This window comes from Lates calcarifer, linkage group LG8 (genome assembly GCF_001640805.2).
Source record: "Lates calcarifer isolate ASB-BC8 linkage group LG8, TLL_Latcal_v3, whole genome shotgun sequence".
Lineage (NCBI taxonomy): Eukaryota > Metazoa > Chordata > Actinopteri > Centropomidae > Lates > Lates calcarifer.
In genome coordinates this window covers 20,065,677-20,137,406 of record NC_066840.1, presented here as the reverse complement: position 1 = coordinate 20,137,406, position 71,730 = coordinate 20,065,677, and the positions used below count along the sequence as shown (strand labels likewise).

The following is a 71,730-nucleotide window of genomic DNA, read 5'->3' as shown; positions in this document are numbered from 1 at the left end:
CAGAGGCCCTGTGTGGAGTACAGTCAAAGAACACCCGGCCCTCTGCCCCTTATCTCTGCACTCTTCAGTGTGGGTGAGTGTTTGGTGGAGGGAGATGGGAGGGAGATGAGTGGAGCTGCACAGGGGTCTACGTTGTGTACGTTGTGTATGGGCACTGGAGCCTCTCGTGACTGGACATTGTCAGGTGGGGTCAGCCGCAGGGGCCGGCCTGTGGGCTCACCAGGAATGCAGCCGTCTTATCAGTTGTAAAGGAGATCTAGACCCTCTGAAAGAAAAGCAAATGTCTCTGTAGGAAGACACAGATGGGTCGTACGGGATATTTTTCTTGCCCTGCTTCGCTCTGGTTGGCAGATTTAAAGCTGTGGTGCAGATACCAAATGACTCCGACTGTCACGGAGGATGTGATTTAAGACATGTTTCCCTTCTTTATCCCTTCACCTCCCTTTCTACTAATATTTTGATAGATTTTTATAACATACTGATAATGGTGATTGTTCATCTACCAAGACAGTAGCTACAAGAGCTTAAAGTCTTTTTCTTCTATTCAGAAACTAAGACGTAATCTAAAAATCAAATACTTTTTGCTGCTTAACCGATCATAATTGACAATAATGTACTTTGTTTACACACAGTACATTACTGATGTAAACAAGCCTGTAAGAAGACATTACATACACAGCTTAGGCGGTGTTGGTTTTGTGTAATGTGCCCTGTATTAAAAGAACTGTTAGTCAGTTTCGAGTGAATCTAAGAATTTTTATTCACCCCACTGTGCATCTTAGGCAGCCTGTAGCACCTTTGCAAAGAGGATTCAAAGTAATAAATGGAGCTTGAAGTTGAATGTATTCTTTTCTGCCTCAAAACTGTGAGCACTTCCTCTTTATTTTGTGTGATAGTAAAGGGCATACTTCACTACATTCTAATATTTTTTAGACCTAAGAATTAATCAGTTAATAAAGAAAATAATCAGCAGATTTATCACTAATGAAAATAATCACAAGTCGTGTCTCCATAGTTTTGCTTTATGCATATTACAGAGAAACTCAAAATAAAACTGCATTTGAAAAAAATCTTATAATATGTGAAAATATCTTGTGATAATTTCAACCATCTTTCCATAATTATATGATGCAGTGCAGACAACAGATATGAATGGAGCATTTAGACATCAAGAGAACACAAGGCAAAACTTGAAAAAAAGTTGACATTGAGCTTGGGGCCACAAAGAAGTTTTCTATTTTCATGAAAAATTCAGCAGGATTTTCTGTCAGCTGTGAAGTTGCTGAACTCAGTCTGCCTCTTTCTCTTGGGCCATTCCTCATCCCATAATCCCTTGCTCTGTCTCCTCCTCTCCTCCTTGGCAAGCCTGGCCAATCAAAGACCTTTAAGGGGTGAGTGATAGGGGGTAGGATGAACCAATTACCTGTGGTGACGACTGAAACCCTCCCTACAAACAGCCAAGTCACTAAGTCGCAGACTTGTTGCTCAGTGGGAAGCAAGTGCTGGTGGATTAGCACAGCGGCAAACAGGCACAAGGGCCAACACGGCTGGGGGCTCTGACCCCTCAAGAATGGAGAGCAACACCTCCATGTGAACCTCATAAAAAACAGGCCATCAGGAGGTAAAGGAAGCCCCCTCATACTGAGCTGGCCAGCAGATTTGCATTGTAAGGACTGGCACGGTGACGCTGTTGGGTGGTCATGACCCTGTCTCCATGGAGCTGAGAGGTTGACAAACCAAAAGTAAATCCCTCAGCTCACAGAGAGCAGACTTATATATAGACTCAATCTGGGCCCTTATTTAAAGTCATCAGTGGAATAAAATACGGCATGTGTGATTGTATGCAGAAGTCTATGACAAACAAATTTGTTTTTTGTTTTTTTTTGTTGGTTTGTTTGTTTTTTTCATGGCACCAGTACCTGCTGCACCCACACTGGACTGACCTGGTGTGGAATAGTTGGAAAACAGTAGGAAAAGAGCACTGCGGCTTTGACTGTGTAGCAACAGAAAGTGGTCATCCCTTCCGGATGCCTACTTGGCATGTTTAAATTGGGCTGCCACTGAGCTAAGCAGAAAATAACACTGGAAAAAAGTCTTACTGTGCTTGAGCGGGAATAGTATTTATGCTATTTTTTACCTACAAAGGCAGGCATTTGTGTCACAGAATTGGTTTTATGTATCAGGTCCAATGTAACAAATGTTTAGTCTGATCTAAAAAGAAAATAATAAAAATCGAATGATTATCAGACAAATAAAAAGCAAAATGACTAGTATCTGTGTCAGCATCATAATCATACTTTAACATATCCATGTTTAGAATATGATCTCTTTGACAGACTAATAATAACTAAAAACTGCTGTTGCATACTATGTCTATGAATTACTTTCTTGTTTTATTTGGATAGAAGCTTGAAGAGGTAAAATGATCCAGTAAGGAAAAAATGCACATATTAGAGAAAGATCTTAAAAACATGATTTTGTGTGGGAGAATTTTTTTTCCCCCACCATCTCACAGTGCCTTGTGGTAGTCCCTAACCCCCAGGTTGGGAACCACAGTCATAAATAATAAAGAAAGCAGTACTATAGCAGTACAACAACTCTATGAAAATATATTAACAAATATAAAAATATCAAAGCCAAACCTCAATAAAAGTATGAAGAGCTTGCTTTCTCTTCACCATCATCTGAAAATTATTAAGTCAGATTAATACTTTCACATATCATTGAATACGTGTCATCACAGTCAGTCGGATCCATCACTCCAACATTTGGTTGAGAGATTAAAAAAAACCTGTTTTGATGGGGAGACTCGATGAAAAGTTTCTCTTCAGCTCTTTTGCCAGGAAACAATGGCACCTGTGACATTCATACCACTGTCAGTGTATATTAATGATTATGACTTTCATCTGTTGTTTTGCCACTGTCAGGTACAAATGCACAAGCCAGTTTCTCCCGTGCCTCTGGTTTCTTGAGGAAGAAGAAATTGGTGTTTTTGTTTAAGTGTTACATATGAGTTCTCTGACCCCTGGGCTTCTTTCCAATTTACTTCAAACTAAAACAGATACTAAATCACAATCATAAGGTTTAAATTATACAGCATATATATATATACACATATCATTTCTATGTGACTGCACTGGACTATGTATACACTACACATTACTGTCTATGTCGTTTTCAACACACAGACAACAAATTACACCAGACAACATACCTATCAGCATCACTCTAAACAAATTGCCACCTAGCTGACCTCAGGAGACAGAACATCTAAACACTGAGAGAGCTGTGTATATTACACACACAGACGCACACATTCTCCTTCAGTCTAATGACCATTACAGAGATAAATTAGAGTGAAGAATGCTAATATGCAAGCTTTATATGTTCAGATTAACATGCAAAAAATTGGTCAGTCTGAGTCTCTGTGGTTGCATAAAGCAAAACACGTGCCATGCTTAAGTGAGAGATTTCTTGGAACTTTTTAGAGATCTATTTTACCTCTTGCAAAAACTTTTTAAATGCCTATTCTTGTGTCATAATCAACGGGATCATACTAGCTCGTAATGTGACACTATACATAGAAGGATGTACCAGCAGCAAACCTTTCCTGGTGTTCTTTACTGAATTTATTGTACTTTTGTCTCATTGAAAGCTATCACAGTATGTTCTAGCATCATGATAATGCATGGAATCATGCATATATCAGTGGTCAGCAGGCTAAGGGCTTCCATACTGTCCTCTGCACAGTAATGATGTGTTTAAGTTTTAAACTTAAAGACTTAAAGTCTTGAGGAGCAGCCAATTGGTTGTTTAAAATTCTTACATATTTAGGAATGTTACTCGTTGTTGCATATTCACACTACTGGTCCATAAGTTAACTTATGTTTTAATATACTGGAAAAAGTGTAATAAGTTCACGCTGTTGGAAAATGATTAATAGCACAAAAGTTGAAGATGTTGGCTGACACTTTAACTGGATCTTCTTATACTCTATAAAGATGGAATCCTGAAGTGCTGGTTTTGCAAAGAGCTGTTACTCCTCTGAACTCCTCACAAAGCCTTAATGAAAGTGTTATGCAGGGCAATGATGACAGACATAAATAACTGATTTAAACATTTATCATTTAGTCCAAAACGTGGTCCATAATTCTGAGGTGTATTGGCACTGTGGGGCCAAAGCGTCCTGCTGAGCCAGAAGTCTGAGCGATGAGCTGCAGAAGCGCCAAGGCTCATCTCTGCAGAGGCAAGCAGGGCCTCATGTGTGACTGAGTGGGTGCTAGACGCCAAGCAGAGAAGTGCCGGGTCACAGTAAAGGTTAACAAAATCAAGGCAGGGAATTTACGAGCGTCCGTGCTCCACAAGCAATGTCGCCAAGCAGCTGAGGGAAGGGGGGGGAGTGTAAAAGACAAGGGTGGATGAGAGGATTATAGAGTATGTGGGAGCATGTGTGTGGATGTATGTGTGTTTGTGTGCATTTAGTAGTGTGATCCTCACCTACTTTGCAAGCAATACATTGCGACAGAATGATGAGGGTCCTTTACTGTGAGTGTGTGTTCACTTCACACACTGTCGGGCCAGTTGCACTCTGCAAACTGACTAAAAGCAGCTGAGACATTGTGCACATTATTAGGGTCTGCATACGCCATCATCTGTCAATCTGTCATTTCATTTTTGTCATCCACATGCACATAAACTAAATCCCCTCCCCATAATAAACATGTCAAGTCTGGAATGATTACAATTACAGCCATGATATCAATAAGGTCAGAACCCACTGCACTGTCTTAGGGAGCTCCTTCATACTCAACAACACCAACATAGACCACAAACTGTACACCTGAGAGAAGTCCTATAAATTGCATGAGTAGTGATAGGTCTGGCCAGATAGACTCTGAACTGAACTGATAAACAACATCCCTTCTCATGATATGGACATAGGAACAAAAAAGTACTTTAAGACTGTGCAACAATTCTTTATATGCTATCTCTCACACAACATATGTAGTATGTGATGAATAAGCTTTTTTTTTTTTTTTTTTTAAAGTGTGATTCTTCTTGAAGAAGAAGAAAATGAATGAGCTAATGTTTAAAGCAATGACTGAAACTAAATAGTCTTTGCGTTAGTGTGTCAATGATGGCCAGAGTGTGTTACCATAGACATAGAATAGTATAAGCTGCACCTTTCACTTGGCGTGGCCTTAAATCAGAGGCTGCACTAAAAATAATGTGAACCAGTTATGAGTTCCTTATAGAGCAAAGACATTTTCACATTTTCAGTCATGAAGAGTGTCTTCTGTCTGATTTTGCTCTCAGTCTTTCATGTGTGAGTTTCAGAAACATTGTGAGCCAGTCAGTTAGTAGGTCTTTGTTGTTTAACATATTTTGCATGGCTATGATTAGCTTTTGGGTTGAGAAAGTTGCCTTACCTGCAAATAACCATGTAAACCTTTGGGTTAACTTCAAATCACCAAAACTGTTCCTGTTAAATCTTTCTCACATTAGAATTACACTTGATGGATCTATTCATATAAAACCATTTCAGGCTGTCACTCTCTGACTAAAAACACTATCTAAATTTGAGAATACTGACATGCAGTAATGTGAGAAACACTTCCACACTTCACCAACACACACACAGACACTCACACTGTACAGATAAGATGCCTCGCCTGTGCTTCATGGCCGTCTATAAGTGGAGTAGGGGCCCTAGATTTTGGGAGACAACCCAGCGATAGGACACTTCATCACAGTGGTTTGTGGAAGGTTCTCAGCTCTCTCCCCCACTGATAGCTCCAGTTTGTCTGGAAGAGGTTATGCTTTGTGATAGTCTGGCAGAATCATGGATTTGTCTCCTTGGACCAGTTGGAACCCATACAGTGTATCAGGTTCTAGCACCATGTGGTTTCAATTTGATCTCTCACAAAACTGCTTTCATTTCTCTTGATCAGTGTCAAACACTGCAAATGCTATTATTCTATGCATTATCAAAGTAACAACAGATGATATAAGTGGTTGACTTCCAACCGAGTCCGTGGCTGTGGGTTGAATGTGCATGTTTAATGCTGCATCACATTCTGGCTCCCTGACTGGTTCCTCGCTGGCATCTTTTTGTCCTCACCACATGTGAAGACATTCATCATTTTCACATATAATAACACAGAGCATTGAATTTCCCCTTTCTTATTTTTACAAGGCTACCCCTGAGCTAAGTGCACAGTAGGCATCAGTCTGCCTGCACATCCAACCAACTGCGGTGCTGACGGCTGGTAAATTCAAGCAATATTTCGAGTTTCCAAAAAGCTGTGGGGGAGAGTCTGTGGCTGATGGCTCCACCCTGGGCTGAGCACCATCCATCTCTCCCCCTTCCCGTCGCCCGCCACCCCTCTGGCGAGCGCCGCCCCACTTGAGATCCATTCGGAGAGCATATTTGCCAGATGACAGCGCGCTCTGTGTACCATCCATTATGGCTAAGGCAGATACATTGTCATCGGGAGCCTCTCACGCTGGCATAAATCCATGGTCAACAGTAAGTCTAGGTCAAGTGATTTATACACAGGGGCACGGACGGACATACACTCGCTCTTCTCTTCTACAGACATATACATAGGGGCATGTTCAAACACACATCTGCCATGCAACTGCCCAGGCCAAACTATGGAAACCTGTTACTGTACTCACAAGACGCTGTAATGGGAGTCTTGTTTAAAGTACAGAGGAATCTGGTCAAAGTCTGGCGGAGGTCACTTCTTGAGGAAATGCAGAGCCCAAGGGAGTGAGTGCTAGCAGCTCTCCTCCTCCTCCCTGCTCCTTTTCACAGAGAAGGAGGAGGAGGTGGTACAGTGTGAATCTCACAGACACACTTATACTCACGCATTTAACACATGCATGCATCCAGCGTGGAAGTAGAGAGCTGTGCCACGGACAGGGGAAGATGAAGTGCTAAGCGGGTTGACTGTACTTGACCGTAATCTCTGGATGAGAATTGAGGAGATGCAGTGTGTGTCCCAGAGGCTCACTTGTAACATGTCTGTAGAGCCCCTGGTAATACTCGCGCATTACAATATTCCAGAGAGGGACATCTCACTTGAGTCAATTGGTTTGTTCTCAAGGCCACAGCGGTGTTAAATGAACACACAGCCACTGTAACACCACACTTGAAGAATTGATACAACACTGAGTCAATAAAAGGTTGTGTTCTTGTGCCATAAGTCACATATGAATCTTACTGACTAAAATAACAGCACATAATGTAAGCACTGTCACCTGAATGTAGGTTTAAAGGGTTTCTAAAATAGCTAAATAACGTCATTTCCATCATACCAAACAGACAAGTGGTATGGCAGGACTATTGGCACTCTGTCAAAGTCACATCACAGCGGGGAGATGGACTGATCCTTCTGATATTGCCCACTGTCTGGTCTTTGGAATATACAACTGACAGTTACTTGTCTTAGCCATAGTCCTCTGACCCCCCCTGCCCCACCCTCCCTACCCACCATTGTACATCATCAGACTTCAACAATATTGACTTCTGTTGAGGAGATTAGCTGTCAAGCTTTTATTTTGTTAAGGGATCAAGGTCCTTCATGTTCTTACCTAAATATAACTTTACTCCGTTGCAGGTTTGAAATGACTGGTGCAGGTGGTATTTCATTTATGAGAGCGCTCAAGACCCAGAATGCCTCAGCTTGACCACTGGGCTTTGGAGGGATTATCTGATGAATTCGTGTTTTACAGCAGCTGTTAGTGAGAAGTCACCAAGGGTCTAAAAGTGGATGCGTAAGCCCTCCATCAATTGTGCCGTATGGTCACTTTCATTTTTCACTCGTCTGAAAACTTGCCATCAACCCATTTATTTTAAAACATTGCATTGCCCACTTGATACAGCCAGCTATAGATGCTGAAAGTTTTGATTCAGATGGAATGGAAAAAAAAACATGTGACACAAGCACAGTGCTGTGTGACAGGGATCATATCAAACTACACCCAAAATTAAACGTCCTTAACCCTGTCTCCGAGAGCATCAAATTAATCTTGTGCATGTCTGCATTGATAAGGATCTCCTGCAAGACAACTATGCAGCACCTCTTAGGTCATTGGAGATTTTGATTTATGAGGCAGGGGGGGCCACAATTGATGACCTGTTAATGCCCACTTGGATTCTTGGATTGCCATTGCCATTCACAAGGGGCCAGCAGACCAGGACTAAATGAGACCGGGTTGGAAATGTCACTTGCGTGCACAACCTTTTACGCCCCAGAGCCCTTCTCAGAACTGTAAACTCTATCTTACATGCCTCTGACCACTTCCATTGATGGCTTATGGCAGAATCCCACCAGCAACACCGGCCATCCCCCACTTCACTGTAAATCAAACTGCTATCTAAGCAGGAGGACTCAGCCTTACAGCACTGGGCGGTGACATATGGGAAATCCCCAGCACTGCAATATACCAGTGGAGGTCCAACAAGACCATAAAGGTCACAGGCTACACTTGGCAAACTGTGCTTGGATTTTTGTTACATGGTGTGCAAGTGAAGAGGAAGCTGAGTACCAGGCCCCCTTCAGCAAGAAAAGCCTTGTTGACAGAGTTTAAATAATTGAAAGCCAATCAGCTGTGTAAATGAATATTGGGTTTAACAAAGAATAAACCCAAGTATATCAGAAATCCTGATTATGATCATGCGTCTGAAATTGCTTAACCTGTGAATGAAGTGTGTTTAAAGCTCTTAATCCAATGTAAGATGAATCAAAAGGATAACTGGCCCATTCTACAAGAAAATAAAAGCTCATTGGCTCATGGGCATTAGGTGTGTATTATACAGAGATTGAGGCATTTTTCATCACAGTCAAAGCATCACATTGTGAAATATATTGGTGAATGCAGATACACTCAAATTGCTTTTCTCAAAAGGGATCAAAACTTCTGTAAGACTGGAACACCAAGGCATCCTTGGTTTTTGGTTTGATATGAAGGTTACACTAATGGATACAACTGTCTTTTCATGACCTCAAGGCATTTTTGTGTTCTGGAGCAGCTGGCTCTGTACTCTGCGTTGGCTCATAAAATGCTAATGTCTCTCCAGACTCTTGGATCTTTTAAAGTACCTCACCATCGTTACAGAATAATCACAAAGGTGTAATTTTTGAGTTCTTGTTTTTCACTTGAGTTGAAGTGTCCATGGCTATTGAGAGCACAGTTTATCTACAGTGGAGTCTTAACCTCAGACCCTTGAGCCTCTGAATTTGTGTTAAAGTTGGAATAAGTGAGCAGTGAGCAAACATATTTGCAAGACATTAAAATGAAAAGATCAGCCGACGCTGATCAGGCTGATGCATCAATCTTACTTTAGTGTATTTGTGTCGAGATAAATAGTATTACATCATCACTAGATATTTCTGTTGGACCTCTGCTAATTGATATTCAGATATGGAAGATTATCACATATGATTTTATTATTTATGTTGCAAGTTGTGACAGAGACCTGTCAATGCTGCGCTTTGTCTATATTACTGAACAGTCAAGATGCGGCTTTCAGCCCACAGCATTGATGTGTCTGCAGCAGCTGGCCTCTGTACTGTGCCTGGTTTGCCACATGCAAACTGTTCTCTCCAACATTCTCCCCACACACACACTCCCCCAGGGAAGTGTCCTCTGAGTAATGAGACATAGCTGGCCCTATGTTCAACGTCCCGTCACTAAATGTGACATGAATCTCCCTTGCTATGTGTGATCGATCTATTTATTACCCTGTTTATGTAAAGCCAAGCAAAGTCTCCTGACGTGGGATTTCTTCTGCCTGAAATATCAATGGCCATCACTCACTTTTTATTGCTTTTTTCTTGTCCTTTCTGGTCTTGTGGCATTTGTTTTGTGGTGTACTGGGGGCAGGATGTAAGATATACCACTGCAGCAAATCTACAAGTATAGGTTCTTGCATATCTATCAAATTCATGGTATTAGCCAGAAGCCAAGAATAAAAGACTCATCCTGTAATTGAGGCAGGTGTATTTTTACCAGGAGCCCAGGCAAAAGGCAAAAGTCTCCATGGCTTGTAACATGTGCCGTTCTTCTGTGTTGCATACAAGTCAATAGTATGTAGCTGCATTAATGCCAATATAATTGTGAAAGACCAGTTATACTCTAACTGATGTGTTTGTTGGATGGGTCATCTCCCACCAACACCCTTCCAATGTAGGAGTTAGGGGGGTGGGTCTGACCATTTCTGTTATTTTCCAAAACCAACAATCTTAAAGATTCTGCTAAAATTCATGTCTGTTTCACGCTTTTTCATTCTTTCATTCTCAATTATTTCTATCAGCTTTCTGGTTTGCAAACGAGTGCAACAGTATAAAGGCCGAGAGAAACGGTCCAAAAATGTTTGTCATTGTTCCCATTTTTAAACAGTTACTGCATTTTGCATCTGTGTATGGCTGTTGGCTTGTCAAATATATCTTTCCAAGTGTACCCCAGTTTTAATTCTGTGTACTTAACACCTGTAATAATGCAGTTGTCCCCAGCAAGCATGTCTGCATCACCTTAGCGAGGTCAAGTATGATATAGTCCTAAACATGTACTATACGTAGATTTTAAACAGATTTTTTTTTGAAGGTCACTTTTCTCCCCTTGTGTCAACATAGAGAATCAGGCATCTAAAGAATGTGGTCAAACAGTTCTTTGTTTTAGTGTCTATTAGTAATTAATTGTTTTATTAAATTAAACCTGAAAAGAGTTAAAAGATTATGTAGCTCACTTAATTGTTAATCAAATAACTTCTTGTGAAAAAAGCTCACTCTTGGACTTGTTTAGCACTTATTAGAGCCAGTGCAATATCCGCTATTCTTCTTAAGACCATCTTCAGAGGTGGGCTGTATGCTTTGGTCCAAACCACCCTCCAGACCTGCTGTGTGCGACAGTCGTGTGAGCTCCTGGGCTTTTGCTATCGTGCAGATGCCAGGCCATCCTAAGAGGGCTTCTCGGGGCAATCCCAGTTACAAGCTCTGGTGTTAACCCGCTGGAGGACTCTTATCAGCTACATGTCATGTTCGCATTTTCCCCGCAGTTCCACCAGCCCTCTCACCGTCATCTCAACACTCTCCTAAGCTCCACCCTCGAAGGCCACTTTTATCTGGAGCGCTAAAGTGGCAAACATATTTGTCCAGAGCTTTCCCACAGTCTCAGGAAGCATTGTAAAACAGAACAAGAGCCAGTGTTCCCGCACGAGAGCCCCAAGTTTCAAGTGTATCCATGGGCAGTGTTGATACTCCAGTTCATGCAGATGAGCATACAGATAGTTTTGCATGTTTTAACAGATTACAATGTTGTATATTTTACATTTCTATTTTCCACTACATACATTTTTAGATTAGATTAGATTAGATTAGATTAGGATGCTAACTTTCAGATAGTCTCTGCTTTCTACTCATTGTTTTTGTCTTCTTTTTTTAAAATTGAGATGCATCGATATTTTGGTATCTACGCATAACATTTTTATATAAAAGAACATGCTTTCTTCTATGTAACAGACAAGAGATTAATTGATTAATTAGTTTGTATCATCCAGAAATTTAGTGATACAGCTTGATGGACAATGACAAAGTGGGCTTCTGACTGTTTCCCTCTACTGACAGCTACAACCCACCCACTACAGACACCCCACTGAATCTACTCATTACTGGGAACAATGAAAGAAAAGGAGGAAAAAAAAAAAAAACACCCAAGTGGATAAAGTTTTATTGCCTGTGTTTTGTCATGTCCACTCAGAAGTTCCTGAAACTTTCGTTTTTGTTGATGGGGGGGAGTCAGCTTAGTTTGCCTCCCTTTGCCTTTGACTACTGTCAGGCCTTTTATGTTCTTCCTGTGGATTTTGGGTCACTGTCAGAGAGACTGGGAGAGGGTGTGAGGGAAATTTAAATGTGGCTCTCCAAAGGCTGGGAGAGAATATTGAGTGGCTGATTTTCTTTTTGGGGAAATATAGAATCGTGTCCTAATTATTGGAGTCTGACCCAGACTTTGATGCATCTGGAAAACTTGTGAGTATCTATTTTTATATATGCACTTGTACTCCGTAATTTACTGCAAAATTAGCTGTTTTTCTCCAAGTTGTTAAATTGTAATTTGGTACCCTGGGATGTGTGAAGTGTGTTGTATTGGTCTGATGAGATATTCTGACTTTAAAAATATGGAAATATCAGTCATTCCGTGTGACTGTGTTTCTGCCCATTATTTTTTATATTTAAAGTCATGGAAAACTCTTCTAGTGTCTTTAGTCAGCCATTGAAGAGACACCTATTTCTGCTTCATGTTGGTACCTTTTTCCCTCCTTGGGGATTAGGAGCTGTCAATGGGCCCCTCTGCTCCACACACACACTCATACCCTGCATACACACTGCAGTAGCTGCTCAAATCTCTAGTTCTTAGGGTACTGTGTATGATAGTGGCTAGGCGAGCTTGGGGCTTGATTAGTGCAGTTAGCCCTTCTAAGGCTCTGGCTGTTTACAGTGGATTATAGGGAGGGAGGCAGGGGTTAAGTCTACCCAGGCACTATGCCTCCCCCACCTCCCTTTCTCTCTTCCACCCACGGGAGCCACTGCAGCAGGGTTGGCAGCTCGTCTGGGCTCCCCATCGCAAGGCCAGGCTGACAGGTAGCGGGATTTGGCAGAGCACTTTGCATGAGAGCCAACAAGAAAAACTGAACATGGCGGATTAGCTCGGGATTATGTTGTCAGAGTTAGCCTTGACGGACAAACTGCAGAGGAATAAATTGCAATCTGTTTGAGGAGCACGCTGCCACGCAAACAGGAGAGGCATCGGCTCGTCTCACAGCCTGTCCAAAATGACAGGGAGGGGAGAAAATCATTAATAATTTATAAACAAAGACCACGGCCATTACTGACATCTGCCCACTCTGGCTGGATGAGATGTCTGGTTGTCTAACCTCTAGCATCGGGAGCTGGTTCATGTTAAATCTTAAAAAGTGACAGGGCATATATGGAGATCAGAGAAAGGTATACTGGGAAGGGCTCGTAAAATGGTTAGGGCTGTGAATTAGTTAGTCTATCATCCTAATTCTGATAAGGTGGAGAAAGAGGAACAGGCAGAAAGGTCTAGATCTACCTCTGGCATTTTGAACTGTCAAATCAAATTCATTAGCTTACAGTTTTGACTAATTTTGTCACCTACCATCTCAGAATGAGCTTTTAGTAAAACCATGGAATTGACTTAAGTAGCTTTTATGAAGTCAGAGAGTCTAGTAAACAAAGCCCAGTGTTTAGGTTGTGGTCCATTAATTGCAAAGAGCACTTTACTGTGTTTTTTGCAAATGTAAATCTGTGAGTTACTAGACAGCTCATAGCTTCTGTGCAGTATTACTTTCACAGGGCTGGATTTTGTTCTCTTTTGCAATATTTTGACTTATATTATAAGCAAGTGCATTTAGTGTGCTCAAACAGGGTCAAAGGTCAACTGTTAACTGTTGAACATTAAATTCAGTATCATTTCACAAGCAGGGCACTACAATTATCAATAGTTGCATTATTTGTGTTTATTTAACATATTCAGTGCCCTTTCAGTTCCATTGTGAAAGTAATACAGTTATTTCAGTAATTTCTGTGCAATTACTGTACATGCTTACATTAAACCTTAATTCACACGCTTTCAATTTTGCCTTTTCATAACAAAATTTTAAATAATTGAGGGAATTTTAAAATTGGATTTGATCAGGATAACATAACAGGAACAATCTGGTTCCAAAGAAATAGCTGAAACAGCAGAAGTTTAGATTTTTAGTGTTTACAAAAGACAAACTTTAGAGTTAAGGAAGTAAAAGCTTTATGAATGAGAAACTCGCCCTACATCCAGAGGAAATTCTGCAGATTTCCCACTGAAAGAGCAAACATGCTACAACAACTACATTTCATTTCTCTCTGTTTTCATCTCATATTTGAGCCGTTCTTTATTGGCGAATTGAATTAGCTCGATTTGATGCCTTGCAGCAGTGTTCTTGTGCTGAGGACTGACTGGCATGGCAAAACGTATTAATGAGCTTTATTGCATTCTATCCTCTTCTACATCATTAGGAATGCATGTCTGTATGTTAAACATATGAATATGCATCGGCATAGAGCATTTGCTCTCAGAGTTAGCAGTGAGCCAGCGCTGTGCCTTGAATAATAATCTAGCAGAGAAATTAACTGCATTTTCTTTGGCTTCGCTTTGTAATTGAAAAAAGATAATAAGAGTATGTTTTGTTTTTCTGATTTTATCACGAAACTGATTGTGAACTTCAAATTGTGCTCTGATTGAGGGAATAATTTCATATGTGGTGATATTTGCCAGTGTGATAAAAGGTAATTTAATTTTGGCGTGTTTACATTAATCTTTGCTCATTTAGCCCATGTATTTGTAATAACAGTAGTTCAGTATCATGTAATACATTAGCAAATAAATAGACAGAATTATGGAGTTTCACTTTTAATTAGAAACATGGTATGTTGTTAAGAAAATACATTAGACTGAGATATGTTTCATTTCATGTCTGTTTCCCTGAACAAATCCAGTCCAGTGTTCCCAGTCACACTGTCAGACTGAGGGTGATCCTGAGGTCAGCAGAGGTCACTGGATAAAGGTTAACAAATTACCACAATGCCCCTCACACAACTGATTGATGTAGCAATGGGGAGGGGAATGTGTATAAGGTTAGGTCAAGATAAGGTAAGCACAGTGATAGTGAAGTTTTTCTATAAAAATGCTCTTTACAGCACACAAGAGACAAAAAAGTAGACAAAAACAATTCACAAAGATGTAAGGCAAGGCATTTTTTACATGTTTGTCTATGTGTGTGCATTTGTGTAGGTTATCTTTACATAGCCTCCTGACTTATGCACAAAACTAAGCTGATTTTTTAACACAAAAATTCATTTTACTAAACATAGCAAACGACTTGTACATATTGTAGCTTTTAATATAGATGTCACGATCTATGAAAATGAATAATAGCTTTATTTTTAACTATCCAGCAACCAGGACACAGTAATGTTCCATTTAGCGGTGTTAAAAGCTGAATGATCTCCCATGTAAATGAGAAATCACAAGTAGAAACCAGAGCACTGCCTTGCTCTAAGAAATCAGTATTTAATTGATCCACTTTCTCTCACTGTTCCAGTTCTCTAACATCTGTCCTCTCACCTTATGCTCTGACTTTGGCCTGCTTTTCATTCACAGCACATGGGTCACCAACGAAAACAGCTGGCGCCCCTCAAGAACAGAGACACTATCTGCCCACATCGGGCACCGTGTTATGAGAACGGGTGACGTAGAGCGGTGAGGGGAGGGAGGAACCGAAGCCACTGATTTACTGACAGGACAATTAGAAGGAGCAAATCTGCTATCTGAGCTAAATATTCCAGATAGGGTGGGCATGTGGTAGGGTGGCATTCATGTTGACTGATTTATCTGGGGCAGGTGAGAAATACAGATGGGTCTGTCCTCTTTCTGCTACTCTGGTTTCTTTGGAAATGTTGGTGCTCATTATGATCCAAGAAGTACAAAATAACAATTTATGGAGTGACAGTCAGTAAACTGTTTTATTCCTTGACAAAATATAAATTCATCCAACACATCCATGTTTTTAAAATCTGGAAAGGTGAGCTCCAAAAAAACCAAAATAGTTTCCAGGAGAGTCATAAAGCATTTTTTGAAAGGTGACTAAAACCCCAAGAGCGCCTTGAACATATTCTCCGCTGATCCCCTCTCAATCTCCTTTGCAAATAAATAAATCAGCTCCATCCCTGCATGCTACTTTTGACCTGTGGTGACTTCACTCACTGGAAATTACAGTTTCCATTTTCTCTTTGATTTCCAAACACTATTATCTTTTCCCTCCAGTGGAGGGAGGGTAAACAGTAGCAGCACAGAGTCATATGTCTCTTTAAATAAACTGCATTGTCTGATGATGTTTTAATGGGCAAACCTCGATCCCCTGGGCAGTGACCCCTCTGAGTGTGTTTCAGCTATGTAGTCTACACAGGGCGTTGAGATGTAATTGCTATGTACATACCAGGCTATTCTCCGGTTACCCCACTGCAAAAAATTAATGCCTCCTTTGGTATTCTACAGGATAGAGAATTTAAAATATTTTATTTTGCGGTACATGAAAAAAATGTGTAACTGTTTTTCATCTCTGCCAGATCGGATATTTTGGGGAGTTATCCACTTTAAGAAGTTAAACAACTTGTTAAAGTGGATATTTTTTTGCAGTGGATGTCTGCCCATAACGTTGCTCCCACCTTATTTTCCACCAGAGACGCCCACACCCTTAGTTTAGAGACGTTTCCCTGGGAAGAGACATGCTGGTATGACCACAAAGAGGACAAGAAACTTTAGGGGGAGAAAAAAAAGAACTGAGGATGTTATCAGATTGAAGGAATGAGCAGAAGAGAAAGAATGAGACAAAGTAACTCAACTCAATATGTGCACAACTCCCACGTTTTCCTTTCCCAGCTGAAACTAATGAATTTTTGCGGGGAGAGGAAATGCTTTGGGAATAGGTAAAAATTTCATCAAACACCGGATGTGTGCAGTTGATTAGTAATTCAGACCAAAGCTAACTTTGGTAAGACAATATTACAAGAGGGCTCAAGGAAATAGCTAATGAGCAGCTAAGCTAACTTTCTCTTGCTCCAGAGCATACAGTCATCTGATTTTCTAGGCATCGAATCCTAATTGGATTGTGAAGAAGTGAAGAGGACAAAGAACATTTATCTTTCACAATTATCAAGGATTCCTATCTTGGGCAAATTTGCCAGCTTACATTACCATTTGATTGAATTAACTATTGATGAGCAGCAGAAACCAATATCATTTCAATCTTCCGACCCTTAACAGTCAACAGATTATTCTGATTTTGGATATTAGAGAATGCTTTAAAAATCTTCAGTGAATTTTGACCATCCTTTCAGCCCCATCTTTAATTCCTCACTCTCTTTCTCATTCCCTCCCAACACCTGTCTTCCATTAGGGTCTGGTGACCAGCTATTGACTCAGAGTGCACAGGAAGCAATGCAGTGACATGCGCAGCAGTCTCGAATCACTCTTGAGCCCAACACTGAGGGTGTGGCCTGATGAAGATGTAAAGTAATATCCCAGCAGCACATGAGGTCAGGCGGCCCCCTTTTACAAGCAACATGAAAAGAGGTTCGAGCGCCGGTCACGAGACAGGGCCGGGCCCCTTTGTCTCAATGAGGGTTCATCAGTTCAGATAATGTAACAGGGTGAGGTGACTGCTGCAGGACATTGCTCATATAGCATGTGATGTAATTAGATAATATTGCCTGCATTCATTGACATTTGCAGACACAAGCAGCGTTCATGAGTGAGAGACATATCATCGCTTCCATGTGAAATCTCACTTTTCCCTAAGGTCAGCTTTTCAGAAATTTAAACCTGGTTTGAAAATCACCATCTTGCATTTTTGAAATTGTCAAAGGGGTCACGACAGGGTTTCGTGAGGTTGTGAGTTCAAAGAAATTTTTCAGCCCACATAAATAATGTAATCTGTAATCTGATATTGATATTGCAAGTTTTTTTTTTCTTATTGTACGAAACAAAAGTGCCACTACAATGTGAGAAAAGTGATGTTTTGTCTACCGTCTGAGTAGAAAACAACAGTAAAATCAAGATAAATTTTGTCTGTTTTGACGTTGTCTGCAGGTTAGGGTGCCAATTAACCCCAGATGGATGGAAATCGCCCACACGAGAGGTGACGTGAGGTGATTCGCCATCACTTTGGTATTAGTCCCATAATGCAAGCTGACGGTGGAGATTTCAGAAGCAGGGGAGGTGAAGTGGGGGGTCCAGAGGCTTCGTGTTCAGGCCTCTTCTGTGAATCATGCAGCCTAGCGTGCGATCGGCACACTGCCCTCCTCTTGACTCCCTCATAAGCTCTGTTACAATAACACACTTGCCTTTCACTCCGGCCCTAACCCCGAACCTCCCCCGTCCCAAACTCCCTCCACCCACCACCACTAACTCTGAAAAACACAGGAAGAAAAAAAGAAACAGCCCGGTACCTTCAGCGTTCTGTAAGATAAAAGCTGGAGGGTATTTATTTCGGCCACTGGCTCCCCTCGAAACTCCATTACTGTTGTTAGCATAACTGTGATGGCAAAGATAATCTTTGTTATCATTATTATTATTATTATTCCCCACTTTAATTAATTTCTCCTCGGGGCTCAGAGCAGTAATGAGGAGCAGACGTTGACTGTTTCTGCCCCTCTCTACTTCCTTAACACTCAAGTCCCAACCAAGTGCAAGTCAAGGTTAACAGTGCCATCTACAGTAGAGAGAAAACTAGTCCATCATGTGCTTTGATGATAGGAGAGGAACACTGACATATCTTATTTATCATCCATCTTGGACTGGTGGGTTTTTACCAACTGTTATTTAGGGTGAGTTCAGAAAAAGTAGGCCCCTTTGGCAAATGCACAAGGATACCCCTGCAAAATGTAAATGCAAATTATTTTTATTAAATGGTATAACCCTTCTTAACATATGCATGTTAAGTTTTGAAGGGAACTGATTACTTTTTAGAAGTCAAAGTCCTCCTTTCTCCCTCATTTGTGGTTTTAAGGCTTCTACATGCAGTTGCGTTTTTTAAATTACTCTACTACAATAAACTGATCGTCAATGTATGTCATAAAATTGTTACAATTTCAGGTTTGTTTTTATGTTTAACCCTGAGAATTGGACAACCACTACAACAAAAAGGATGTACAGGTCTGAAAATATGTTATATATAAATAAATATAAATTAAAAACAAAAACTTGCTAATAATACAGATGTCAAGAAAAACAAAGATAATATTGTGCATTCTTATTTTGAAATATGATCAATTACATAATGGCTTTATTAAAATACAATGTTTGCTAGTCAGTCTATTGCCTATTTACTCAAAGCTTTTAGGTTTTAAAGGTCTAGTTCACTTGCTGTTCCACTTTACGTGTACATGTCGAACTCTCTCTCTTTGAATTTCAACCACATGCTCACTCCCATGGTAGTATTACAAAATTAAAAATGATGCATCACTGATAGAGAGTGGTGTGGTAAGATTTGTTTCACTTTTGCTGAACCCTCCCCAAAATCAAGGAGATACAGTTTAAACGCAGATGCTGACTAATCTATAGTGTATTTATCTATTTTATATTTTTTATCTATTTTACATAGGATATTGATAGATATTGAATATTTTAATCTATAGGTCTGGCACTAATAGAGTTACTCCATGCTGGACAGTATGGTAGAATTGCAACCTGTTTTCTTGGCATTTTTCTTTCCATTTCCATCCCTGTATCAATCTAACACTGAGACGAATTGTAAGCATTCTTAAGAATTAAATTGATTCCCAAAATGTTGTTGGAATCAAACTCACAGTGTGCTCCAAGTGTCTCATGGGACAAATTCTTGATTGACACAGAAATCATTCCTCCATTTTTTTTTTTTTTAAATTACCCACTTTGTTAGAATATTACTGAATAATTGTTTACCATTTTAATCATTTAAGCAGGAATAAGGCTAGGTTGAGTGACATGAACTAATTCACAGCTGACTAATTTAGCACATCAATGTCAGAGACTATACACAGGGATTCAGAGATTTAACCATTTGCCTTGACAAGGGAGAGAGAGAGAAAAAAAAAGGCTAAAGATGAACCATTACTGTTTATCCTCAGCCTTATCACTACTGGCGATGGGCTTGTAAATATTATCCTGTTCTCCTTAATCCACTGCACAATGCCGTGCTCACCCACTTACCGGAAGCTTCGACATTTACCTCGGGATTTGCCGGGGCTTGGGCTACAGTGGCTGTGAGTGGGAAAGTGCTAATCTACAAGGCAGATTCAGGATTAGTCTGGTGAGCCAGGTGACCAGAGGGCCTGAGATCTTATTGGCCGGAGGAGATGCAGGCCTGTGGTCCATGGCAGGGGGTGACTAACCAAAGGAAACTAGGAGGGCGAGGGGGGCTTCAACCCAGCTCCGCTTTCTCCTTATTTCTCCCCATTCTCCTCTTTTCTCTCTCCTCCACACACTTTCTCTCTTGCTGGCTCTCAAGAAGCCCTGATGAGAATTCCACTAATCAGCTGAGGATTAACAGGGACTCAGACAACACTACATCTAATTCCCCCTTCACCGCCACTGGGGCAACAAGAGGCCCCACGCAGCACTCTAGCACTACAGCACACCAGCACTGAACAGATCACTATGTATGTGTGTGTAACTGTTTCTGTTTGGCTCAGATTCCGAAATAGATATTCACATACTGTTTTGGAAATAACTGATCAGTATGAGTTATCAGTAAATTGCTCCATCATACTATCCCTGACCCTAGACATAACTCCTGCTTTGATTATGCTCAGCAGCAACCTTATGTCCAACAGATGACAGGCTACTTTTTTACGTACAAAGAGCAAAATATAGACATTGAAGACTGGAATCCTGCTCATGGTGGGCAAGTATGGACAGAGTTACTGAGAGATTGTGCTTTCAGTTAAATGTAATAAAAAAGTAATTTCTTGCATGGTGCTTCAAGTTACTGTCGACTGAATGATGGTCCCAACCACTAGGAGTTCGCTGACAGTCAGCAATAGAAGACTGTAGTGCTGAAACAATTATTTGATTCATTAATTAGTTTTAAAAAACTGAAAAATATGCTGAATATTTACTAATTTCAGCTTCTCAGCAGTGAGGATTTACTGTTTTTCCCCCTAATATTGTTGTATATTGAACACCTTTGTGTGTTAGACTGTTTGTTGAACACTTAAGTAGTTGCCTTGGGCTCTGGAAAGTTGTAATCAACACTTTTATTAGACAGTGGAGATACAGACATGTAAAGAAGGGCAACATGACAGGCTGTAATTGAATCCCCATGACAACGTACAGAATAAGCAATTCATAGTTTTATTTTAAAAATTATTAATGAAAAATAACCAGTAACTGCAGCTCTAGAAGAGTCTAGATGAATGTATTCAGCTGCTCTGTTGTTCAGGATGATTCTAAAAACATTTGACAATAAAAAATAGAAAATAAATGCTGAATAAATGACTAATTCTGGCTAAAATACCCATGTTGGATAAGAATGTATGGCTCAACACAACAAAGCTTAATGTTTTTGGCCCCTGTGTTTTGTATGTGTTTTTCATTTTTGTCTGAGATGAGCGTGTCAGCCTGCATGAGTGTTCTGAGTGTTATCCCGCATGCTTAGATAAGAACACGATGGTCAGCTTGTGTTTTTCAAAGTGACTCTGGCATCAGGAACTCATTCATTTTAATGTCGAGGCTCATTCACTTGCCAGGTCATGCTGGGCCACCCAGAGAGCAAAATCAGAACATCAAGACTGTGTAGTTTGACACCATGTGAGGTAGGAAATGTGATATATTATAAAGTCAGGATTTTGCATCTGCCTAATAGTAATATCTCAAACCGCACGGCATGGCTGATGCACAATTCATGATAATATATTAGAGGCATCAAGGGTAAGTGGGTTGCATTTTCAGTCTGGTTAAGTACATTTTGGCAGCAGTCCCGTGCTATCTTGGAGACAGGTTGGCTTCCCAGCCTCCCACAGTTTTGCAGTAATGAAGGAGCTGTCTTACCCAAACAAACAGGCTCTCTGGAGATGTACCTCAACTACCTCCTTAATCCAGGAAGTCTCTCTTATCTCCCCACAAATGGCCCCGTAGTGAGGCGCAGCACACTACAGTGTCATTCATCAGTTAAACCCCCAGGGCGATGAGCAGGTACGATTGCTTCACATTCGGAAGGTGAAAAGTGACAGCACGCACTGCGGTGGATCAGGGCTCTGAGATCAGTTTTGTTGATCTGACACCAATCTGTGTGTCACAATGCTGAATCCACACAGAATGATGTGCTTTTATTTTTCACTGGCAGATTATATCAATACCTCTATTACTCAAGTCCCAAACTAGTGTGGTGGTGCTGCTATGCTGGTCAATGAGGATTTTAAGCTTATTCTACTGTGGCATTCGTCATAAATCTTAAAGAACTCGAGCCTGTTCAATACATTTGAAATATTTTGAAGCATGCTTTTCTCAGACACTCTTAATAAGATTTTATAGATCCCCAGAACCGCCTGTTTTGGCAGGCCAAATTCATCTTAGCATCAAAATGATTTTTTTTTTTTTAAGTACAACAACATGTTTCTTCAGATCAGTATTCTCTCTCTTTGTCTACATTTTCTTCATTTTGCTCTACAGTATATTTTGGCTTAACCTTTATCAGACAGCAGAAACAAAGCAGGAACCATAATGGGACCAGCTAAGTGCAACTCACTAACAGAATACTGTTGTATTTTGTCTGTGAGCCGGTTGCTTTACTTGTTTGACAAATTGCCCTATTCTGCAAACTTTCTGTAAATGAGCCCCACAGTCAAATTTCTCCAGCATGTAGTCCTGACAGTTCACAAAACGTCAAGTGTGTGACATCTGATAGAAATGTACTGAAATGTTTGATAGCTTGTCCACAGAGATGGCAGTGCCTCAAGGTGTTGACAAGAAGGAAACGGGGGCAAAAAAGTGGGGGAGTTAAAGACTGGCAGCAGAGAAAAGTAATTTGTGGAGGAGTTGTGACACCTGGCGCCACTCATTAGACAACTTCATAGAGAGCTAAAAGCTTTGCTTCTCCCACTGAACACACTCCCACACAGTGCTGACTGGACCATGTCAGGCACAGTGCTGCCAAATGAAAACCAGGAATCTACAAGAGTTTGTCTGAAATTTTCAAAGGAAAGTTTATAATGTATGTGTTGATTTATTGATTTTTTTTTTTTTTTAAATAGTCAGTAGGGTTTTAATAAGACTTTAGCACACACACACACACATACTCCAAATCAACTTTTGGCAAACTTTTGTTTTTCAGTCATTGACCTCACAAATTACAGCATTGTTAATTTTTAAAATTATCACATTATTGGTAATGTCAATATTGTCTGATTAGAGAAATTATTATTTTATTATGAATTATTAGTTTAGTACTTTTGATTATACATAATATATGAATACTATTGCTATTACTATTACCATTACTACTATGATTATTATTAATAATAAAATTATAATAATGATAGGATGATAAATTGTTATATTGTCATATTGCCTCACATCCACACTGAAAAATTGCTGAGGAAATAAAAAAAACAACATTTTATGTTTATTATTATTATTATTATTTTGTAATGTTTCTAATTAAATAACAAATACATTTTAAAAAATAAGAATGAAATAGAGAAAATAAAATATCTTATTAATTACGAAAGATTTCTTTTTGTCACCTCTCAAACACAATAATTCTACTAACAGCCAACTTTACAATTTAACAATATTTTTCTTCAGCTGCTGCAAATATTTTCTGAGGATAACAGTTTATGTTTATATAATGTTAGTTTTACTGCATACTTATATGATATACATAACAAGAGGAAGACAAGGGTTTACGAGTAAGTGTTAACATTTTAATTGGTATGATTTATGAGACATTATTGCCATAATAATATAATTGTACTATTTGACTATTCTTGATACTTTCAGTATTTCAACATTTTTTTGCCATTTGTTTCAGCACTGTAATTTGTATATCTTAATAAAAATGCCTGATCTGTTCTAGCTGAGAGGTTTTCTCTCTCATCTTGAGTTAATGTGTGTGTGTGTGTGTGTTAAGTAGCCAAGCAGTTTCCCATTACTATCAATTACTCTGAGGCAGGTTTTGAGCCAGTTGTTAAGAGCTTTCATCCAACAGTGTTGATCGTTAATACTGATCTTTACATTTTTTTTTTTCAACCAAAGCTCTTATAAAGAGCTAAGACCATAAGACTGTGTTTGCGAGTTTAGTGACTACGCCAACAAGGCAACAAGGAGCTGGAGAGAATTGGAAACCGAGCACACAGCCGGTTCAGAAAGCTGAAAACAGCTGTGTTTTTACAACCACTGAAACACAACTGCTAGAAAGGACTTTTTTTTCCCATCAGCTACCCATACTGCACCTGCCATTTCCATCACAGCCATGTGGTCACAAAGGGAGCAGTATATCTGTCAACAGGATCAAGTCCTCAATAGACCCTGCAAGCCACTCAATCCTTCAAGACACCCCCTCCACTGGCCTCAACAAAGCCTCAAAACCCCTCAACCTGGCCATCTCAGCCCAATTCATTCAGGATATCCTTCTACTTTTCTCTAAGACGGACACTTCCTTCACCTGTCTAAACTGTCCAAACTACCTGGGGAGCAGTGTGTTACAGACACAAGGGCCAATTCAGTAGCTGTTCTCCAAAATCTGACATGCAAGTTGGTTTTTGAACCTGACAGTGAGACATTTACTTCCGAAAATTTCAAGATAAACATCCTCCTGCGCTGAGCTACTCTGAGAAAAATGAGCAGGTTGATGCAAATACAGTACCAGTATGGCTTGATTGCAATTTCTTGGAAAAAATGTAAATGTCACAACTCAACATCACCTGTCTTGACACTGATATTTACAAGTGTCATTTCACGGAGCAGGGATAACTTTGCCCCTCGTAAAGAAACTTGTCGTCGTGGCTCAGCTCTAAGCTCTAAACCTTGAGTGACCCCCCCCCCCCCAGTTTTGTCACGAGTGTCCCTCTGAGGTAAAAAAATCCCCAAAAAGAGGGAAGGAAACAGAGAGACTGGGTTGACACGCTACGGATTAAGGAGGGGTCGCAATGGATCAGCTGGGTCTTCCTCTCCCACAGAGGAGGGAAAACAAACATTAATCACCTCAAGCACTTCACACACAAAGGGCCCCGAGATGCTAGGGCAGGAGGGCCGAGGGAGAAGAAGACACAGGCCTCAGTAACTAATGAAAAGCCCCCACAAGGGCTGTGGTGCCTCGGGGGCCAACGCTCTCAGGACGCCTCAGTGTGTGAACGTGCGTTTCTAGTGTTTGGTGCAGGTGATGCTGAGAGGGCGTAAGGGGTTTCTTCTCTTCAGTGTGGTGTTGATTATTCTACAGTAAGTGCATGTTTACATTTATGACTGTTTAGAAGTGCTCACTGTATGCGTGGGAGAAACAGAGTGATCGAGACAGAGAAAGAAAATGGTTGTGTGTGTGTGTCTAGGCGAAGGTGACTGAAATGTATGTTTATTTACTCTCTTCCTAGTTGGCAACATGCTCTGTCCACACTCCTCTTCCACCCGCACCTCCCAAACCTAACCCACCCACACACCCCCAACACCCCCATCCTTCGTCCATGAGGCATCTCACGAGTGGCAACGACGAACCCCACCTGGCATGCTGGTGACGGCGCCATCTGGTCGCGGCCAAGGCTCGCCATCGGGCCTGCAGTCAGTACCCACAGTGCCAGTGTGGTGTTGTTTAATGAGCGCATATGAGCAAACATTTGACTGCCAGGTGGCGTTGCCGCCACGCCATGCCGACCAGGCGGGGTTCTGCCATTGCCGTTCAAACCCGGGGGCATCAAAGGGGGGCCCTGGATTTCCAAAGTAACTAAGCCATAATCCACCCCCTTATTGGTCCCATTCATATTGAAATACATGATCAGAGGAGCTGCAGAGGCCCTAATCTTGCCAATGAGCAGTCCGGCACAGCTGCAGGGATAAAGTCAGAGTATGAGACCACCAGTATATTAGAAAAACTCAGGCCTTGCTGATTGGATTAGGGGAAACGAAAGTGGGGGGGCCTCAGGGGTGAGGAAATGTCATCTTCTAACGTTGTGTGTGGTGTGGTGGTCTCGGTGTTGGCAACTGAGGATCAGGAGGTGGGGCAGACACACTTTGTCCCAGGGTTCGGTGACCCGCAAAAGAGAAATTGGAGGGGGTGAGACGAAGAATAGCGACAACAAAATGGAGAGCAAAGGCAAAAGGCTGACTGTGTGGAGTCAGGCCTTGATAGCACCTCCCAGCCGCCCAGCATGAGCTTGTCTGGTATTAAGTTGTAGCATGGCAGTTTTGAGGAGGGAAAGAAAGCGAGTGAGAGAGAAAGAGAGAGAGGACTAAACCGGGCATTAGCTGTCGACTTAAAGGTTTGTGCTGGTTCCTCTGGTAGGAAGAGCCGCCCCGTTTAAGTGTGATTGAGCGTGGCTTAGATGGGGATCAATGGTTATCCTCTCGACTGTTTTGTTTTGAGGTTTCTTTTCTGTATTTACTGTGAGGAAAAGGAGAAGCCATTTTGTTTCACAAAGCAGGAGCCAAATATTTCCATAGTTGTATGTCTGGCGCTGGCAATGTGACTTATTCATTTAAAGTGACAAATTTGTCCTCAACGCAAACTTCACTGTTCATTGTTCATTCATTTATTTTTCACTGTTCCTCGGCAGATTTCATCTTTAACACAGACTGTAAAAATCAGACTATGGAATCTAACAGGAATGTGTCACAGAAATTAATGTTAAAGATTAAATCATATCAAATACACATCTTTTTTTAAATCACTGGAGTATTGTCAGTAAGATGGCAATAAGATGTGTTGCCTCAAAGAAGGCACATGCACTGTATGTGTTAAAAGGCGCTGATTGCTAATGAGGTAGAAATTGAACAGAAGTGCTTGACGTGAGTCTTTTTCCTTCTGTCATGTAAGGTTAACGCATTCATTTTAACAATTTCTTTTTTGCTTACCAAAAGTCCTTTGTTGGAGATGGAGTTAGCATTTGACCCTAGTCCTATTCTCTGCAATGTTTTCACCTTGCAATAAAGTGACTTCAGGCACAGTCTTAACATCGGCAGAAAACATGGCACCGATTTTACTGCTGTAGATATTTATGTTTTTTTATATTTAGTGCATAAAATTACATAAATAAAATATTTAAATATAAATATTTGTAGTTTGCATTCTGCAGCAATGTGGCCATAATTTCCTTTTTTGTCTGGGCTTTTATTGCACTTGGTGATTAGAATGACAGTTGAGCAGCAGAGTCACACAGCCTACCTATGATGTTTACACTAAGTTGACACTTAACCTGCGTTCAGTTAGAGTTATAGAGACAAACTTGAGTCTATTTCAAATTTCATTCATTTATCTTTTCAACCTGTTCACATCTCAGCTGAAGATGTAAAATAGGTGGACAGTTTAAAGGAGAATTTTCCCTGGGCATAAAAAAAATACAAACCATTATCAGTGCTAGTGTATAAATTTGAAATATTATAAACCAAAGTGCTCCAGTCCTATAAATTATAACCCTTTCTTTTGAAGAGGTCAAGTTATGTGTGGACACATGTGCATGCCTACTCAGAATGATAAGCACAAATGTATCATACAAATGCAAATACACACACACAAGTGGGCTGTATCTTCTCAGTCATTCTTTGAGTTTGCAGACAACAGACTTTCATGGAATCCCTCTGCAAATTCATCTAGTCTCACTAGAAAAACTTTACCACTTCCGCATTTGATAGTGACGATGGTATACCAAGCACATCTCTCTGTAACACGCTAAAGATAAACTTCGCATTCAGGGAAACAGTGTTTTAATCTGACAGACCTACCACAAATAGAAGTTTTTATTTCACTGGAATCACATTTGATGTTTATGATATACTTGTAGAAACTTATTTTGTCACCTAATAACTACAATTTATCGTCAGTTTTCTACATTTCCAAAAATGTCTGTGCAAAAAGCACTGGTATGTTTATGAATACTGGCCCTCACAAATCTACAGGCTGCATACCTGCAGCATCCACTGTGTCATTTAATCTCCGTTAGTGTGCTGTAAGAGTCACTTCAGTCCAAAACAAATGTCGACTCTGGTCCCTGTGGGCAAAGAGAGCTAGCTCAACAATGCTATTGTTCCTCAGAGGGATCTACAGTTGATTAAGTGCCCTGTTGAGAGAGTGGAACAGTTGCCAAACAAATACTAAAATGTCCAGAGCAACAATGGTTGGTCAAGTGCCAGAGCTCATTATACACTGTGCAGATCATTACATTAGCAATTTGAAAATTAGCATTTACAGGTCTTATTTTAGATGCGCGTGCACCAGAAGAAATACCTACAAGGCCTGCAATGGTCTGGGCTGTGTGGTACTGGCAAGAGCTGTAGTACAGTAAATTCACAGTAAGTTGATGTTAAACACCTGAGTTCAAAAGGAAAATATTTAGTAGTGTGTTGTGATCATTCTTGTGATCGGAAACAACAAAATGTACTAATTAGTTTATTAAAATTTTTGCTTCTTACTGTATTTTGTGCATCATCTTTGTTCATTCTTTTTAAATGTTCATATATTTTGAACAATTAAAAAAAACAAAACAAAACAAACAATGGTGATAAAGTCTCACATTGACAATGAACTTCTCACAACATAGTTACACCCAAAAGGAACAGTTGCATCAATCAGAGGATTCTCAAATGTGAAGAAAACCTAGCATGAAAAAAAAACTGATTGACTGGCAGTTTTCCAGAGCAGTTAGGCCTTTTTTGGCATGGCTTTGGCTGATGACAGAGCATCCCACAAACACACAGATTTGCATCGCTTACAGTGTAAAGAACATGTCGTTAGCCATTTATATTTTCCTGATTTGACTTCTTATAGCCACATATATTTCTCTTCTCAGCACTGCAGGGGTTTTGGTAGGTGCCCTCCTTCTACTATTCAAACTAATAGCCTGTGCCAATATGGCAGACTGCAGGCCCCAGTGCGCCCTGGGAGTTGGGTGACAGTTTGTGTCAGCTGTATCTTTTACCTGTCGTCAGGGAGCGGCTGCTATCGTTCTTTCTCTCTCCGGGTTTCTCCTTCGTCCCACTTGTAGCAGTAAGCTCCTCGCAGGGTGACATGCCTCTGTAATGCCGAGGAGCCCCACAGCTATTTATCTCCATCTCTGCACCTTTTGGAATTGGCAACATCCCCATTTTGCCAGTGATCCCTCAATCAACAGCTGAGTGTCAGGCTATCTGGCTGTAGCTGTGACATTTGTATATTCTTACACGCTGAAATAGCAGCAAGTGTGTGAGTGAGTAGGTGAGTGAGTGAGTGTTGAATTTGTCAGTGTACCACCATGTTTAGCCGGCAGTGAGGCCTTCAGAGGCAAGCAGGAGTGTAGGCTAATATCACAAATCACCAAACAGCAATGACTGGTTAGGAGCTGTAGAGTATGTGTGGGCAGATTGAGTATAATTGAACATGAGCTAAATTTGGTGTCACACGGCACAGCAACTACACCCAAATTCAAAACAATATGAACTACAACCAAAGGAGAGTCAGCTCAATAGCAACAAATGCTTTGTTAGCTAGCTCACTAGCATGCTACCTATACCATTCAACTAACACTGCAAAGCCTTGTTTTTATTAAATACATTAACCAGTGCATGACAGTGATAGCACTGATAAGTTGCTTAAAAACTGGAATCTGATTTACTTGTTACAATGTTCAGTTAGCAGCAAAGAAGTGAGTGTTAAGTGAAGGCCATTGAGTTAGCCAAGTTGTACATGTACTGAGATACAGTGTTCACAGATGGTGTTACCCAAGAGGCAAAGACCTCAGACATGGCTGACAGAGAGTGTATTATATCATCAAAAAGATAATAGTTATCTTTGTTAAGCCACAGAGAATTCAACTAGCTCACAGTACACTAGAAGTCTACACTCTTATCTGATGATGTTTGTTTAGAATTTTGAGATTTCAGTCAGCTTTTAATCCATTAAAGTACCACTTAGTGCAATTAAAAGAGGCACAATGCTTTACTCTGATTTATGCCGTGTTCAATAAATTACCTGAAACATATTTCAGACTTCAAGCATATGTTTAAAAAAATAAAAATAAAAAATCATTAAATTGCATTGCTTTTGATTGCAGCTTTAGATTAACTGGAAACTGAAGTGACTGAGTTGTTGTCTGTTGACTCAGACGCCACCTCCGTATGATAACAAGAGCACTGAGAAGATTCATTTTTCACTGTAACTCCTCAGATTATCTTAATTATACACAATACCCAGGATCAGTCCTTTGAAAGTTAATCGTCTCTTGCCTCTCCATGTAACCACATGCACCAGTAGTGGATCATTGGAAACCCCCCTGGAGTAGTAGGAACATGCACAAAACCCTGTGTTTGTACAAACATTGTGTACATGTACACTAAGCAGAAAGCATTATAAGAATATTGTACTTTCCATGAACAGACTGACTTTATGTGAATTTCTCCATTTGTTAGCCAGGTTTACTGGATGACCATTTATAACTAGATTGCGCAGAGGAGTGTCAAACTCAAGTTTAGGCAAGGTATTCTTGATATTTTAACATTCAGTGCACAACATGATAAGCATGATTCTTTTTTTAAGCAAACTAAACAAAGACTTGTGAAGATTTTGTTTATCCAAGATCTACTCAGGTTTGTCACCTGCCGGCTTGTTGTTGTTGGCCTACTCAGCAATTTTCAGCCCTGTGCTTATGTGATTTTGACTACAATTTTGTCAGGCCTGTCTTGTAAATGAGAAAGACAATAAGGTAATCTCCCTGGGTTTAACTGAAATAAAGTTGAAACACACTGTCTTAAATCCATCTGCTGTTTCAGTACTGGTGTGAAATACCTTTTTAAAGCAGCCTTCTTCCTCTGAATTACAACACTCAAGTTTCCCGAATGACATTCTTCACAAACATGGTAGTCTGATACTCTAGCATGTTAGCAGGGAAACCTATATTCTGCAACTTTTTCCCATTTAGAACTTACCTTTGATAAACCCATTTTTTAGAGGTTACCCACGCACCTGCTGTGATGGCACATGACTTTATTGAGACCTCCTCCACCTGACAGTCATCTGGTGAGCAAATGGATCCTGAAAAACAGATCAGAGATTTATTGCACTTACCTTGCACCTATAACGTGATGTCATAAAATTTTATGATGTGTTTTCCATTGAGTACTTTTTGAGCACATCTTTACCAGGCAGCAGAGACATAAATCACTTTTGGCCATAACTTAGGCAAGACAGCTTTTCTAAGACTTATATGAACCTGCTTCCAGTTAGAACAAAAGACACATTCAAGAGCTGGTCATTTTGTTTCTATATTTGAAAGTGTTTTTAGGCACCATCAAATTTAATATTTCTGTTGGTTAGGTGGACAGCAGAAACTTGCATATAGACTGAGGTTACAGTGATATATCATTACCTTACTGGCTTAATTATCAGATATTTCTCACTGTTTGGCCACTGCCAATGTACAGAAGCTCAATTGACAAGTCCATCACAACCACACCAATTTAAGTCTGTGAAAGTTTAACTTTTCTCTCTAAATTTCATTTATTCACTTACTGTTAAAGGGAAAATGCAGTTTTTCTACATTTTTTAAACAAACGCTAAGTAGATAGTCTAAGCTACTCTGTTGAGATTCATAATAACAATGAATATTAAAGATTTTTCCCAAATTCTGCATTTTATGTAGCCATTCGATTTTCCCAAAACTACCTTGTGGTTTAACTTTAACTTCACACAGAAATGTAAACATGTGAGCTGGAGAATAAAATTAGAATGGAAAATAAAACCATTAAAACAGTTACAATATATGGTAGTAAAGAAAATGTAAAAGTGTAGTGAAACAGCAATATAGTAGTTATCTTTTTATTCAAAATCTATTGTTTTAAGTTAACTTCTTGTAATTTGTGTAACCTGTAGTTTCCCATATCATCACACAGATGAGGTCATGACCCTGAGATGAAAATCCTAAAGGAATTTACATGGCTTTCATGGAGAGTTTCACAGCTGTACTATGGTTGAAACACTGCCTCAGAGGTGTTTCAACACAGCCAAAACAACTTCAATTTCTGAAGGCAGCACTTTCACTTTTTGGCATGCATGCTCTAATTTGAAGAGATTCAATACTGGCATAAAGTCCAGTATAGTCAGATTCGATTGAACCCTATTACATAAACATAAACTGCACTCATAACATTGGAATGACACCCTGACAATAGCGGTTAAAAAGAACATGCACACACCTCCGATGCAGACACACACATGCAGGATTCAGTTTTCAAAAATGTTACACCATAAAGAATTTTGGCAGCTAGGATGTTTTAATTAAGCTTATATGTTTTGGTTCCCAGTTTAAACTCACTCATTTTCATTTGGATCTGGAGAGCTGTAAGGGTTCAGACTTGTCCTCTGAGTGATATGGTTGGAGGACACTAAATCCTCGTTCTGTTAATTAAGGCTCAAAGAAATATTGTGGATGAGAGAAAATATCTTGGCAACAAACATCGGTGAAAGATGCTCATGGGAAATTATTGTTTTTAAGTTAATAAGTTGTTTTACTCTTAGCAGAGTGAAAGGGGATTTTAGGGATTCAAATCAAAACAAACAAAATGTCCAAATGAACTAAAGAGCAAGGAAAGGATCTTTGAAAGGAAATCAATATCACACATGGTAAGAACAAAACAAAGTTCAAATGTAGTCAGCTAAAATTGTGTGTATGCACATGCAGTGTCTCTCTCTCTCTCTCTCTCTCTCTCTCTCTCTCTCTCTCACACACACACACACACACAATCGCAAAAAGGCTTGTCAAAGATAAAATATTATGAAGGAGCCCACAATCTCTTCATGCTAATCAAGATAAATAGCTTCTACTGTAGCAAATTGAACAGGCTCCATTTAATGCTGTTCTAATTTTCATTTCTTATCTGAGCATAGACACACTATTAAAACAAATTGTGAACACGAAGGTTTGGATAATATTTAAAAGCTTGAAGCAGCCACATGATTAATGTGGTTACAGTTGGCAGATAAGAGAAAGACTAATGGCTCTGAGACGCTGCCAATTCTATAGCACACGGACAGTGGGTGTTAACCCAGTGATGGTCTATCCTGCTCTCTGAACACATTTTATTTCTGAAATAATTTCAAGTTTCATTCAAAAACATGACAGATGCAACAGAAATGATTGAAAATAAAACATTTCTAAAATAAAATCTGTACAGTTTAAAGAAATAAACATGTAAGTGTAAATATAGAATGAAATATATAATTCATTTTTTGCAAAAAAGCATATATAAACTTCAAACAATAAAAAAGTGTGTGTGTGTTTTGCTGGCAACAAATAAAAAAGAGTAAAGAAAAACAAAACAAAAGAGAATCAGTATCAATGAATCATATGATCTCTATGGTCAAGTGCACATGACAATAAGACAATAATAGTGTGAAGAAAAAGAAACAAAAAAGTAGACAAAAGAGAGACAAAAACATGTTATGCTTTTGCCAATAAACCAATAAGCTTACTGGGAAATTTTCAACTTCAGCTATGATGTAGTGAGATATCTAAGAGATGAGATATCTTAACACTATGAGCATTTTGTATAGTGCAGAAAATAATTGCTGGTGTTAAAGTGACAATGGTGTAATGGTCTAAAAAGCTGTTTAAAGCTCTACCATCTATTTGTTTTTATCGGAGGTATTTTCTGAAATGTGTGGTAATAGAGAAGAGGCACATCAAGCTAAATAGTTGAATAATCATGTTTGTGCAGCATAAAATCACTTGTTAATCACCCACACAACAACAAAATGATGTTGATCAGTGCCACAATGGTGTTAATTACATTAAAGCTTTATTCCACACATATCTATAAGTAACTGTCTTATCATTCACTGAAATACATAAAAAATAATAAGGTAGTTAGGCACATAATAACTTTGTAAGAAAGTGCTTACAGTTTTCATGAATGATACTCTAACTATATGTATAAGACTGTTCAAAACTAGAATTTGAAAATCTACAAAAAGTCCAGGGCAGATACTTCAATATACATAATTGCTCTCATCATTATAACTTAATTTACACTGACCTGTGATAATGTTATTCATAAAAGCAAAAGCTAGCCAATATATTATACACATGGCAAGTGCTCAAGAGCAGTAATAGTAATCGTTAATATGATTGTAAAAGAAATCTAAAATATATAGTAAAATTACAAAATGTAGGTGATTCTCTGAATATTGATTTGGCACTTGAAAATTAAAATGGCTCTTCGAATGATCTGGCCCAGTCTTTTCAGCCTTGCCAGATTCTTTGTCTCTGAAACTCATGCAGTGACACATGATTCTATGCAACACTGCTCCCCCAAGTGGAGCTAAACTGCCACTGCATTTGCAAGAAACCACACAACACAATTTGAATTGTGAACTTTGATTTTGCACAACCAGAACTAGTTGTTTCTTGACATTCCTGTTGTTGGATTTGTAGAATACAACATGCTATTATGCTTAAAACAAGTCTGCAGAGCTGTAAATTCCAGCTCGGGTACAACAAAAAGAATCAGATCAGGTAAATCTCTCCCCTCATTCCCCCAAACATCAACCATTTTCAAACAGCAATGCTGCAACTGATCATTAAGCAACAGTTTCCAGTTCAGACTCTCCTTGAAACAGCCCAATTAGTGGTTAGAGTGCTGATCCCTCTGCCACTGGGCTGTGCTGCTATTAAATCTGCTTTCTTAATGACCCAAGAGATGAGGCCTTGTCTGTGCGCTAAGCGGGTGGGACCCAAACATGCAGAGGCGATAAAATCAATTGGCTCCCAATCTTTCCACAAAGCCATATTTTTCTTTCACACCAACTGTGGCACCTGCAAATTAGTGCTAAATTTGTCCAATAACTAGATATATTGCTTTGTAAAAAAAAAAAAATAGTGGTTGTATCCATGATTTATACTGTCTCCTTTGCTCTTAACACAGTATTTCTAAGATTACTGAATGTTATGTGTTTTTCAAGTTCACAAACTTTTCTGTTGGTTGCTTGTAATATGGTGGCATTTAAGCTTACTCACCTTTTAAGAACTCTAGTTAAACTAAATGCCCTAAAACAAATATAAAGTGGTGGCTGTGGGTGTTCCAAGGGCCCCTGCAGTACACTAACTTGTCAGGGCAGGACAGAGCTCTGGGGTGGGTAAATCTGCCTCCAGTGCCCCAGGGATGAGGGATTACCCTGGGCTATTTGGCTGTTTCCAAACAGGTGAGGAGCCAGGTTAGACATGACAGACTTTGTTGGGGTGTCCAGGGCTTAGGGGGATATTACTTTAAAAGCAACTTGGTGGGTGTTCTCAATGCTCGTCTCCCTGTCTTCTCTTGGTTGTTTGTTTGTCAGTCATTAGAGGTGGAGCATTTTGCGCGGGTAGTGGCTCTTAATCCAAATGGTAGTGATTAAAAAGGGCGGTCAATAGAAGCTAATTGTGTGCACTGTGGAGTTAATAACACAAATGCAATAAGCTGGTTTTAAATGATGAAGCCATCTTGTGCTGTGCTGCAGGGCTTTCTTAGCTTATTTCTCGTGAATAAAAACACAGCACGTGATTGAAATATCTTTCTAATAAAAAACTTTTTTAGAATGAATATAGTCACTTTCAAGCAGTGTGTGGGATCCGAGTAGTCAGCTGGCATTGTTATTGGGCCCACTTCTCAAACATAAACCCTATCTAGGCCAGGGACTTTGTGTGCCTTAATAAAGTCCTAATCACTGAGAAGCATTGTTTATTTTCTGTTACACTGGCCCTGGGGCCACACAAATTTAAACCCTCTAGCACTGTGGCTTTCCCTCAAAGCCTCACATATCCGCTAAATACCACCAGAGATCTGAGACTTTTCCTCGATCGTCTCTTTCATTAATGTTTGTGGTGACCTGACTCGGCCTCTCTGGCACCAGTTTCATTCACTTGGTGGATCAGCTATGCTTTCTGTATCAAAACATAATGTATTTTATTCCACAGGGATAGGAATTATTATTTGTTATTGTCAAAACGCTGTGGCCCTGGCAATTTCAATCCTTACTATTTGTTTCCTTACATGTAATGTTTGTAATTTAGGATTTGTAGCTTATTTTTCTGTTGCTTTTACTAGCCTGATTAAGAGCAGCAATTTGATGCTGAAAAATACAGGACGAATATCTGGAAAATGTCATTGTAAAGCTAGAGTTCTGTCAAAATACAGAGTACATAAGCACTTGAATAATAGACAAAGTATAGTTTTGATTAGCACACTAAATTCAAGTAAACATGGCAATCTGGTCTTTTTTGTTGTACTAACTCTTTAAAAAGTTCTGCGTATTTGCAGTAGCAAACAAATGTTTTTAAAAGATTTGATAGTATTAGCTTGGGGTATTTATAATGTGGATGTGTGGATTTTGGTTATTGTGGATATCACATCACCACCTAGTGGAGTTTGTTGTTCTTGCAGCTCTTGTTGTTTTCTGCTTTAAATAAAGGGCAGTCAACAGGGTGAGTGAAAAAAAAGTCAACACCAGATCATTTCAAAAATAATATCAGGACTCATATGTCACTTTATATGTCACTTTTGTACGCTGGACATCTCAATAAGGAGCAAAACATCTCATCCCAATTATCATTGACTGTCAGTGATATTCATATCAAGGCCAGATTTTCCCCGTTTGCTCAGGGAGCATCCCATTCAAGCAAATGTGTTTGCTCATACTCTCAAGACATGTGGGCTGAGGAATGAAATATCAAACAGGACAACTGTTTAATGGGATGCACGCACACTCACACACACACACAATGATGCATGCGTTCAAATACACACACTCGCAGCGTTTCACAAGCAAGTGAATCTGCGGGCACACACACACACACATACACACATACTCACTGACACTCCATATCTTAGTTTCCTAAATGATGATTAGACCTCTATCATGCCTGCTGAATGATCAATGACAGCGTTGTGGGTTTTACATTAATAATTTGTAAAGGAGAGAGAGCGACAAAGAGAGTGAGAGAAGCGGGAGATGTGTCCTGTTGTGTTCTGGGACGGGGGGGGGCTAGATTACCCATGTGCCAGGGGAATCTAATGCAATTATGAGTGTTTGCTTACACCATGTGTCCCCTTCCGTCTGCGCAGGGGCATCGGGACTGCACCCGCCACCATCCTCCTATTCAGCTCTCTTGTTTGTTTTCAGTATTTACACCACCCCCCTCCTCCTCATCCTCACCACCACCACCCCCCTTCCTCATTTGCCCCTTTCCTTCAATATCACTAATTAAAGTAAACCAATAAAGTTGGGGGAGGGCAGAAAATAAGACGTGTTTGAAGACCAGATTGAACTCTACCGGCAACTCAGAAGTCAAAAGTGTGTGTGTGTGTGTGTGTGTGCGTGTGCTGCCAAAATATACATTATTTATAATGCAGGAAAGAAGGCCACATAGGGAGAGAGGAGGTTTGTTTAAGAGATTAGCGATGGCCTGCTTATTAGCTTTAGCTCTCATTCCCAGTCATTTGCCTATTCTTCAAGACTCGCATGCCATCCACAAAGAAGTAGCCAGATTATTGATCTGAATCCATTTTGACTTTTCTGCTTTTAGTTTTAATCTTATTATGGCTCCACATGAATACATCTGTCATTAGTAGAGGGTAGTTAGAAGAAATGTTAAAGGAAGAAAAACCTAACTAGATAGACAGATAGATAGATAGATAGATAGATAGATGCACAACTCTAAATCAATATGTAATTATTTTTGGATTGAAATGTTGCCCTTTGCACTATATCTAGCAGGGCAGCCCTGGTTTGACTTTCTTATTTTGACTACACCCTGGGACACGGATGACATTTAATTTTTGTGTATTTAGCGCCAAGGATGATATTAAGCTAATCTGCCCATGCTCCTGTTTGCTCTTAGGGATTTGGGAAGTATAGGCAAACATGAAGCACACAGAGACTCAAGCAAAGATGAGGGACGACAGAGAGACTTTTGGTAAAGTGATGGAGCTGAGGTGGCGGCGGCGAACTGTTGGCTCTCTCAGTGTGAGGTTGTGAGAATATCGTCCATGTCCAAACCTCCCTCGTCAGGATTACATATTCGATGTTAAATCTGTTGCTAAGTTTAAATCTGTGTGTTTTGCTGGCAGCAACATTGACCTTACAATGTGAACCTTGTGAAAAACTAACTTCCCAAAGGCATTCAGGATTTGTGCTGCTCTGCTAATACAAGTCAAGATCATAACAGGGAGGGGGCATATAGCTATAATCACCATATATATAATAATATATGTGCACATATATTGTATGTTTACCCTGCTATTTTAACAATGCAAAAATAATATACATGGCATTGTAATCCATATAATATATATGACTCTTTGAGTTATTTCAGATTTATTTATATCATATTTATTCATTTCACATAGATCTTAATCCACATCCTTCCTCTTTAGATTATTTCTTGTTCTGCTGTAACATGAAAACACTCTTGGGACCAATAAAAACTTATCTCTTGTTTATGAGTTATTAGTTTCCCATTTCCACCTAAATAATGTTGGCTTAGGTGAGCTGTCAACATCCAATTAGATTTCTATGCTGCCATATGCTGTTCACTACAACCTTTATTGTATTTAATTAACATATGAATGGAGATGACTAAAAGTTTTCAAGTTAGATTTTCAACTAATTAGTAATGAGTCTTAATAAGTGCTTGTTGCTGATTTTGTAAACCCCTTTGAAAGGTAGTGCCAAAGCAGTGTAGAATAGTTGAATCACTCCTCGTCATTCAGTATAGTTCACCCTTAAAATGTACGTGAATGTAAATTCACCATTACTCACATCTATCCTGCCTGCCAATGTATAATTGAAAACCATGGGATGCTTGAGAATGAGTAATGGGCCCAGACACCTATAACAGATCATTTCAGGTTTCTTTTCTTTTCACCACAATTACCAGCCAAAGAAAAGTGTTTCAACTGTGTTCTGTTAGAAGTGTATTTTTTGGGATTGGCCCAATCCTTTTGTGGCCTGGCAGCTGGCCAGGTAACTGTGATTTGGGAGCCTCCTCTTTGGACAACAGTGAGTTGTCGAGAGGAGAAGGAGAAAAACAGAATGATGTACTTTACTGTGGCAGTATAACAAGGTAACTATGACTCACCACACATTCATCTTGATTTTTCTTGTCCTACTGCAACTGTGCGACTCATTTGAGGCAACTCTGGAAGATATATCAAGCAAGACAGAAATGTAACAAATATATTGTAACGACTCAGAGTCATCAGAGCCAGAATCCTTTTCAGGGCCAGACGCAACAAGTCCAAAAACATTTTTCTCAGTGTTGCAGAGAGATATTTATGTTTATGACTCATATGAAATGCATGACATAGACTTACTACAAGTGTGACTTACTAAGCTCATATTTACAAGGGAACACATTTAGGTCAGTAGAAAACGTTCCACTTGCAGCTGCTAAAACTAAAGTTTCCTAGGATGCTCATGGGTTGTTTTTATGGCACTGAAACTGTGTAATGAAGTACTGTTCACAATATACATCAGCATCTGAAAATGCACCATTTTAAACCAGCTGGTTTATCTGGTTTTATTTTTCACTGTATTGTTTTATTATAATCTTTCACTTTATGATTAAAAAAAGTGCTACACATTTAAGGGTATTATTATAATATAGAAGTAAATCTTATAAATAAGTGACCACTCAGTTGATTTTTATAACACATAGTAACAACCATGAATAAAAATGAAAGTAGTAGAAGACATTCTTTATCAACAGCATCACCATGCAACAACATGCACCTACTCTTATTGTTTGATGTATTGACTATTGTAGATTGTTCCATACAGGAACACAACCAGTAATTTCATACCAATTATATTCTTACAATTGGACAAAAAAAATACCTTCACAAACATTCCCAGGAATTACCCGAGCTCCATGTGGCCGTGGAAAACAGGGGAGCTGCAAACTGAGCAGGTTTGGGAGGTAGCTAAATCTCCCAGTACTTTCCTCATGCTTGTGAACTTCTTCTCAGGGATTACAGGGTAAACACACAGGGTCTGAGAGAAATATCTCCCCCTGCCTTCAGCCCATAACCACATGAAATGACTCTGTTGACTCAATGTTGGCACGTTGAAAAAAAGCATTTTGGCAGACGGGGGATAGGGATGGGTCCAAGTCTGTTGTGGATGAGTTCTGTCAAGCCCACAAGGTCAAAGGATCAAAGATACAGTTATTATACCTTGAAAAAAAAAAGAATTCTACAACAAATCTTTAAGTTTTATGATAATTATGATTAAAGACAGAGGTAAAGGATGAAGACAAGCTGATTCTGTCATGCTGCCATTTGACAATCACTTTATGATATTTATCTGTACTCAGAATATTATATTATGCATTGTCTTTGCTATGGAAGCCATCTTTGGACCATCAAACTTCACCAACTGTCTCACCGTATGACTCCTTCCCACACATTCTAGTAGTTTTCTTTGTGACCAATAAGGGAGAGACCAAACAAAGGAGTGCCATGATAGCACCTTAGAGCTAATCTCTCAATTACTACTTTACTGCTGCTGTCAGACGAAAAACAACAAAAGCTTAGAGATGTCACGCATATAGCTCTTTCTTGTGTGTGTATTTGTGTGTCTTTTTTGTAATAGCCGTGTGTGGTCTGTCTAATCCCTGCTCTTTGTTGTCTATTTCTGTTGCAACTTAACTATAAAACACTGACACAATATGATTGACAGGTTACAAAATACAAAACATATGGTCTTGCATGGCTCAATGAGAAGAGCATGATATAGTCATTATCATGGTTAGGGGTTTGGTACTACAATAAAGCCTTTGAACTGTGGGACCATGGACTTTTATAGTTAATGTCAGAGGAGTGCCAACAAAATTGTCTTATTTCTATATATAGTTGTTTAGTTGTATAGTTGTTGTTGCTTTTAAGTAAATTCATGTCATCTTTCTATGTGCTTTTTATATGTACATAATGCATCCATGTTAGGCAAACTTTGGATTTTGTACAGAAACATTAAAAAAGGATGTCATTTTGAAACAGAGCATCTGGACATAATGAAGCAGACTACAGTTAATGGCTGAAAAACATTGATATTCATGTTCCATAAAACTCATTTAAGGCCATTTGTTATGTCATAATCCACTGATATCAAGCCTAGAATGAGGGAGTTTTTTCAAAAGCTCTAAAAATGTCAACATGTTGAAAATAAAATCCACTATGGTGTCGGATTTGTTACTGCACAATGCACTAATGCAGCGGAAAACTAGGTGCCCCTCCGTGACACCAAGCACCGCACTGTCCTCTGTCCTCTACTGAAGCTGAGTGTTTTCCACTGACACAGAAGCTAAGGCTAACCGTGTCAAAGAAAGACCAGGGATGTCACAGGCAATGCCTGACATTAGCCGTATAATGGCCAGGATTTGCTGATAAAACAGGGGCCTCATATTGGCAGTCTTTAGTGACTTAAGTGGGCCATTCTTCCATAGCCGTTGGGGCTATACAGTATATCCATCCCTCTATCTTTCTCTGCCTAACTGACAATGTCTCTTTCAGATGTGCTTTTCCTCTGGCTTACTTCTCAGAGATGTTGATACAGCAGTTTTCTTTGACTGATTAATGTGATTTCATGTTTTATGCTTATGATGTTCACAAGACATGAGGCAGACATTTAGACCAACAGGTGTACAACAATTTATGTGACGGCACAGTAATGTCACCTCACACATATACAAAATATAAGCCCTGCAATAGGCTTGCAATTAAAATGGCCGAAATCCTATATCTAGTTATGTAACAGGCCTTCTTTCATGGCAGACATGTTGACTTGTCATGCTAGAAAAAGCACATTAAAGTGTCCCAGTAAGTTATGACACTGTGGCAGTGAGTTAGCATGCGCAGTGCTAGGACCCTGACACTGAAGCAGCCAAAGTCCAGTCATAATTAATTTTCTTAATTATGCCTCTGCTTGCAAAAAATGTCTTTTGTGAAAAAGGCTTATCATTTAGAATAAAAGTTACTATGGGTTCAACATACATCTAACATGCTGAAACTACTAAAACTAAAGGTTGCATTAGTTGTGCATTAAATCAAAGTAAATGAATAGCAGGCTTGATTCTCCTGTCTGGACAGAAACATTGTGATCATGCCCAAAAAAACGAAAAAAAAAAAAAAAAAAAACATAGGAAAGCCAGTTTACAGATTACGCTTCAGTAAATAAACCAGTCTGTAAACAGCCACTTGCTATGACTTCACCCTATCACAGTTGTTTTGAGGATGTGTGTGAAAGTCAACATGACTAACATGAAATGAAGCTTAATTTTTCTCCAATAGTTATAACAGTACTAGGAACACAAAATAGTGGGCCCACTATGGGTAGTTTCTAGTGGATATACTGTATGTACAGTGATCAGAGTGACACCAGTTCCCATTTACAGTGTGTAAATGGGTGTATTTTTTCTTTTTGACTATAAAAACAACAGTGTCTTTGTTAAAATAGGGTATTTCCCACCTACTGTTTTTCTGCTCTCATCATATTCAGCACGCCATCATCTGTCTGTCACACAGGAATATGGCTTAATAAATAAGGGAAAATCTCTTGATCCCAATCTAAATATTGTGAAAGGCAAGGCGGCACTTTTTGACATTTTTTTCCAGACATGCCCTTATTTTTGTGATGGCATTTACCTCATCTGGCATTTCTGTTGTATGTCAATTATCTTCATGAAGTCTTACATCTGAAAAAGCTGATGCAGTGAATTGATGACAGCAATAGGTTAAAAAAGAGTATATAAATAAAAATGTAAATGTGATTAGGAAATATTAGGGTTCCTACACTGCTCATTGCCATGCCAGTTTCCTATTCAGATATATCTGCAGAAAAGCTGCACAAATGAATGTGAAACATGACAAGGTGGACACATTCAGAAATAATGTACTGTTCTGGTTGTAATTCAGATAGCATGTCTTACCTGTATCAGTTGCACAATGCTGTGACAATTCCAGAGGTTGTAGAGTTCAAACACAAAAAGAAAAATGGGGGGAGACTTATGGTCGTCACTTTGGTTAGCTTTCTTACAAATGAGGCAGCCATTCAGACACGTCCCATAGAAAGCCTTATAAATCTGTGAGCATGTCCAACATTTATAGATGAGGGTGCCTAGTCACATAACCACCTGTCAAAGCTTGTCTTCCTTTTCCTTTTGATCTTCCCCTCTTATCTCTCCCTACTGCTTCATTCTCTGCATTATTCTGCTTTCTATTTCTTCTTTACTTCATGGAAGAAAGAAGGGGGGTCTGAGATATGTTATCTGTGATTGATAGCACACAGGCAGAGGAGACCAACAGATGAGGAAGAGCACCAAATTATTTTCCATTCTAAATAAAGATGGAAAAGCAAGGGAATCTGCCAAGGGTCTTCATTTGATCTGAACGGAACTTCAATAAAACAAATTCCTTTGACAGCTATTTCAGTTCTTCCTTGAAAACAACCTTCACCAAACAACCTTTTGTCTTCTGTCCTGACAGCCCACAACTGTTATTTTAGCCCTTCCCGCTGACTCCCTATTAAATCAATATATAATATTACCAAGGACGAAATTTGGTAAGCCTGACCACATGAAGCAAATACTTCCCCATGGCTGATGACAGATTCAGCCATTTGGCTCCTGTGCCTTTGACCCCATCCTCTATACAAGGATATTTATCACAGTTGATATCAAGACTAGAATCACCGTAGAGTGATGTAAGTGGGACAGAATGCAAAGATTTTTCTTGATGTTCCTGCAGATGCTTTATACATCAATGAATTACATTCAGCACTATGTTACAGAGGTGCACTAAACATTCTGTGGTGATTCTGTGATCATCAAGACTTTCATAAATAAGAACCAAACAACCTTAGAATTTATTCTGAATAAAAATACGGAATTCTTTGCAGGTAAAATAGCATGTCTTTATAAAGTTAGATGGTATTCATAGACACAAACACAGAGGCTTTTACATGACATAAGACTGCCATCTAGTGGCATAAATGGCAATTTGCCACAAAGTCAAGCATGGAAAAATATTATCAATATCTTTTAAGAAAAGGAGCATAGAAATTTCACAAATACACTGCAGAGCTGTATATAAAATATTATAGTGAGATGAATGCAAATCCTTCTTCTTTCAAGGTACCTTCATTAGGTTTAGTGTCCTCTTGAGAATCAGAATAGACTGATCACAGTACGGATGCTAAGGAAAAAAAAAAAGAAAAATGATTGGGTTAACTAAAATCACAGACCCAAAATATGATATATACAAGAGGATTGCAATGATTAAACAATTAATAAAGTGGACAGAAAAGTAATCATAAATTATTTTATTTAGTGACTGATCATGCTGAGTAAGTTTTTTTCCCCCTTTGAAAGCCGACATTCTCTGATTCCAGCTTCTCCAGCTTCCAGCAATGTGAATATCTGCTGTTTATTTAATTGTTTGCTGGATTTTTTGCCCCAGTAATTTGCGTAATAAAAACAGACACATATCAAAAACCAAAATACAAAAACTAGTAACCACAAAAAAAATCTGGTCTCACCTTTCCCCACTTTTAAGAAGGTCAAAGGCCTCATTGACTTGATCAAGTTTGAGTTTGTGGGTGATAAACTCGTCCAGCTTCAACTTGTTTTTCATGTAGTCATCCACCAATTTGGGCACATCCTGCACACTCTTCCAACCTTTAGGGGGAGGATAACAAAACTGAGTCCTCATTCACCACAATACCACTTATCACTCAATTTGTCTATCTCGCCAGTTACTGTAAATTGTTTCAAATTCACCTCCAAAATAAGTCCCCTTCAGGGTGCGTCCCATCAGGATCTTTTCAACCACCACGTTCATTGCTTCTGTCTCTGACCACCCAGCAATCACACAGGTGCCCCAGGCATCTGTTGTTGACTCAAGTGCAGCAGTCTATGACAATTTAATACTCTTTTTAAAATACATTTACATATTGACAGACTACAGTGTGAAAAAATGTGTGTAACTGCCCCACACCCACCATGATAACTGGACTTCCAACACACTCCAGAGCGTAGTCCACCCCTCCACATGTCTTCTCCACCAGAACCTCCTGGATGGTTTTGTTTGGATGGTCTCTGGGGTTGATGCATTCAGTGGTTCCAAACACTCTGGCTTTCGCAAACTTGTTAGGGTTGATGTCGACCCCGATGATCGTTTTTGCCCCGGCAGCCTGACAGCCCATAACTGCAGCCAGTCCAACTGCTCCGAGCCCAAACACGGCACACGAGGAATCTTTTTCAACCTGGACACACACAGTGTGAGAGTCAACACAGTCAACTGAAACCTGTTAAAGCAACATCTGATAAGATCACTTAATCATGTTTACAGCTAACTTTTGAATACTATATTTCTTCATTCTTCTAAACATATCAATATACATACATATCAATTATGTACATGTTCATTTTTCTGTTTATTGTATTGACCCATTTTATTCTCACGTAAGTCTATTTTTAATTAGCCATGATTTTAGGCCTTATTGGGTTTATTCAATGTTTATCAAGACCTTTGAAATCCTGATTTAAAAAGTGCATCATCATGTTACATACTGACATCTAGTGGGGAACATGATTAACTTCTGTCCAACCATGTACTGTTTTATAACATCAATGGGCAGCAACTTAAGAAAATGTCAAATACAAACTACAAGATGTTTTCCTTCAGATGGTATTCATTTTGTTATAATAAGCTCAACCGTCTAAAAATGGTTATGTCTGTAAATAAATGCTTGTACATTTCTTGCATCTGCATGGCACTTGTTCTAAGGACAGGCATGGTTCTGCACAGTAGCTCTGTATCCTCTTACCTTGGCTGTTTTAATAGCAGCACCATAACCAGTGGAGACACCACAACCTAGCAGGCAGACTTTGTCCAGTGGCGCGTCACTTTTTATCTTTGCAAGTGACGTGTCGGGCACCACGGTGTACTGGGAGAAAGAGCTGACACCAAGGAACTGGTACACCTGCTGCCCCTTACAAGATATCCTGCTTGTACCATCAGCCAAAACACCCACTTGTGTGTTCGCCCTAAAAGCCACAAAACAGGAGCAACTAGTGAAACACCATGAAAGCAACAGAGCAAGGGTGTATGCGTACATGTGATAATGAAATCACCAGTTCTTCTTGCACAGATTTGTTTTTGGACTCTGACATCGGTCACATTCCCCACACTGAGGCAGAAAAAGAGGAATAACTTTATCCCCTGAAAACAACAAAAAGCAAACTACTTCAGTCAGAGTTCTACATATGAAAAAAGGGAAATGAATCCAAAGAAATGTCAGCTTGTTTGCTGTGAGCTGTATAGTTTACCTGGTGAGAATTTGGTAACTTCTGGACCTACACTCTCTACTACTCCTGCTGCTTCATGGCCGAGAACTAGCGGGAATGGTCTAAACTTCATTCCTTTTCCAGTCCCGTACAGACATTCCCAGTCTGTGTGGCACACTCCTGTGGCAACAATCTGGAAAAAGAGGCAGGGTGTGATATTCATGTGACAGTTTTATGATGTGGTTGTGGTTTATAAAATCTGCATATAACCAGGAAACAAGCTAAGACAGAGGAGAGGAAGTCAGATGTTTAGTCAGTATTTCCTGCCAGACTGATCAAATTATAAACTAGAGATAACACTCACACAATTCTCATGCTGCATCTCTTAAATACATTTGTCACTGAGGGAATTCAACATTAGGCAGTGCTTTATTGCTTCATAACATACTGACATAATGTAACACAATCAGCACAACTCCAAATAAACACAGCACTGAGAAATCAACAGCTGTTAACACAAGATTTTGCTCTGCAGCTGTCACACATCCATACAATTATAACCAAAGTTCCAAACAATAAATATGCTCATGTTTCTTTGTGTTGCAGCCAAACTTGTGATGACCTTGATTCGGACTTCATGGACTTTAGGTGGTGCCACCTCCACATCTTCAATGACCAGAGGCTTGCCAGGTTCCCATGCAACAGCTGCCTTGCACTTGATGACCTGAGAGAGAAAAATACATGTGGTCCTTGCGACTCACACAATGTTTTTAAGCCTATCTTAAAAAAAAAAAAAAAAAAAAAAAAAAAAAAATCTAAAAACACATCTGACTGGGCGTGGTCGCTGGCTGTGTAATGACCACGACATGAAAGTATGTGAGGAACCAAAGGGGGAAAATAGGCGATGAACATCAACCAGTTCTCAGAATGGACAGACTCCACAACACATGTTTATAAAGTAAGTTTTATAAACATAAGCTTATAAAATTTAGAAAACAAACAGTAAAATATTTCTTACCTGGCCTGCTGACATGGTTGAGTGGTGTCTGCTAATTAAATTCCCTACATTTGAATAAAATAATTATAATGTAGGAGTATTTACATCTGCGTACACCAGCACCTCACAGAAAAACAACTCTGCGCCATATTATATCAACACTTGAATCTGAGTCATACTGACCGAGCCTGTTATCTTGCTGTTGATGAGTCAAGCGGCTCGTTGTCTGCTCCTTTAAATATGATGTGCCGGATGTTTTGCGACACCTTCCGACACTGGTGATTAGCTTGACGGCAGTCTTTGCTCACACGTGTTGTCATCGCATGGAAGTCCCTCGGAGTAAATAGCCACAGCTAGCCGATCAAATTTGTGAGTGTTTCTCTTTAACTGTTTGTAGATAGCGTCGCAGCCTCTTCAGCCTTTACATTTGGAGGCGAATTCATAACTTATCGGTTTGCGTTAGAAAATGCGGGAGGATTTTGTAGTCTGGATGGCTGAATTGAGTTAGCATGTTAGCAATAACTTGTGTAGTGCCTCTAAATCCACAGTGTCGAAGTCTGTGCAGCATCTAACGCACCACTAATTTGCTCTTTAATGTATCCTTTTGTTTTTTTTTCCCACAGAGGACTTGAAGAGAAAAAAATGTCTTTCAGAGGAGGTGGTGGACGAGGTGGACGAGGTGGTGGTGGTGGAAGAGGTGGAGGCTTTCACCGAGGTGGAGGAGGCAGAGGTGGCGGAGGATTTGGACGGGGTGGTGGCAGAGGTGGTTTCAACAGACAGCAAGACTACGGTCCACCAGACCATGTTGTTGGTAAGGTCACCAAGTCACAGACGAGTAGTGTTGAAATTCAGAGGCTGATATCCGTGCCAGTGAGCTGTTTGATCTTGCTCGAGTAACGAACTGATTATAACACCAAAGTTAGGGGGGAGTAGCGTGTAAACGTCCAAAACAGTTTCAATATCCACTCTTATCACCAAACACTGATCCATCACACACTGTATGTGAGGTCACCTGTATGATGAATGTGATCACATGTTCATGTCACAAGAAAGTCAGCTGTGTCCAACTTTTAAATACCATTTACGTCAACATGCATGTTGTAATTACAACAGGAAACTCAGATAAATCAGACACAGAGCATAATAATAAGGAAAGTAAGACAAAGTCTGTCCTCTGTGGTAATTAAACCTACACTTTCGATAGATTTCATGCTATATTGTCAGTGCATGGTATTTTTAATGCTCACATGACCAACCCTGTGATCACATATTGCAGTCACATCTTACAAGTTGTAGACTTCATGTCTTGTGACATGAATGCAAAGATAAGAACCCCAAATGCTGTATATAAGTGGACGCTTGTCAAGTCATGTTATGTGGAAGTCAACATGATGCCATCATAAGACAAGCAAGTACGCATGATGCTGGTTAGTGATGTGTTTTGAACAGCATTTAAACCTGTTCTTCTTGTTGAAATTCTGTTTGCCAGCTCCTTTTGTTTTTTGTTGATATTTCTTTTTGCACGTTTTCTAAAAAATTCCACTGTCACTGCTGTTTTGATGTCACAACTGTAAGCATTGTGGGTTATCTGCTTGAGCAAAGTCTTTAAAGTTATAGACAGAAATCACCATTGAAAATCAAAGAGAACGCCTTCAACCACTTCCTAATTTTTTACAGAGCGCAAGGGCAGAAGTTTAAATTTGGCCTTAGTCATGATGGTTGCTCCACATTTTACACAACTGTGCTTCAATGTCTGTCCACTCTGCAGCACTGGGAGAATTCATGCATCCATGTGAAGATGACATTGTGTGTAAGTGCACAACAGAAGAAAATAAAGTTCCCTACTTTAATGCGCCAGTGTACTTGGAAAACAAGGAGCAGATCGGGAAGGTGGATGAGATATTCGGCCAGCTGCGGGACTTTGTATCCTTTCTGTTGCTCTTTTTTCAGTCTCTGGACCTCTGAGAAAAAAATAAAGGTCAACATATAGGGATTAAACATCATTGTTGCTGTTCTTGTTCATTCCTTAACCTGTCCTTGCAGTATTTCTCAGTCAAACTTTCTGAAAATATGAAGGCATCTTCATTTAAGAAACTGCAGAAGGTATAAGACATCACAAACATTTTAAAGCTGTCCGTTTGCATACTTAACAGCATTACAGTGCCTCTGTGTAATAAACTTAATGTAATTTCCACCTTCTCTTTTAGTTTTATATAGATCCAATGAAGCTCCTACCGCTGCAGAGATTCCTCCCCAGGCCACCAGGAGAGAAAGGGCCGCCAAGAGGAGGCCGAGGTGGGGGTAGAGGTGGAGGAAGAGGTGGTGGTCGCGGCGGAGGTGAGGAAACTTCTTGTGTCATTTTAATTAGTCCTATCTCCTATTCTTGATGAATGTGTAGCATATTGGGCAGTGATGGACCTACAGGTTAGGGAAGCAAGCTTGTGACCTGTGTGCAAGAGATCAGGGTGTTCCTGTAAAAGAGAGGCTGCCTCTCAGTGAAACTGTTCTGTAATTCTACTTGGCTTTTGTTTTTGATTCAGGTGGATTTCGAGGTGGCAGGGGCGGAGGTGGACGTGGTGGAGGATTTGGAGGTGGTGGACGTGGTGGAGGAGGATTCAGAGGAGGAAGAGGGGGTGGTGGCGGACGTGGATTCAGAGGTTAGCCCTTTTTCCATACTAAAATTTTTAGTCAGCCCCTTTTACTCAGAGAATCACCCTGTATTGGCAACAAGATGAGCCTTGATCAACCAAAACCAAAACCAAACAAAGCTGGTGTAATGCCTTTTTACACATTTTGTATTGTAGTTTGTGTATAACACTTGCATTTATCTTTATCTTTATTTATTTTTTCTCGACCACTAGGTGGGAGATGATCTGACAGTGCTGGTCTGGTGTGATCTTTTCATTCCTGTCTGCACCAGCAGAGAGGCTGCATTTCATGCCAGTGTCTGGCCTGTTGGATTCACAACATGGACTATGCCTCTATTTGCAAAACTTGAGTGAATCTTCTCATTTTGTTTTATTTTTGTACCAGTTTTGAAGGTGTGATGAATCTTCATGATTTTTATTTAAAAGGTGTAACATAGTGGGGACCTTTTCCAGCCTGTTGTGAAGGGTCACAGGCTCCCTTTGTGAACAGGCACATCATTATCCTGTGCTGATTGTGTTAGAATGTTTGGCCATGACATATGTTTGTGCTTTTGATAAAAATTTCAAGATATTTTCACAAACTTCCATGCATTACATTTGTCAAATGTGGGAAAATGTGTAGGAAATCAGATTATTCAGTGTCAGTTAAAAAATTTTAACACTCATTTGTAGAATCTTAAGCCAAATATTGTCACATTTTTGTAAAAGGCCTTGATTAAAAGGTGCTTTGTAACTGTGTGTCTGTTGTATATTCTCAGGTTTTGCAAGAATCTTCGATGTTATGAAACAATACAAATATACAATACAAATGTTGTATGTAGTTGTAGATAGCATTTTTATCCAACATTGTTACCCAGAATAGAAATAAAAACTTATATAGCAAGTGCCCAAATCTAGTTCAGAGAGTATTGTTTAAGTTTCTCTCCACACAAAAATGTATTCTGCTGTTTGCTACTCCACTTGGATGTTCGATTTTGACTGTGCAGAATGATGTATGCAGAGAGACACTAGATGGATGTTTTCACATTAATCTGCTGGAATCAACTGATTAATCAAGAAAATAATCAGCAGATGAATCCACAATGGAAATAATCAGTAGCTGCAGTTTTACACATCTGGTTACAACATGACAAAATGCTGCCTTCCCATGAATGTAAAAATGATTTAATGTAATAATATGTCAGTCACAGTACTTTTAATACTTTAAGTGGATTTTTCTGATTAAACCTGCTTTTATCTAAGTAACGTTTTCAATGCAAGATATTTACAGTTTTTATCTCTGGACATTCACATGATACAAAATGAAGTCTTTGTACCAAATCAATGAACTTACACTTTATGCGTCCAACGTGTCTGCGTCATGCGTACCCTGCGCGTTCTGGTCTGTGATTGGTCCAGGCGTTGACTCCTTTACGGCCGCACGCACCGCCCCGTCCTCTCGTGCTGGAGAAAAGAACATGGAGACAGCTGGAAAAGTAAGTAAATTTCCTACAAAATGCGCCAGAAATATTTCAATTGCATTCTTTCCTCGTTCATGTATCGTTAAAGTGGCTTCAGTTTCACTTGAAGCGCAAAAATCAATGTTATTTTAAACAACCTGCACACGTTCACGTGTGTTGAATGAACAAGTACAACGAATCACTGTTCAATTACTTGACAGGGATCTGGGGGCAGGCGGTCGCAGCTGGTATTTGCAAGTTGCTGATATCCTTGTCCTGACAGATACTTTAAAAAATAGAGTTGACAAAGCGAGCAAAGCACGTGAAACTACTTTTAGTGAACAATAAATTGCAGCCACGTCTCCCCTAGTGAGTCAAGAATATGAGGCACCTGAAAAAGCTATGTTCATAGTAAATCGGAACGCTAACGGTCACTCCAGCAGGAAAATAGTGGCAACGCTTGCATAAGCTTGGATACAGTTCAAAGGCTAATTACACTGAGTGGCTAACTCGGCCTTTAACAGGCACTATAAAGCTACAGTTACTCATTTAATTGTAGTTGCATTGTATGAATGAAAAAACGTTCTGTGCTTTGCCCTCAGGTGATCAAGTGCAAGGCAGCTGTTGCCTGGGAACCTGGGAAGCCTCTTACCATTGAAGAGGTGGAGGTAGCACCACCTAAGGCCCATGAAGTCCGCATCAAGGTAAACCATTGCCTGCCACAATCTTCCATGCCAGACAAGCCTAATATAAATGCAACTGATAAAGATTTGGAAGGCCAAGTCAGGGAGGAGGCTCTTTCTAGTCTGTATTCTTTTTAGGAATGTCTTATCAGCATGAGAGGCAGAAAAAAGACCTAACAATCTCCCCAAGGAAGAATAAACTTTAAATAACACTTTTCTCTCAGATCTTTGCCACCGGAGTGTGTCATACAGATGCCTACACCCTGAGTGGCAGTGACCCCGAGGGACTTTTCCCTGTAATCTTGGGCCATGAGGGTGCTGGGACAGTTGAGAGCGTCGGTGAGGGTGTCACCAAATTCAAACCAGGTATGGTGCCACCAGTTCAAAATATGGACACTTAATCTTGTTTGTGCAGTTTTACAAATAAGCACTCTTTTTATGATTTTAATTATTGACAATTCTCTTTGATAAAGGTGATACTGTCATTCCGTTGTATGTGCCACAGTGTGGTGAATGCAAATTCTGCAAAAATCCCAAGACCAACCTTTGCCAGAAAATTAGGTAACGTTTTCAGACTAATTTATGCAACATTGAGTTGGTGAAGGCTGTTTTTTTTCCTCCTTTTTTTTTGGTTTGTACTTCAACCTCAGTAGTTGATCTCACAGCCTCAGGTGCCTCACCCCAGGGCAAACATATCAAAGCTCAGTCATCATCAGTGTGAGCTCCTGCCTGCATTGCATTGAAGTGCACAGCGATTGTATTTCATCATACGCACATCAAATGAAATCATCTTTTCCCTCTGCTTCCACCCTGCAGAGTAACCCAGGGCCAAGGCCTGCTCCCTGACAAGACCTCACGCTTCACTTGCAAGGGAAAGCAAGTGTTTCACTTCATGGGTACCAGCACCTTCTCTGAGTACACCGTGGTGGCCGACATCTCTCTGGCCAAAGTGAATGAGAGTGCTCCACTGGATAAAGTGTGCCTTCTTGGATGTGGCATTTCCACAGGCTACGGTGCCGCTCTTAATACTGCCAAGGTGGGTATCACAGGCTGTTGGCCTTGCTATTACAGTGCTTGTTAAAAAAAAAAGTTTAAAAAGTAGTTAATGAATTTTTCCTCCAAAGGGAGATAACCACCACCGGAAAATTGTGACACATTTTATTGTTTAAAGCTCTTTATGCAAAACATGTTTGTCACAAAGTGTAGCCTCCAGGGACCAATGAAAAGAGATGCAAATTCTGTCACTGTCTCCAGGTTTCACTCTGAAATGGGTCACCCATATTAATCATGCAGATTTGATGTGACTATGAATCATTGCCAAGGGCTCAGTTTCCAAGTTGGAAACTGACAGTGATGTATTAACAAATTTACTAGCACCATTTCAAAAAACATTTAATGGTATCCTTACAGAAAGAATGACTTGTGTTTCCAAGTTTTTGACACCTTTTTTAATTTCTGGTACATGCATTAAAAAGAGAAGTGAATTGCTGTATAACTCAATAAAACATTCAAGAAAATCCAGGTCTGTTTATGAGTAAATGTGATAGGGCTACATCAGCCAAAACATTCAAATTGCTCTTCTTCTTCATGCACATTCAGGTTGAGCCTGGTTCCACATGTGCTGTATTTGGCCTTGGAGCTGTCGGCTTGGCTGTAATCATGGGCTGCAAGGTAGCTGGGGCAACCAGGATCATTGGCGTGGACATCAACCCTGCAAAGTTTGAGAAAGCCAAGGAGTTTGGAGCCACTGAGTTTGTGAACCCCAAAGACCACAGCAAGCCCATCCAGGAAGTTCTGGTGGAGATGACTGACGGGGGTGTGGACTATTCCTTTGAGTGCATTGGAAATGTGCAGATCATGGTGAGAATGAGTTTGTGTTCACATTTTAATATGCAAAATATGCAGCACATCACATAGATACAGCAATAAGCAACATGGGAAACACTGTTATAAGTTGTTGTAGTGTTCCTGCATCACCTTAGTTGGGTTATCAGTGTCCATTAAAGAGCCATTGCAGATATGCATTGTGTTCACTGTAGTCGACAGGTGGCACAAGCAGCATATAAAACACTATTCATAAGTTGGCAGTGCATGGAAAAAGAGAAAATTACCAGTTTATTATTTCAGAGAGCTGCTCTGGAGGCATGCCACAAAGGATGGGGTGAAAGTGTCATTATCGGTGTAGCCGGAGCTGGACAGGAGATATCGACCAGACCATTCCAGCTGGTGACAGGCAGAGTGTGGAGGGGAACAGCCTTTGGAGGTGAGTGAGTGACTGTGGTGGAGAATGTCTTGTTATAAAGGGCTTAATGTGGTCTGGCAGTTCAGTGTCTTTTGCATATTATAATCAGAGACAGGAGGCAGATCTAGACTGAAGTAAAATCAATGGGCATTTGGGCTTTTTTAGCGTCTACCTTTATTAAACTTGAGTAAAACTGTTCTTTTAATAGTTTGACACTAAGATCAAATTTGTCTCAAATGAAAATATCTGTATATGTAGTGATATTTTATTAGACTTGAAGTGGTCATTAAACAGTTGTAGAAGACATAAGCTGTCCTTATACCCTTCTGCATGAAGCATATAACTAGTTATTGTGGTTTGGTTTTATTTTTTGTTGTGTTATTGTTCTGCATGACTAGCTCTTTATATTGTTTTAGCTGGGAGATCAGTGCCTTGGAATTTTGGCTCACCGAAAATTACAGTTGGTAAACTGGTTTTCATTTTCACCCCCAGGCTGGAAGAGTGTGGAGAGTGTTCCTAAACTGGTGGAGGACTACATGAATAAGAAGCTGAAGGTGGATGAGTTTGTTACACACACCCTGCCCTTCGAGCAGATCAATGAGGGATTTGACCTCATGCATGCTGGGAAGAGGTGAGTAGGACAATTCATTTACACAGTCATTGCATATTAGAGTCAATTGATTTTGGTACTCTGTAAAGTACATACACTGTTTTTGTCTTTTTTTTTGGTTTGTTTTGTTTTCTGTAGTTCTGTTGACTGTGGTTCTTTATTTCCCAGCCTAACAGATTTTCTTTTTTCTCGTTGCAGTATTCGCACAGTGCTGACCTTTTGAAGCACCTACAACATTGACATCCTTCACATCCTGCCTTTAAACAATCTCCTTCCATAGCTGCAGCACTTAATTGATTTCTGCACTTATTTGATAACATAACTTAAAATGTTAGAACATCATTTTTATTAACAACAGCATACCTGTTCAAAACAAAAACAGTGCCATTAAATTTTTTTTTGGAAATGCATTTATTCACTGCTTTTCCTTTTATTGCTCATTACTGAGTAATGTTATGTTTTATAAGAAAAAAAAACACTCAATAGTTGGTCTCTTTTACCAACTAGCATGAAAACAGCATTCGGTCATATGTGTCAGACACTAAATATTACAATATTACAATAAAATATACACATTAATGTGATTAATAAGTGAGAACCCTTTTTACATAATGCAATATTTATGGAAGAACAAATATTCCAGTTATAATATCTGGAATATTTACTTAGGGTATACACTATTATATTTTGAATTTGAATTTTGGAAAGGTCTTCATGGAACCTAAAAGAGCACATCACAAACTGATAGGATCACGAATTAGAAATACCTGCTGCGCATGTTAACTTGATGATTGTTTTATCACTCAGAGGAACATGATTTATCAGTGGTGGTTGATAATAAGCCTGTATATTATAGAGTATATGTGTATTTCTTATGGATTCGGTGCACGTATAACATTTCAACAAATTGGTTTTTGCAATATTAACCTCTCACTGCAATACAAAATCTAGACTGTCCGCTGTAAATATTTTGCTCCCTTACAGATAAAAGTGTGCTCACCAAGACAAGCAAAATTTTCATATTTCATTCATATTTTGCACATTAAAGTACAACAGGTTGTGTGGCATGCAGTTGACTTAACACTTCCTCATTTTTATGTCTGTTTTTTTTTTTAAATGTCTGCAGCTGTTTAAGGGGACATTCTAGTTCCTTGTCTGTTGTCATGACCTCTTAGACCAGAATTTTGATTAAGGGTTATATAAACATACTATACCTGACCTCCAGGCATTGCAGGCATCATCCTGGCTCTCAAGGTCACCATGCCACCCTGACAGTCTAGTAACACAGTGACATTTATGTAACACACTGACACAGTCATCATCAGCAATATTGATAAAGGTGATGGGATGACCCAGTTTGACTGCAAAAGAGTAATTTCTCCAGTCAAATAGAGCTTGGAAAGCCCTGTTTGTCTACCTCATCCTGACAAATTCTACTGATCGTTTTACATGGTTCATAAATAGGGTATGTAAACCACAACAGGGACTTCAGGTGTGATAAGTATTATTCTACAACATGTTGTACAACTATTGCACTATTTTTCCACCAGAATTATTTAATTATCCAATCTGTTGTCATCACTTCAACCACAGTTAATTACTACTGCCTTCTGAGCTTTTTCAGATACATTTTTAATTTTTTTAGATAATCTGCCCTTGCTGGATATTACACCCACAATCTGTGGTGGAAATTAACATATAATACATTTACTCAAGTACTGTCCAGTACAGTTAAGAGGCTAAGAGGTACGTGCCCTGTACTTTACTTGAGTATTTCCATTTTCTGCTGCTGGTACTTCCCTACATGTCAATTCAACTCTGTCAGGGGGCATTCTGCATAATGACTACTTTTACTTTGGAGTATATTTAGCTGATACTTTCAAAGGATTTTGAATGCTACTTGTAACAGGATATATTATAGTCATTTGATTATGATACTTTTACTTAGGCAAACGATGTGATTGTTTCTTCCACTACTGTCAGAGTCATGCAGAGTGACACACACCCCCTGGATCAATATGTACCTTTGTCCATCTTCTTGCGCATGCGTCATGTAGCGTACCAGATGGCCCAATCAGCTATTTTAACACACGCCAAAAAACTGAATGTGATTTCCAGAAGATGGCGACCGCTCTAGTGGTGAGTACACCGCTGCACACTCATAGCTACATCACCCAACTTGGGCTATTGCCGTCCAAGCAAGCCGTTTACCCGATGTTTAAAACACCAGTGAAATAATATAAGTTATTGACACGTTCGACCGAGTAACAGACAGAATCGGGAATTCTGTAAACTTCCTGATATTACCTCTGACAGGTAACAGAAGTCGCTAGCCAAACATTACTAATTTAGCATTTCAAATGAAAGGTAGTCGCTATTCTCATAATTATTTCTGACACTGCAGCTTGTGAAACGTGTTTACTGTTCACGGTAACTGTCGTTAAAGTGTAGTCAACACGACTTAGTTAACAGTATTGAACGAGTGTATACAACAGTCGGCACCCTGAGATGAACTCTGATGGCTGGATGAATGAGGGGAGTCACGCTTCGGTAACGTTATTTTGTTAACCGTTGGTTGTGCCCCTACAAACGTTAACGGGAAACTCGACTTGACTGCACAACGTTAGTGCTCGGTATTATGGATTCATTTTTGCTTAATCACATGTGTAGGGGTTGGGCAGATCACCACAGTGCATATTATGCAATGTAAAACAGTGACCATGCGATAAAAGCAAGTTCTGTGAACACGTCTTCTGCACATACTAGTCCATGCTTTAACTTCCTCTTTGAATTGAAATTACGTTAAAAATTGATATAAAAAAAGTTACATTTCATTGTGGATGTTAGCTACCTAAGCCTAGGACAGGGTAAAAATAATACTGTTCTCGTGGACATGGGTCAAAACAAAATTAATTTAACATTTATGAAATATATGACTGTAGAAATAATATTTGCAAATGTGGGTAGAGACTTGTGAAACTATGTCAGTCTGTGTGTTTTCTGTCTTTACGTGTGCAAAAGGTTCTGAAAATAAATGTACTAAAAAATCTGAATGTAAATGCCTTTGAATGAAAAGTTTATTTTCACTTCAAAAGCTGGAAAATTGAATTCTGCTACACTCCTGGTGTGCCTGAGATCTGCAACTTCTCCTTAACTAATCACGTTCCCAAAATAAAAATTCTGCCTTCCAATCTACAATTCACTCCCACACACATCTCATGCACATCACAAAGTGTGACAGCTATGACCGGAAGGATTTTACAAACAGTGCAACACTGCCAGTAGCTGTCATCATAGATAGTACATGAGAAATATGCCAATTTAAATAGTCTTTTTTTTTTTTTTTTTTTTTTACTTTTTTCGTTCTCTAGGCGTCAACTTCAGTTCCTGCAAATCCTGAAAAGGAGAAATGTGAAACAACAGTTCAGAAGGTTGTGAATCCTGAAGCATACATCAAGCACCCACTACAAAACAAGTAAGACTGCAGCTCAGTTCCCATCTGTCCTTTTTCCCCAACAGAGTCAAAAAGTTATAATTCCATTTGCAGAAATCCGTGCGGGCAAGTGCATCAATACAGCAATACAATTTTCAGTTTGCTAAAGACGAGTTAATAGTGGTAAATTTAGCCCTTGCCAGCCTCAGGTAATGACATTAAACTTTGTGTGCCTGTCAACACACAGAATAGAAGGATGGAGATGATGAAGAGTTCATTTTCATCTTAGAAGAACAGTGCTGCCAGTTACTGCTTATTGGCCATATGGTCTTGCTGGAAGATGCTTTAAATTGGCTAAGATTTGAGCCTGTGTACCTTCCACCGACACAAGTTATAAGTTGTTTGTTAGTTAGTTAGTTAGTTTTCACAAATGAAGGCAAAACATGCAGCTATAATCTGAAGTAACATTTTTCTTGGATTTACAGATGGGCTCTGTGGTTTTTCAAGAATGACAAAAGCAAAACGTGGCAAGCCAACCTTCGTCTCATCTCCAAATTTGACACAGTGGAAGACTTCTGGGCGTAAGTATTATATTTATTGTTGCTCTACACTTGACTACACCAAAAACTGTATAATTAAACCCAACCTAATCATGATCACATTTGGTGCACATTAGTTCAGTGATTTGGGAGGGGAAAATTAAATCTGAATGCAAGTAAATAACATCCTGCATTTGTGCGTGCGTGTGTGTGTGTGTGTGTTTGTGTTTTAATATTTATTTTCCCCCTAGCATTCATGTCAGTTTATATACTGTGAAACTGAATGCATTTGATTGATCAATTTCTCTCACTGATTTGGTTACGAAGAGAACACTTTTACCTGCCAGTTCTTGGTCATGTGAGGTTAAATTCATATTGCACCATGTTGCTAGCCAGGCTGCTGACAAGTTCTCTCTTGTACATAAAATATTGCTTCTCCTCAGATTATACAATCACATTCAACTATCAAGTAACTTAATGTCTGGCTGTGACTATTCGCTGTTTAAGGTAAGAGAGCCTTTATCTCTGTTTGTCAATATTATACAATATATTAACTTAAAACAATAAATTGTCAAAGCTTCCAAGGTTAAAACAGATAATCATATTAAAACAGGCAGACTGGACAGGGTTACAGTTTCAGTTTGTGTCCAGGGCTATAGTTTCGGTCTACTTGCTCATAACTATAAAGAACATCCGTGGTCTTTGGGTGTAGCACACTATCTTATTACTAAGGAACCAATAGTTTTAAACAGACTTTTGTTGACTCCACCATCAGTGACACATGTACCCAGTAGGTGGGGGAATCAAAACAGTTGATCCCAGTTTATGCAGAGTGTTAGGCTGCACTTTACTGGACTTGACGTCATCTTCTCTGGAGGCCACAAAGAAATCATGGAGGAAGAGTTAGTTATGAGAATCATTTGAGACTGACTGAAACTGGACCTCATCTGTCATAAAGTTAGACAGTTGAAAACACAGGATTGTGATGAGAAATTGCCTCAAATCCTTTTATTCACATTCTGACATGGTTTTATAATCCAGTACATATCTAACTAGACAAGATGTTTCTAGACAGTTGCCATGATCAGAAGATGAATTGTATAATCCCTTATTTTTGTTCAGCTTTTTAACTGAGTGTCACACACCCAGGCTGTTCTGTTGCATTCTTGAAGAACTGAAGGAAAACACACACCTATTTAAGTGAGGTGCTGGTTTGAATGCACATCAAAGGAGGGAGCTGCACACACACAACTCTGCTGCAGTCTTTTAATGCAGCCATTTTTTCTTAGTGCTTTGTGTTGCATTCTCACTACACTATGTTATCTTGGAATCAAAGTGAATCCAGTTCACCTTATCAGGTGCTATCAGTTTGACTGTTTGGCTGACACCAGACAAATGTATCCCAGTATTTAAACCTTGCCAAACAAGTTAGAGGTGTACACATCCTGACAGTGCAGACACCTTAATTCACCACACCTATGATAATCTTATCTCGTGCTGCTTGTCATTTTAGCACAGTTGATGATTGTCCCTCTGAAGTTGTAGCTACAGTGTACATGTGCATGTAACCTCTGTAGCACAGATGTCATGTTTTGTGACAATCCAGTTGACAAAGAATATTTGACTCTTTTTGTTTGTTTTTTTTTCTTTTGTGTAAATTATTTTTCAGAAAGGACAGTAAATGGAATTTATTTAATTCCTCCTATTTTCAGAAAAAAAATTGAATTGACTTGAATATTTCATTTGTGCAGGAGTTGTCCACTTCAATCATAAATCACATTTATCTTTACCTCTTATCTTAATAGGAATCATGTAAGCCTCTGTTAAGTACTGTTTGTATCAGGTGGTCATTTTTCCCCCTCCAAGTTTGTATCCAGTAGATACTATTTGATACCTTTTTTTTAGTTTTTTATCACATCCACGTTCTGCCTAGATTATAGACATACACACTCTTGTCTGACTTTAAATTTAGAATGTGTTCAAATCTGTCAAAGTCAAAATCTAAAGGCCAACTGAGAACTTAAAACATTAGTTAATTACAGATATGTTGGGATATTTTGTTGTGTTGTGAGCTTTAACCTTTATTCGGATACAGGATGGAATTGAGCCCATGTGGGAGGACGAAAGGAACCGACGAGGTGGACGCTGGCTGATAACTCTGTCCAAACAGCAGCGCAAATCAGACCTGGACCGTTTCTGGTTGGAGACAGTATGTTCACTCTTGTCTAGTATTGGTTAACTATATAACGTTAACTATACCATTATTAGTCTTATCTACAGGTGTTTTTCACCAGACATTTGACACATCACAGCAGGAAAAGCACAGATGTAAATAATAAAATTGATGCAGGGTCTTGGTATTCAGCATACTGGCTCAGTGTCACACTGTGATGGCTTACTGGGATACTTGAATAGACTTGAGCCATTGATGCAGCTGCTAACGGTCACTGACAAGTGAAAAAGTGCTTACCAATTACAAGACACTTTGAAATTATATCTGTTTTTCCTGCAGCTCTTGTGTCTTGTGGGTGAAGCTTTCGATGACTACAGTGACGATGTGTGTGGAGCCGTCATCAACGTCAGAGCCAAAGGAGACAAAATAGCTATATGGACCACAGACTATGAAAACAAAGAGGCCATCACACACATAGGGTGAGCAGAGAATTCCACAGTTGTTAATGGAAAATGTGTAAAATTTTAAAATCTACAAAAAATGCCAGCTGCATTGTTTTTTTAAATATAGATTTTTAACCTGTGGAAAATCCCTCTGGGGCCAAATACCTTATCAGAGGATAACCTCTTTGAACTAGTTTGCTGAAGCTTGATGCTATAGTAGAGGTGACACTGGCAAGGATTATGTTTGTTACAGAGTAGTGCACAACTTGGTTGTGTTATGTATTCCTTTTTAAAGATTTTGAAGATTTTTTTCTAAAGTGCATTTCCTAATATATAGTAAATGTTTATCTTATGTTTTCCTTTCCAGGCGTGTGTATAAAGAGAGATTAGGTGTTCCGCCAAAAGTGATCATTGGATATCAGTCACATGCTGACACAGCCACAAAGAGTGGCTCCACAACCAAGAACAAGTTTGTTGCCTGAGGACCGTTAACCAAGAATCATCAACTGTGCTTCTTTCTGTTGCCAGCATAGATTTTCTGTAATTTTTTCATGAATGTAACCGACATGTTTGTCCACCAACAAAGATTTGAAGTGGAGATAAAATTGCTTCCTTTTTGTATGCCTACTTGTTGCCACTTTACCAAAGCTTTTGTTTATGGTGAGAGTATGTGCAGTTAAAATGTAGCACACATTTGAGAACTTTGATATATTTTTTTTTTCTTTTGGTGGTGGGCTGAAGATAAGTAAAATATGTTTTGATGACCAGTTTTCATTTTCAAATGCATCTGCATATTTGTGGTGAATTTTTGGTTTATCCAGCCCTTGGTGTATATCACTTATTTTTGTTAAAGTACTTAACATTAAAGGCAAAAACAACATTTAAAAAAAATCTACTTTGGTATAAACTGTAGCTTTTTGTTAGAACTGTACTTGCTACTCAGTCTGTTTACAGTCTAAAGGTATGGATTTATTGTACATTTTGTTGCACATTCAAAATTTTAACTGTACATTGGGTTTTAACCTACACCCTGAACAAAACTAACATTGATGGGAAATTTATTTGAATTCATCCTGTTTTCATAGAAATACAAGAAAAGTCACAGACATCTTTGTACAGTTGTTATGACTTGACATATTTAAAAGTCACTTCAAGCAGGACATCTGCATTTGAATTCTTCAGTTTCTTGTCAAACAGCTTGTAGAGAATGTAGACTGTTAAAATTGAAATATTCACTGTTTTGGAGAGTGGAAAAAGTTTTTTTGGTGCTTGTGGTGCTTCATAATTTGACTTTTTTGCAACTGCAGTGAATTACAAATTCCACATCAAGATTCACCAGGAAGCATAGGCAATCCTGTGGTACCACAGATTTATCACTTGAGGAAATACTGTATATAAGTGCTATAAGTGCTAGCATTCATACCTGTCCTGCTAGCATACTTTTATACTACTCAGAGAAATATGTGGAAATACTGATGTCACAGCACAGAAAGATGTCATAGCAACAGCATTTTGCACCACGATATGTCTGTAATTAGAAGGCTATTTTCCAAATATACATACTGTATTTATTAACACACAAGCCATATGATAGTGTCAAGTGTTTAGTTTGACAGTTAACCTTTTTTTAAGAGTTTTGATGGTTTACTGCTTTGATAAAGTTTACATTGTGTAATTATTTCCATTCCAGATTTTGTTTCGTATGTGACAGAAGCAAAAAAGAGTACTTGTTTGGAGGGACTGAACTGTGCCTTGAATGTAACACCTGCTGCATATTTTTGAGCAGTAAATGTACAAAAGATGTGATGTAAATAAACACGTACAGTGGACTGTGTTGAGAACATGCTGTTTTCATTCATTGTGGACTGATAATCTTGATCAGAATGGAACACTTGATGAAAAGAGGCAAGTAGAATCGACCAGCCAATCGGCGTTATTCTGCCAATGTTAGCTTACGTATGTGGTCATTGGCTTCAACGTTTTTCGTGATTGGCCAGGAGAGCGCAGAGAGGCGGAGAAACAAAATTCGAAAACAGATTTAAGCCAAGTTTGAAAGCTTGCATCTGTTTGCTAGTGCTATGAGAAAACGTCGTTGTAGAGGCCTGGGTGTTAAAACAAAACACTGGAACTGCTTTTTTGCCGAACACGAGTGAGACTGGACGCTGTATACACCTGCAACGCGAAGGTAAGGCAAACAATCAATGGCTAACGTTAGCATTAACGTTATCAGAGGGTGTTAGCATTAGTATTACCTTGTAATGATGTCTTTTAATTCAGTTTTCAGGCGTTTATATCGCGAGGGCGAGACTGTTTGTGGCTATCTGTGGTCATTTTAAATAATTTTGCATCTCCACTTGACTTACACCTGGGTGTTAGCATCAGTGGCGAGCATTAGCATTGGCGTCGAACATTAGCCTAACTTCTAGTGATGTCTTTGGTGCTTTCCTCCTTTTTGTCGTCGCTTTTATTTGCGTGGGTTAACGTGTGTTTTTTGTGTCTTTGAATAAGGCGTCCGTGACATGAGTTGTGGAGGCTGGTAACCGTTTAGTATTAGTTTGTCTGTCTACACCTCCGTTTGCATCTCTTTACAATTACTTTGCAGACATTTTTCTGCTTCTTTGTAATTTTGTGCTCCATCTTGGTCATTTTACATCAGTTTATGGCAGATTATTATGTCGATATCATGTCTATTTGTGGTGGCATTGCATCGTTTTACGTCTCTAGATGGCTGTTTTACATTGCCATTCAACGTTTCTTTGTGGCCATTTTGTTTCTGTGTGTCAGTTAAGCATGTCATTCTGATTATTTTGTTTCTCTTTGTAGCTTTGTGGTAGTAATTTGTCCATTGCCATCAACTGATCCTCAGTTGTGTATATTATTGAAATTTCTTTCTGGTGACCTTACTGGGCTTAGTTTTGTATTAAATACAAGCTTTGAAAACTAGACTTTAACTCTATGCTCCTCCACAAGTCTTAAGCCTCAAGAGTGGGTCACAATGCATGAGCTGAAATTACTGTTTAAACTGGTTTACTGGTTAAATTATCATAAAGAAACTATTTTAAAAAATGCTTTTCTTTCTGAGATCTATAAAGTCATATTCTAGTAACATCATTCATCTATTCAAAAGTATGATTGTCAAGATTTTAATGTTTAGTTTTCAGTGTTGTATTCTTCTACACTGTTCAAATATTTATTGCTATTGATTCTTAAAGATATGATGCTTTTATTTCTCATGTGACAGTAAACAGCCCATTTTCTGGGACACTAATGTTTGTTAAATGTTGTGGCTCAGCTGTAATGTTGAATGTTTATCTGTGTTTTCATGGTTAAACTGTTGATGAGAATAGGTAGTAGTGTATTGATCATTTCCTTTGTATGTTTTTCTTTGATTTCCTCCAGGTGTCACCACTTTGTCCACGACATCGTCCACTGAGACGTCGTCCACGATCGCAGAGACATGGTCCATGATCGGAGAGACATTGTTGAGGATGAGGGAGACATCGTCCACGATCAGAGACATTGTCCACGATCGCAAAAACCTTGTCAAAGATGAGAGAGACGTTGTCCATGATCAGAGACATTGCCCATGCTTCGTAGAGACCTTGCGATAGAATCGGCGGAGACGGGGGTCACCGATTTGACGGCATTGCCCGCGATCAGGGACATTGTCGATGGTCACAGAGACAGCGTCTATGATCTCAGAGACATCGTCCACGATCACAAAGACACAGTCCATGATCACAGAGACATTGTCCATAATCTCAGAGACATTGTCCGCGATCACAGAGACGCAGTCCACGATCACAGAGTCTTCGTACAATGAAGAAGTTCTTTGAGACCAGGACAGAGGCCTCCAGGTAATTCACAAACAAGTTTACATCAACTGTCCAACACAGAGCACTGACATTAAATGTTTATGTTCAGTTTTCAGTATATCAGAAAAGTGTAATCATAGAAGTCGTTATAGTAAGACATCAAAAATGAAAACAACACATCAAAATAAACAACACAAGTTAAAATCCTGCATTCAACAAATGACTTAACTGATGGTGTTTATTAGTGTTGTGTAGTTCAGTTACATACATGATTGCTTCAGTGATTAGTTGATAGACACACAATTAATAATCATTTTACTTTTTCCCAAAGATTTGTTGTTGGTTCTTCAGGAGGTGATGATAGTCAACTGTTCATTTTCTGAAACAACCCCTCTAATGTTTGTTAAATGTTGTGGTTCAGCTGTAATGTTGAATAGTTATCTGTGTTTTCATGGTTAAACTGTTGATGAGAATAGGTAGTAGTGTACTGATCATTCCCTTTGTATGTTTTTCTTTGATTTCCTCCAGGTGTTACCACTTTGTCCACGACATCGTCCGCTGAGACGTCGTCCACGATCGCAGAGACATGGTCCATGATCGGAGAGACATTGTTGAGGATGAGGGAGACATCGTCCACGATCAGAGACATTGTCCACGATTGCAAAGACCTTGTCAAAGATGAGAGAGACGTTGTCCATGATCAGAGACATTGCCCATGCTTCGTAGAGACCTTGCGATAGAATCGGCGGAGACGGGGGTCACCGATTTGACGGCATTGCCCGCGATCAGGGACATTGTCGATGGTCACAGAGACAGCGTCTATGATCTCAGAGACATCGTCCACGATCACAAAGACATAGTCCATGATCACAGAGACATTGTCCATAATCTCAGAGACATTGTCCGCGATCACAGAGACGTAGTCCACGATCACAGAGTCTTCGTACAATGAAGAAGTTCTTTGAGACCAGGACAGAGGCCTCCAGGTAATTCACAAACAAGTTTACATCAACTGTCCAACACAGAGCACTGACATTAAATGTTTATGTTCAGTTTTCAGTATATCAGAAAAGTGTAATCATAGAAGTCGTTATAGTAAGACATCAAAAATGAAAACAACACATCAAAATAAACAACAAAAGTTAAAATCCTGCATTTAACAAAAGACTTAACTGATGGTGTTTATTATTGTTGTGTAGTTCAGTTACATACATGATTGCTTCAGTGATTAGTTGATAGACACACAATTAATAATCATTTTACTTTTTCCCAAAGATTTGTTGTTGGTTCTTCAGGAGGTGATGATAGTCAACTGTTCATTTTCTGAAACAACCCCTCTAATGTTTGTGAATAGTTATCTGTGTTTTCATGGTTAAACTGTTGATGAGAATAGGTAGTAGTGTACTGATCATTCCCTTTGTATGTTTTTCTTTGATTTCCTCCAGGTGTTACCACTTTGTCCACGACATCGTCTGCTGAGACGTCATCCACGATCGCAGAGACATGGTCCATGATCGGAGAGACATTGTTGAGGATGAGGGAGACATCGTCCACGATCAGAGACATTGTCCACGATCGCAAAGACCTTGTCAAAGATGAGAGAGACGTTGTCCATGATCAGAGACATTGCCCATGCTTCGTAGAGACCTTGCGATAGAATCGGCGGAGACGGGGGTCACCGATTTGACGGCATTGCCCGCGATCAGGGACATTGTCGATGGTCACAGAGACAGCGTCTATGATCTCAGAGACATCGTCCATGATCACAAAGACATAGTCCATGATCACAGAGACATTGTCCATAATCTCAGAGACATTGTCCGCGATCACAGAGTCTTCGTACAATGAAGAAGTTCTTTGAGACCAGGACAGAGGCCTCCAGGTAATTCACAGCTTCACATCAACTGTCCAACACAGAGTACAAAAAACAGTCATAGTAAGGTGTTGAAAATGTGAAAAAATATAACTATAGGTATGTGTCAAAAATTTTCATAGTATAGTAGGGTGTCAAAAAATGTCATAGTATAGTAGGGCGTCAAAAATGGTCAAAAACAAGGGCTGTAGTATAGATAAGCATCAAAAACCGTCAAAAAATGGCATAGTATAGTTAGGCATCAAGAAATGTCATAGTATAGTGAGGCATGAAAAATGGTCAAAAAATGTCATAGTATAGTAGGGCGTCAAAAATGGTCAAAAACAAGGGCCGTAGTATAGATAAGCATCAAAAACCGTCAAAAAATGGCCTAGTATAGTTAGGCGTCAAGAAATGTCATAGTATAGTGAGGCATGAAAAATGGTCAAAAAATGTCATAGTATAGTAGGGCGTCAAAAATGGTCAAAAACAAGGGCTGTAGTATAGATAAGCATCAAAAACCGTCAAAAAATGGCATAGTATAGTTAGGTGTCAAGAAATGTCATCGTATAGTGAGGCATGAAAAATGGTCAAAAAATGTCATAGTATAGTAGGGCGTCAAAAATGGTCAAAAACAAGGGCCGTAGTATAGATAAGCATCAAAAAATGGCATAGTATAGTTAGGCGTCAAGAAATGTCATAGTATAGTGAGGCATGAAAAATGGTCAAAAAATGTCATAGTATAGTAGGGCGTCAAAAATGGTCAAAAACAAGGGCCGTAGTATAGATAAGCATCAAAAACCGTCAAAAAATGGCCTAGTATAGTTAGGTGTCAAGAAATGTCATAGTATAGTGAGGCATGAAAAATGGTCAAAAAATGTCATAGTATAGTAGGGCGTCAAAAATGGTCAAAAACAAGGGCCGTAGTATAGATAAGCATCAAAAAATGGCATAGTATAGTTAGGCGTCAAGAAATGTCATAGTATAGTGAGGCATGAAAAATGGTCAAAAAATGTCATAGTATAGTAGGGCGTCAAAAATGGTCAAAAAAAAGGGCCGTAGTATAGATAAGCATCAAAAAATGGCATAGTATAGTTAGGCGTCAAGAAATGTCATAGTATAGTGAGGCATGAAAAATGGTCAAAAAATGTCATAGTATAGTAGGGCGTCAAAAATGGTCAAAAACAAGGGCCGTAGTATAGATAAGCATCAAAAAATGGCATAGTATAGTTAGGTGTCAAGAAATGTCATAGTATAGTAGGGCGTCAAAAATGGTCAAAAACAAGGGCCGTAGTATAGATAAGCATCAAAAACTGTCAAAAAATGGCATAGTATAGTTAGGCGTCAAGAAATGTCATAGTATAGTGAGGCATGAAAAATGGTAAAAAAATGTCATAGTATAGTAGGGCGTCAAAAATGGTCAAAAACAAGGGCTGTAGTATAGATAAGCATCAAAAACCGTCAAAAAATGGCATAGTATAGTTAGGTGTCAAGAAATGTCATAGTATAGTGAGGCATGAAAAATGGTCAAAAAATGTCATAGTATAGTAGGGCGTCAAAAATGGTCAAAAACAAGGGCCGTAGTATAGATAAGCATCAAAAAATGGCATAGTATAGTTAGGTGTCAAGAAATGTCATAGTATAGTAGGGCGTCAAAAATGGTCAAAAACAAGGGCCGTAGTATAGATAAGCATCAAAAACTGTCAAAAAATGGCATAGTATAGTTAGGCGTCAAGAAATGTCATAGTATAGTGAGGCATGAAAAATGGTCAAAAAATGTCATAGTATAGTAGGGCGTCAAAAATGGTCAAAAACAAGGGCTGTAGTATAGATAAGCATCAAAAACCGTCAAAAAATGGCATAGTATAGTTAGGTGTCAAGAAATGTCATAGTATAGTGAGGCATGAAAAATGGTCAAAAAATGTCATAGTATAGTAGGGCGTCAAAAATGGTCAAAAACAAGGGCCGTAGTATAGATAAGCATCAAAAAATGGCATAGTATAGTTAGGCGTCAAGAAATGTCATAGTATAGTAGGGCGTCAAAAATGGTCAAAAACAAGGGCCGTAGTATAGATAAGCATCAGAAACTGTCAAAAAATGGCATAGTATAGTTAGGCGTCAAGAAATGTCATAGTATAGTGAGGCATGAAAAATGGTCAAAAAATGTCATAGTATAGTAGGGCGCCAAAATGGTCAAAAACAAGGGCTGTAGTATAGATAAGCATCAAAAACCGTCAAAAAATGGCATAGTATAGTTAGGTGTCAAGAAATGTCATAGTATAGTGAGGCATGAAAAATGGTCAAAAAATGTCATAGTATAGTAGGGCGTCAAAAATGGTCAAAAACAAGGGCCGTAGTATAGATAAGCATCAAAAACCGTCAAAAAATGGCCTAGTATAGTTAGGTGTCAAGAAATGTCATAGTATAGTGAGGCATGAAAAATGGTCAAAAAATGTCATAGTATAGTAGGGCGTCAAAAATGGTCAAAAACAAGGGCCGTAGTATAGATAAGCATCAAAAAATGGCATAGTATAGTTAGGTGTCAAGAAATGTCATCGTATAGTGAGGCATGAAAAATGGTCAAAAAATGTCATAGTATAGTAGGGCGTCAAAAATGGTCAAAAACAAGGGCCGTAGTATAGATAAGCATCAAAAAATGGCATAGTATAGTTAGGCGTCAAGAAATGTCATAGTATAGTGAGGCATGAAAAATGGTCAAAAAATGTCATAGTATAGTAGGGCGTCAAAAATGGTCAAAAACAAGGGCCGTAGTATAGATAAGCATCAAAAACCGTCAAAAAATGGCCTAGTATAGTTAGGTGTCAAGAAATGTCATAGTATAGTGAGGCATGAAAAATGGTCAAAAAATGTCATAGTATAGTAGGGCGTCAAAAATGGTCAAAAACAAGGGCCGTAGTATAGATAAGCATCAAAAAATGGCATAGTATAGTTAGGCGTCAAGAAATGTCATAGTATAGTAGGGCGTCAAAAATGGTCAAAAACAAGGGCCGTAGTATAGATAAGCATCAAAAACTGTCAAAAAATGGCATAGTATAGTTAGGCGTCAAGAAATGTCATAGTATAGTGAGGCATGAAAAATGGTCAAAAAATGTCATAGTATAGTAGGGCGTCAAAAATGGTCAAAAACAAGGGCCGTAGTATAGATAAGCATCAAAAACCGTCAAAAAATGGCCTAGTATAGTTAGGCGTCAAAAAATGTCATAGTATAGTAGGGCGTCAAAAATGGTCAAAAACAAGGGCCGTAGTATAGATAAGCATCAAAAACCGTCAAAAAATGGCCTAGTATAGTTAGATGTCAAAAAATGTCATAGTATAGTAAGGGTTCAAAAATGGCCAAAAAATGTCATAGTATAGTATGGCGTCAAAAATGGTGAAAAAATGTCATAGTATAGTAAGGCGTCAAAAAATGTCATAGTGTAGTAAGGGTTCAAAAATGGCCAAAAAATGTCATAGTATAGTATGGCGTCAAAAATGGTGAAAAAATGTCATAGTATAGTAAGGCATCAAAAAATGTCATAGTGTAGTAAGGGTTCAAAAATGGTGAAAAAATGTCATAGTATAGTATGGCGTCAAAAATGGTCAAAAACAAGGGCCGTAGTATAGATAAGCATCAAAAAATGGCATAGTATAGTTAGGTGTCAAGAAATGTCATAGTATAGTAGGGCGTCAAAAATGGTCAAAAACAAGGGCCGTAGTATAGATAAGCATCAAAAACTGTCAAAAAATGGCATAGTATAGTTAGGCGTCAAGAAATGTCATAGTATAGTGAGGCATGAAAAATGGTCAAAAAATGTCATAGTATAGTAGGGCGTCAAAAATGGTCAAAAACAAGGGCTGTAGTATAGATAAGCATCAAAAACCGTCAAAAAATGGCATAGTATAGTTAGGTGTCAAGAAATGTCATAGTATAGTGAGGCATGAAAAATGGTCAAAAAATGTCATAGTATAGTAGGGCGTCAAAAATGGTCAAAAACAAGGGCCGTAGTATAGATAAGCATCAAAAAATGGCATAGTATAGTTAGGCGTCAAGAAATGTCATAGTATAGTAGGGCGTCAAAAATGGTCAAAAACAAGGGCCGTAGTATAGATAAGCATCAGAAACTGTCAAAAAATGGCATAGTATAGTTAGGCGTCAAGAAATGTCATAGTATAGTGAGGCATGAAAAATGGTCAAAAATGTCATAGTATAGTAGGGCGCCAAAATGGTCAAAAACAAGGGCTGTAGTATAGATAAGCATCAAAAACCGTCAAAAAATGGCATAGTATAGTTAGGTGTCAAGAAATGTCATAGTATAGTGAGGCATGAAAAATGGTCAAAAAATGTCATAGTATAGTAGGCGTCAAAAATGGTCAAAAACAAGGGCCGTAGTATAGATAAGCATCAAAAACCGTCAAAAAATGGCCTAGTATAGTTAGGTGTCAAGAAATGTCATAGTATAGTGAGGCATGAAAAATGGTCAAAAAATGTCATAGTATAGTAGGGCGTCAAAAATGGTCAAAAACAAGGGCCGTAGTATAGATAAGCATCAAAAAATGGCATAGTATAGTTAGGTGTCAAGAAATGTCATCGTATAGTGAGGCATGAAAAATGGTCAAAAAATGTCATAGTATAGTAGGGCGTCAAAAATGGTCAAAAACAAGGGCCGTAGTATAGATAAGCATCAAAAAATGGCATAGTATAGTTAGGCGTCAAGAAATGTCATAGTATAGTGAGGCATGAAAAATGGTCAAAAAATGTCATAGTATA

General features: G+C 39.1%; 4 protein-coding genes and 2 long non-coding RNA genes across 6 annotated transcripts; 4 read left to right on the top strand and 2 right to left on the bottom strand.

Moving 5' to 3' along the window:
- Nucleotides 1–43,700: 43,700 nt before the first annotated feature.
- Nucleotides 43,701–47,270, bottom strand: LOC108885166 (alcohol dehydrogenase class-3). The gene is made up of 9 exons (XM_051072522.1): nt 47,107–47,270; nt 46,711–46,812; nt 46,131–46,281; nt 45,936–46,023; nt 45,629–45,848; nt 44,801–45,064; nt 44,580–44,712; nt 44,339–44,477; nt 43,701–43,995 (listed from the first exon to the last, which is right to left on the bottom strand). Exons 1-9 carry the CDS (start codon nt 47,119–47,121, stop codon nt 43,968–43,970), a joined length of 1,140 nt encoding a protein of 379 aa, XP_050928479.1. The 5' UTR covers nt 47,122–47,270; the 3' UTR covers nt 43,701–43,967.
- Nucleotides 47,271–47,354: 84 nt separating this feature from the next.
- Nucleotides 47,355–50,466, top strand: gar1 (GAR1 homolog, ribonucleoprotein). Its single transcript, XM_018679380.2, has 7 exons — nt 47,355–47,454; nt 47,709–47,896; nt 48,854–49,008; nt 49,129–49,188; nt 49,293–49,422; nt 49,626–49,742; nt 49,947–50,466. Exons 2-7 carry the CDS (start codon nt 47,728–47,730, stop codon nt 49,955–49,957), a joined length of 642 nt encoding a protein of 213 aa, XP_018534896.1. The 5' UTR covers nt 47,355–47,454; nt 47,709–47,727; the 3' UTR covers nt 49,958–50,466.
- On the bottom strand, nt 48,853–51,153 carry LOC127142723 (uncharacterized). Its single transcript, XR_007813706.1, has 2 exons — nt 51,067–51,153; nt 48,853–49,046 (listed from the first exon to the last, which is right to left on the bottom strand). It is a non-coding gene; the product is annotated as an uncharacterized LOC127142723 (long non-coding RNA).
- Nucleotides 51,108–55,117, top strand: LOC108885167 (alcohol dehydrogenase class-3). Its single transcript, XM_018679378.2, has 9 exons — nt 51,108–51,208; nt 51,775–51,876; nt 52,080–52,221; nt 52,329–52,416; nt 52,672–52,891; nt 53,455–53,715; nt 53,983–54,118; nt 54,590–54,728; nt 54,906–55,117. Exons 1-9 carry the CDS (start codon nt 51,191–51,193, stop codon nt 54,928–54,930), a joined length of 1,131 nt encoding a protein of 376 aa, XP_018534894.1. The 5' UTR covers nt 51,108–51,190; the 3' UTR covers nt 54,931–55,117.
- A 1,605-nt stretch (nt 55,118–56,722) lies between these two features.
- On the top strand, nt 56,723–63,124 carry eif4ea (eukaryotic translation initiation factor 4ea). Its single transcript, XM_018679379.2, has 7 exons — nt 56,723–56,846; nt 58,079–58,182; nt 58,626–58,721; nt 59,123–59,186; nt 60,775–60,888; nt 61,192–61,331; nt 61,663–63,124. Exons 1-7 carry the CDS (start codon nt 56,829–56,831, stop codon nt 61,775–61,777), a joined length of 651 nt encoding a protein of 216 aa, XP_018534895.1. The 5' UTR covers nt 56,723–56,828; the 3' UTR covers nt 61,778–63,124.
- Nucleotides 63,125–63,292: 168 nt separating this feature from the next.
- LOC127142742 (uncharacterized) lies at nt 63,293–66,183 on the top strand. Its single transcript, XR_007813775.1, has 3 exons — nt 63,293–63,480; nt 64,695–65,152; nt 65,639–66,183. It is a non-coding gene; the product is annotated as an uncharacterized LOC127142742 (long non-coding RNA).
- Nucleotides 66,184–71,730: the final 5,547 nt, after the last annotated feature.

What these genes read in the sequence shown, in the direction of transcription:
- LOC108885166 (XM_051072522.1), bottom strand. An exon ending in TCCATGAAGTCCGAATCAAG is followed by an intron (nt 46,282 to 46,710) that starts GTCATCACAAGT and finishes CTCTTTTTCCAG; the next exon opens with ATTGTTGCCACAGGAGTGTG. An exon ending in AATCTGTGCAAGAAGAACTG is followed by an intron (nt 45,849 to 45,935) that starts GTGATTTCATTA and finishes TGTGGCTTTTAG; the next exon opens with GGCGAACACACAAGTGGGTG.
- gar1 (XM_018679380.2), top strand. Translation starts at nt 47,728, where the DNA reads ATGTCTTTCAGAGGAGGTGGTGGACGAGGTGGACGAGGTGGTGGTGGT. An exon ending in TCCACCAGACCATGTTGTTG is followed by an intron (nt 47,897 to 48,853) that starts GTAAGGTCACCA and finishes TCCACTCTGCAG; the next exon opens with CACTGGGAGAATTCATGCAT. An exon ending in AGGTGGTGGTCGCGGCGGAG is followed by an intron (nt 49,423 to 49,625) that starts GTGAGGAAACTT and finishes TTTTTGATTCAG; the next exon opens with GTGGATTTCGAGGTGGCAGG.
- LOC108885167 (XM_018679378.2), top strand. An exon ending in CCCATGAAGTCCGCATCAAG is followed by an intron (nt 51,877 to 52,079) that starts GTAAACCATTGC and finishes CTTTTCTCTCAG; the next exon opens with ATCTTTGCCACCGGAGTGTG. An exon ending in TGTCACCAAATTCAAACCAG is followed by an intron (nt 52,222 to 52,328) that starts GTATGGTGCCAC and finishes TCTTTGATAAAG; the next exon opens with GTGATACTGTCATTCCGTTG.
- eif4ea (XM_018679379.2), top strand. An exon ending in ACAGTGGAAGACTTCTGGGC is followed by an intron (nt 58,722 to 59,122) that starts GTAAGTATTATA and finishes GCTTCTCCTCAG; the next exon opens with ATTATACAATCACATTCAAC. An exon ending in GTGACTATTCGCTGTTTAAG is followed by an intron (nt 59,187 to 60,774) that starts GTAAGAGAGCCT and finishes ATTCGGATACAG; the next exon opens with GATGGAATTGAGCCCATGTG.